General features: G+C 43.0%; 2 protein-coding genes and 1 pseudogene across 2 annotated transcripts in view; all 3 read right to left on the bottom strand.

Annotated features, from left to right (window-relative positions):
* Window positions 1-7,388: 7,388 nt before the first annotated feature.
* LOC120874494 (pregnancy-associated glycoprotein 1-like) lies at window positions 7,389-16,290 on the bottom strand. Its single transcript, XM_040255922.1, has 9 exons — window positions 16,190-16,290; window positions 14,957-15,107; window positions 13,863-13,980; window positions 13,646-13,764; window positions 12,255-12,448; window positions 11,203-11,319; window positions 9,404-9,545; window positions 9,218-9,316; window positions 7,389-7,544 (listed from the first exon to the last, which is right to left on the bottom strand). Exons 1-9 carry the CDS (start codon window positions 16,288-16,290, stop codon window positions 7,395-7,397), a joined length of 1,191 nt encoding a protein of 396 aa, XP_040111856.1. The 3' UTR covers window positions 7,389-7,394.
* Window positions 16,291-28,335: 12,045 nt separating this feature from the next.
* LOC120874495 lies at window positions 28,336-37,053 on the bottom strand (annotated as a pseudogene).
* Window positions 37,054-64,364: 27,311 nt separating this feature from the next.
* Window positions 64,365-72,089, bottom strand: part of LOC120874493 (pregnancy-associated glycoprotein 1) — a 9,261-nt gene continuing 1,536 nt past the window's right edge. The window contains exons 3-9 of the mRNA XM_040255921.1: window positions 71,155-71,281; window positions 70,938-71,056; window positions 69,553-69,743; window positions 68,505-68,621; window positions 66,692-66,833; window positions 66,506-66,604; window positions 64,365-64,514 (exon numbers count right to left, since the gene is read on the bottom strand). Coding sequence (XP_040111855.1) covers window positions 64,365-64,514; window positions 66,506-66,604; window positions 66,692-66,833; window positions 68,505-68,621; window positions 69,553-69,743; window positions 70,938-71,056; window positions 71,155-71,281 — 945 coding nt within the window. The remainder of the gene's footprint in view (window positions 64,515-66,505; window positions 66,605-66,691; window positions 66,834-68,504; window positions 68,622-69,552; window positions 69,744-70,937; window positions 71,057-71,154; window positions 71,282-72,089) is intronic.

Consider the following 72,089-nt stretch of genomic DNA (forward strand, 5'->3'; position numbering starts at 1 on the left):
TCTTGCTCAAACTCACGTTCATAGAGTCGGTGGTGCCATCCAACCTTCTCATCCTCTATCGTCCTGTTCTCCTCCTGCCTTCAACCTTTCCCAGTAATAGGGTCTTTTATAATGAGGAAGTTTTTCACATCAGTTGGCCAAAGTATTGGAGCTTCAGCTTCAGCATCTGTCCTTCCAATGAATATTCAAGATTGATTTCCTGAAGCATTGACTTGTTGGATCTCTTTGTAGTCCAAGGACTCTCAAGAGTCTTGTCCAACACCACAGTTGAAAACCATTGATTCTTCATTGCTCACCATTGTTTGTGGTCCAACTCTCACATCCATACATGACAACTAAAAAAATCATAGCTTTGATTATACTGAACTATTTCTGCAAAGTAATATCTCTGTTTTTAAAATGCTGCTAGATTTGTCATAGCTTTTCTTCCAAAAAGCAAGCATCTTTTAATTTCATGGATGCAGTCATCATCTGCAGTGATTTTGGAGCCCCCCAAATTAAAGCCTCTCATTGTTTCCATTGTTTCCCCATCTATTTGCTATGATGTGATGGGAAAAAATGCCATGATCTTCATTTTATGAATGTGGAATTTAACCAGATGTTTCACTCTCCTCTTTCACTTTCACCAAGAGGCACTGTAGTTTCTCTTCACTTTCTGCCATGTGTCTTCTGCATATCTGAGGTTACTGAGATTTCTCCAAGCAACCGTGATTCCAGCTTGTGCTTCATCCAGTTGGGCATTTTGTATGATTTACTCAGCATATAATTTAAATAATCAGGGTTACAATATACAGCCTTTATGTACTCCTTTCCCGATTTGGAACCAGTCTGCTGTTCCAAGTTCAGTTTTAACTGTTGCTTCTTGACCTGCATACAGATTTCTCAGAAGGCAGATAAGATGGTCTGGTATTCACATTATGTAAGTTTTCCACAGTTTGTTGTGATCCACACAGTCAAAGGCTTTAGCATGGTCAATAAAGCCGAAGTAGATATATTTCTGGAATTCTCTTGCTTTTTCTATGATCCAATGGATGATGGCAATTTGATCTCTGGTTCCTCTGCCTTTTCTAAATCCAGCTTGCACATATGGAATTTCACAGTTTATGTACTGTTGCAGCCTTGCTTGGAGAAATTACTTTGGTAGCATGTGAGATGAGTGCAAGTGTGTAGTAGTTGAACATTCTTTGAAATCGCCTTTCTTTGGGATTGCAATGAAAACGACCTTTCCAGTTCTGTGGCCACTGCTGCATTTTCCAAATTTGCTAGCATATTGAGTGCAGCACTTTAACAGCATCATCTTTTAAGATTTGAAGTAGCTCTTCAATTCCATCACCCCCCCCCACTAGTTTTGCTCGTAGGTATGCTTCTTATGGCCCTCTTGACTTCGCATTTCAGGATGTCTAGTTCTAAGTGAGTGATCACACCATCCTGGTTATCTGGGTCAAAAATATCTTTTTTGTATAGCTCTTCTATATATTCTTTCAACCTCTTCTTAATATATTCTGCTTCTTTTAAGTCTATGGCATTTCTGTCTTTTGTAAGGCCCATCTTTGCATGAAATGATCCTTCCCTCACTCTAATTTTCTTGAGGAGATTTCTGGTCCTTCACATTCTATTGTTTTCCTCTGTTTCTTTCCACTGTTCACATAAGAAGGCTTTTAAAAATCCCTTCTTGTTATTCTTTGTAACTCTGCATTCAGATTGGTATGTCTTTCTTTTCTGATTTGCCTTTTGCTTCTCTTCTTTTCTAAGTTATTTCTAAGGCATCATCAGACAACCATTTTGCTTTTTGCATTTCCTTTTCTTGGAGATGGTCTTGATGAGTTATGTACAGATCAAAAAATGAAGATAACTGCATCCAGTTCCATTATTTCATGGCAAATACATGGAGAAACAATGAAAAGAGTGACAGACTTTATTTTCTTGCGCTCCAAAATCACTGCAGATAGTGATTGCAGCTGTGAAAAAAAAAAAGACGCTTGCTCCTTGAAAGAAAAGCTATGAAAAAAACTTGATAGCATACTAAAAAGCAGAGACATTACTTTACCAACAAATGTCTGTATAGTCAAAGTTACAGTTTTTCCAGAAGTCATGAGTGGATGTGAGAGTTGGCCCATAAAGAAATCTGAGCACCTAAGAATTAATGCTTTTGAACTGTGGTGTTGGACAAGACTCTTGAGAGTCCCTTGGAATGCAAGGAGATCAAACCAGTCCATCCTAAAGGAAATCAGTCCTGAATATTCATTGGAAGGACTGATGCTCAAGCTGAACCTCCATTACTTTGGACAGTTGATGGGTAGAACTGACTCATTATAAAGACCTCAATGCTGGGAAAGATTAAAGGCAGGAGGCAAAGCGGAAGACAGAAGATGAAATTCTGGGTGGCATCACCAACATGATGAACATGAGTTTGAGCAAGCTCTGGGAGTTAGTGAGGGACAGCGAAGCCTGGTGTGCTGTACCCCATGATATAGCAAAGAGTTGGACATGACTGAGAGACTTAACTGAACTGATGTACAGAGGACAATCAGGGAGCAGGCAGAAGTCTTTAAGGAAGGAGGAAGGAACAATTCATGGACAGCTGACAGTGATGGGTTGGCAAGTGGTTTAAGGCTGGAGAAGCTGTAGGGAAGCAATTCTATGCCAGGTGGAGAGAATGGTAAGAGAAAGGCAAGGCGGAAGTGCTGGGATTTCTCAGAGGACAAGATCCCTATTCTACTAAACTTTATCAATGCTCAATATTGTTAGCTGTTTGGAAACATGAGTTTTGTTTTGGAAGTGGTGGAGCAATATTCAATGGAATGGCTGAAGCTGAAGATGAAGCTCCAACACTTAGGCCATCTGATGTGAAGACCCAGCTCATTGGAAGAGACTCTGATGCTGGGAAAGACTGTGGGCAGAAGGAGAGGAAATAAAAGGATGAGATTGTGAGGTGGCATCACAGACTCAAAGGACAAGAGTTTGAGGAAACTCCACAAAATAGTGAAAGACAGGGAAGCCAGCTTTATGGCCGGACATGTGATCACAAAGAGTCAGACATGACTTAGCAACTGAACAATACCAATGAGGACACACGGTCTAATGAAGGCTCTGGTCCTGGTTGGAGTGGAGAAAGTTTTAGGTGGAAGGAGAGGCTTCCCATCCTCTGGTGCAGGTCCTTGAAACCAACGCAAGGAGCACAAGATTTTGAATGTGTTACCAGACATTATTTTCTAAAAAACAAAAAACTGTTTTCTGTAGGAGAGAGAGCTTTGACTGAGTTTGTTCTCTAGATTTTACTGAAGGGATTTGTTGAAGGGATCTGGAGTGTGCTGAGTCTGCAAAAACTAGGTGACTGGCTGCTGGAGGGCGAGGCTTGTGGTAGACATTCTGCACTAGGTGGAAAATGAATCCAGAAAATTGTCCCTTCTGGCGTTTACATGCCAATGTATCACATTGTTTCAGCAGATCACTTCAATGTTGTCTTGGGGCAAGCTAGAAATGTAGGATGGGTGGTTTGCTTTGGTCAATTCCTGTTGGTTGTTAGATGACTAAATGTCTGATTACTTCATTGAATGCTTGGAATCATGCTTGGGAAAGAAAACTAGATCAGGTTCACACATATTTCATCCTTAAACAGCAAGCATAGGAAGGTATCTAAGGCAACTGTAGGTAATTTAAACATGAGGGGAAAAATGGGGACAGTTTCATTTAACAGGCTGAGATTGGACTGTACAGGTTGCCATAGTTGTTGCTCTGACAAGAAGCCATAATAACTACTTGTTGCTACACTGGAGATGTGGGAATCTGAAAAGAGACCAAAACCTTACAACTCTCCTTGCAGTGTGATTTCAGGCTAGATGTAGTTGATAAGGAAAGGCTGACTGGTAAGGCTGAGGAAGGGAGTAATCTGAGCCAGTAATTAGTAGCTCTTTTGAGAGCTCAGAAAACAGAAGCATCAGCTCAGTCAGAGTTCTGTGTCATGGTTCAGATATAGATGTCATTTGGCTTGAATCAATATTTAGCCTTGGGGATGGCAGCCATATCCTCTAAACAGAAGATTTCCTTCTCCCCATGTGTCAGTACAATTCATAATTGTTCCAGACTCAGAAACCCAGGAAGTCCTCTCAGGGCCACTTGTTCTTAGCAGACACACACGCAATCTAGAAGGTGGAACTATCATCATGGTGCGCATTTTCCAGATGAGAAAACTGAGGTTAAGGGACTTGATCAAGGTCACACGGCTAAGCACATGAAAAGCCAAGCACAAACCCAGGGTAAAAGTCCTCAAATTGTGTGTTTTTGCTCCATACCAACTAGGAGTGGTGGATGGAGATCTGGCACCAATGGTTAGGCAGAAGCAAACAGTATTCAGGCTTAAATTGAAGTAAGTAAGGAAAGCCACTAGACCATTAACCTATGACCTAAATCAAATCCCTTATGAATTTATAGTGGAGATGAAAAATAGATTCAAGGGATTAGGGCTGGTAGCCTGAAGATCTATGGATGGAAGTTTGTAACACTGGACAAGAGGTGGTCACCAAAACCATCCCCAAGAAAAACAAGTGTGAGAAGGAAAAGGAGTTGCCTGAGGAGGCCTTAAAAACAGCTGAGAAAATAAGAGAAGTAAAAGACAAGGGAGACAGGGAAAGAGATACACAATGGAATGCAGAATTCCAGAGAATATCAAGGAGAGATAAGAAAGTGTTTGTAAGTCAACAGTGCAAGAATTAGAGGAAAATAATAGAATTTTAAAGAGTATAGAGCTCTTCAGGAAAATAAGGGCTACCAGAGGAACACTTCATGCAAGGATGGGCACAATAAAGGACAGAAAAGTCAAAGACCTAACAAAAGCAGAAGAGATTAAGAAGAGGTAGGAAGAATGCACAGAAGAACTGTTAAAAAACCAGTCATAATAACCAGGATAGGAATGATGCTGGGGCCACTCATGTAAAGCCAGATATACTGGAATATGAAGTGGGCCTTAGGAAGCATCACTACAAACAATGTTAGGAGAGGTGATGGAATTCCAGCTGAGCTATTTAAAAATCCTAAAGAATGAGGCTGTAAAAGTGCTGCATTCAATATGTCACCGAATTTGGAAAACAGCAGGGGCCACAGTGCTGGAATAGGTCAGTTTTCATTCCAATCCAAAAGAAAGTGAAAGTGAATTCCAAAGAATGTTCAAACTGTCATGCAATGTGCTCATCTCACTTGCTAGCAAGGTAACATTTAAAATCCTCAAGCTAAGCTTCAACACTACATGAACTGAAAACTTCCAGATGTACAAACTGGTTTGAGGAACCAGAGATCAAATTGCCAACATCCATTGGATCATAGAAAGCAAGATAATCCCAGAAAACCTTTCTGTCTGCTTCACTGACTATGCTAAAGCCTTTCCTTGTGTGGACCACAACAAATTGTGGAAAATTCTTAAGGAATGGGAATACCAGATCACCTTACCTGTCTCCTGAAAAGTCTGAATGTAGGTCTAAAAGCGGCAGTTAGAATCAGACACGGAACAACTGAAAGATTTAAAACTAGGAAAGAAGTGTGACAAGGTATACATTCTCACTCTGGTTTTTTAACTTGTATATTGGATACATCATTCGATATACTGGATTGCATAATTCCCAAGCTGGAATACAGATTGCTGGGAGAAATATCAACATCCACAGAGATGAAGATGACACTGACCTAATAGCAGAAAGCAAAAGAGAACTAAAGAGCCACTTGATGAGGAGAGGAGATGCAAAAATTGGCTTAAAACTCAAAATTTAAAAAACTATTTACAAAATTTTACTCAACATTCATGGCCTCATGTCGCTCCACTTCATGGCATATAGATGAGGGAAAAGTACATACAGTGGCAGATTTTATTTCCTTGGGCCCCAAAAGCACTACATACCTTCACTGCAGCCACAAAATTAAAAGACACTTGCTCCTTGGAAGGAAGAAAGGCTATGAAAAACCTGCGTAGTGTATTAAAAAGCAGAGACTCACTTTGCTACCAAGGTCTGCAGTGACACAGCTATGATTTTGCCAGTAATCATGTACAGACGTGTGCTCTGGACCATAAGAAAAGGTGAATGGGAAAAAATTGAGCTTTTGAACTGTGGTGCTTGAGAAGATTCTTGAGAGTGCCTTATACAACAAGGAGATCAAACCAGTCAATCGGAAAGAAAATCAACCTCCCTGCTGTCTCAGCTGAGGCATCTACTGAGGGCCTCCAGGTGGAAAGAATGGATGCTTTCACTGCACAAGTGCCTAACCATGGCAGCTCCAAGCAAATAGTTTGTAGCTCCACCCCTGGAAGAAGCTCAGAGAGGCTGAAGGCTCTGTGTACCCTGGGTCCCTCGATATATGCGTTGCATTCTCTGCAGCAGCATTGGAGGCCAAGGAAGGGGCATTCTGGGCCCTGGAAGTGGGGGATGGCTCAGGGATCCACTGGGGCCACCACTTACCAGGTTGGACTGGAAAGGACAGAGCAGGCATATGCGGCAGAGAGCCGGTGCTTGGTGTGTGGAACAAGAGGTAATAAGCTTTGCATGAAGTACCTCACCCAAACTCCCCTGGAGGAGAAGCCAAGTGACAAGATCATCTGAGATGGGATGAAGACAGTCTATTGCATTTCCCCTTATAATTCCTCTGAATGAGGAGGTGGTGGAGTTGTTGGGTCATCACAAACCCTTCCAGGGCCCAGACCATCTGCCAGTCACTATCCTTGGGGCTGCCTCTCCCCAGTTCCAGTCACATAGTTCTGGAGGAAATTGACAATCATATGTGCTGCTGGGTCAGGGCCAAAGACAATGTAAAGCCAATCAGAAGACCCCTTGTCCCTGCTAGGATGGCTGATCTGGGCTGTACATGTGAACTGAGGTGGGTCATTCAGAGAATACCCTTGAACTGTGATGTATGCAATCTTCTTTCCTTACTAGGTAATGCCTTTGGGATTTAAAACCCTAGGACAGGTAGCTTGGACTCCCTCACTAGGTGTAGAAGCCTTAAGGAGGAAAGTTGTCAGGCTAAGACCATGGAAAAAGAGTGAAGGGAAAGAGCGAGGGTAAGAGAGAATTGATGACTTCTGATTTCTTGGGTGCAGTCACTGAGATCTTTGTCTTTGCTCTGATTCTTGTGTCCTGATTCCCAGAATCATTTCAATGAATCTCCCTTTATCTTGAAGCCAGTTGCAGTTGGGCTCCTCTCCATTTTGATTCAGACTTGGTTCTAGATACTGCTCTCCCAGACACAAACAGAGGCACCGATTTGTTTCAGCACCATTAAGAGTGAAACACTTTATTCTTTCCTGAGAATAGGGTGTGCAGACCACCAAATAGAGTTCATCAGCATCCTGGGCAGGAGTACCCTAAGTGTGAGTGAGTTTGAGTTACTGATTCCTGAACCACTCCCAGCTTTTACACTGCCCGTGCCAGGCCAATCCTGTCATTTCCTCGATCAAAGACTGAGAAATACCGCCTCAGGAAGACGTCACCCAGGATCCAGGTCTCTCTAGATGGACTCACTTTGTTCTCTTTAAAGGTGGTATAGCAGTGGCCTCTAGAATCCTGGGGGAGTCAGAGACACACACCAGTCAGCATGAGCCCTTTCTGGTGACTCCCCCCAATATCCCAACATAGCACAATTTGTTTTATTTCCCACTTTTGGTAAGTATCAAGTGGTTTTCTCAGCAGCAGGGGATATGAGAGTTCATCCAAAACCAAAGAGGACCAAGACATGAGGTTGCCAGGCAGAAGGGTGTGGTGAGCAGAGGACTGGGAGTTGGGGAAACAAAGGAATGCAAAACAACAAAGTCCTTCTGTAGAGCGTAAGGAACTATATTCAGTATCCACTGATAAAACACATGAAAAAGAATAAGAAAGTATAACTGAGTTACATTGCTGTGCAGCAGAACTTAACACCACACTGAAGATTAGCCACACTTCAATATAATTATTTAAAAAGAACAAGTGTGTCCATAGTTCCCCTCACTCCCTGTTTCCGTTCTTCTGACTCCTGCTCCTTGTTTTCTCTGCAGAGAATGCTGGTTCTCCTCCATCCCCACAATCTGTACTTTGTTGAAAACAACTTCATTTTGTATTGGAGTATAGCTGATTAACAATATTCTGAGTTTCAGGTGGACAGTAAAGGGACTCTACCATATGTATCCATGTATCCTGGTCCCAAAGATCCCCCTCCCATCTAGGCTGTAATATAACTGAGTGGAGTTCCCTGTACTACACAGCATTTTGTTGTTGGTTATCCATCTTAAATATAGCAGTGTCCACAACACGTTCTTGAAGACTTAATTAAGTAACTATGGGAAGCCTCCTTCAGGCCACACTCACCCTCTTCAGCCACTCCCGGCTTGTTTGGGTAACTTACTCTGGTTCCCCATCCCCACTGGTCAGTCCATAGCCCTCATCACCCCTAGTAAGTCCCCAGTGCCCCAATGCAGACCACCTTGAGATGCCATTTGCATGGAATCCCGTGCAGTTTTGCCTAGAATCAAGCAACCCTCCATATGGCTGAATGTGTTTGTGGTTTTAGAATTCCTGCAATTACCTCCCTTCCTCAAAGCCTTCTTTGAGCCCATTAGCCTGCTCTGAACTCCCATAGGGAGCTGACATGAAGCCTCCACCCTGTGCCGGGGCTGAGCAGTCACTGTGTGCCCTTTATTCACCTTAGCGTCCAGCCTCCCCACAGAAGGGTCGGGTACCCCAACTCACAAAGGAGGCACCTGGCCAGAGCAAGGGGAAATGGCAGCTGAGAACTAGGGTGACCATGTAATTTATCATCCAAACCAGGAAAACTTTGAAAAGGGAAGGGAGACTGTTAACTTATGCTAGAATATCAGACTGGGACTGCCCCCAACCATTCTCTTTGTAACATGGCCTGTTTCAGGGACTGCTAGAGCTGACTTCCATGTTCATGCACCCAAGGGTTCAGATTGAACTGAAGCTCTTTGAGGACTGAGGACCTTAGTGTTCCCCTCTCCTTGTGACTCCCACTGTGCCAGCATGGTGTGGCATCTCCACATTTATTTCAAGAATATCAATTTCCCAGACTGTCCTTTAATCTCAAGTGGTTGGTTTTCTGGCAGGCACTGGCCCAGTCACAGGGCTCAGCAGCATCTGCAATGGTGTGACATGGCCTGTAGACTCCACCCTCCTCCCAGCAGCAGCCCAGGGGTTCCTCCAAGCTCCAGTTTGAGAAACAACCCTGAGTATTGTCCCCTCACCTTGAGGATGTAGTCTCGAGCTGGCACTGGGTAGTTGATGCCATTGATGGTGAAGATGATAGAGGGCAGAGTATTGACCGCAAAACATGAAACATAGTCCTATTAGAAAGAGAGGGTGAGAGGCTGGCCCTGGAGACCTTTGTGTTGTGTGGAACCTGAGAGTGACCCTTGGGCATGACCCTTTACCTCGGAACCCCATGGCGTGGCGCCAATGAGCTTCTGTATGTTATTGACCAGTCTTCTTGGGCCTTCGATCAGTGATGTCCCGGTGTCCACAACAGCCTCGCAGCCGCCAGAGCAAGCAATAACCTTTCTTTTCATGGAGATGCTGAGAGACAATGGAAGAAAGTGGGCATCAAGGTCACTATGAGTCTCCCCAGAGCTGCCCCCTTCCCGACTGTCTCCTAAACAGCCCTTCATCTCTTGCCCTCTTTTCATTTGCTCTAGACACAGCACCTTTCTTGGCATCCTTGAATGCAGTATTTGAATACACCAGGCTCTTTTGCACCTTGACACAGGATGGGCTTCTTTCTAAGAAGACTCCACTCCCTTTGACTAGCAAATTTCTTCCCATTTTCCAGATACCACCTTAATTGTATTGTTTTCGGGAAAACTTTCCCCTGGTGTTTATCAGTCTCCTGTCTTGGTCACTCTCTGTAGACCCTTCCTCATGTCTGCTGCTGCTGCTGCTGCTAACTCACTTCAGTCATGTCTGACTCTGTGTGACCCCATAGAAGGCAGCCTACCAGGCTCTGCCATCCCTGGGATTTTCCAAGCAAGAGTACTGGATTTGGTGGCCATTGCCTTCTCCTTCTCATGTCTAGCATGTACCAAAGTGACAGTTCACTATGTGGGTGAGTCACTTCATATACATCTGCCTTCTTAGATGTGAGGGCGAGTTTTATTCTCCTTGCCTCCCTAAAGTGCCTGAAACACAGTGGATGCCCAATGCTTGTCTGTTCAGTGAGTGAATGAAGACTGAGAAAACAGTAAGAAACATCCAGAGAGCTGTATCTAGTGGGGGACAAATATGGGTCACACACAGAGTAAAGATGGAGATTCACCGGGGCAGCAGATTCTCATAGCGGTGGGAGAGAGGGGCTCCTCTGGGAGAGGGTGTCTGCCAGCACTACTGCTACAACCAGTTCAGACCCTGAGACCCTGGTCAGGAAATACATGACTAGCACACAGAAACCCCCCAAAAGAGGTCAGCTTTTGTCTGAGGGTATCACACAGAACCCTATCAATTATGCCTCTTGTCCTCAGGTCACTCCTGGATCCCACCTTCCTGATTCTCTGTTATAGCCCCTGTCCCACTGTATGCCCATGAACGTGGGGTGTCTTTTTTATTAGTTGCTTTAATGGCTTAAGACTGCAGCCAAACTCTCTCGACTTTGGGGTAGCTGCTCCCTAAGGAGACCAGTTTTCCCCATTTGTTCAGGGCTTCCCTGTTTTTAAACAGACATTTATCTGTACTGATAACTTCCTATGTCCTAGGTAGACCTCGATTGTTGGTCTTCTTATCATAACTCTGTCCCTGATTCTCTGTTCACCATCTGTAGAGTCCCTTAACCATGCTCCCCACCTCAAAGGGCAGTGAGTGCAGCCCTCTACCAGCAGCCCAGACCTCTCTGGTGCCTTTTAGTTCCCTTGTCTGAGCCTGGCTCAGAAAGCCTGGGGATTATGAACCCATGTGTTGTTTGTGTATCCATGTGCTTATCTGTTTGTTTGTATGTGTGTTTGCACGTATCTCTGTGTGTGCTTGTGTGTCTCTGACTAGCTATGCATGTTTTCATGTGTCTCTGTGTAGGTTTATATGTGTCTGCTTGAGTGTTTCCATGTGTCTGTGTGTCTGTCTGTGTTGTTGTGGGTGGTGTATATGTCTGTGTGACTGTGTGTCTAGAATGCATTTGTGTGTGTCTGCCTGTGTCCATGTACAGTAGCAGGAGTATCACTTGGACTGATTCTCAGAGGGACAGGCTTACCGGTCCATATGTACACTCCAGTCACCTGCTTGGATCAATGGTACCCAGTTGAGCTCTCCCTTGTAGTAGCGGTGGTCCACCCCACCAAACATCACCACACTGCCCTTCCGCTTGTCTCTGTAGAGAGAAGAGAGGGGGTGATCCTTGGAGGACATTAACAACAGCACTGTCTGAGAGCTGTGCTTCTCCACCCATCAAGGCTCTAATAAGGTCCCCATGTACAGATGCAGAAATAGAGTCTAGGGGCAATTGAGATCCAGACTGAGGTCCCTAACTGGCTAATGAGTGGCACAGAGGAGGTTAGAAGTTAATCACTTGGCTGGGCTCCACCCACTAAGTCTTTTGAAGACGCCCTGGACCTCCTGCGACCTGAGTGCTAGAAACCCTCAGAGGATAGGGTGCTGAAGCGTTTGGCTTTCTCCTTGTCCACCTTGTCATTTTTCAGGAAAATCAAGGCCTAGGAATTCTATCGGTGTGGGTTCAGGTCACTCAGAGTTGCCTCCCATGGCCTGTGACCTCAACTATCCAAAGGGCTTCACACTAGAAGGCACCCCACTTCTGCTCTCCCTGTCTTGAAATGTTTAATATTTCTTGAACAAGGGGTACCACACTTTTGTGTCCTACACTTTCGTTTTTCACTGGCTCCTACAAATTGGGTAGCTGGTCCTGGGCTCCCAGTGAAATGCTAGTGAGGAAGGAAAGATATCCATCATCCTTCTCCCTCCTTCCTTATCAAATTCATAAGCAAATCCTAATGCGTTTTCCTTCAACTTGATTCCTGTTACCTTCCATTAGTCTTCCTCCTCACTCACTGCCCCTCCCCCACCCCCCAAGACCAAGTTACTGGTCTTGAGCTCAGGAGTATGGTTGTGTTCTAATAGAAAGTTATTTATAAAAGCCAGTGGTGAATCCAGGTAGGGCCCTGGGGCCATAGTTATCCTGGGTTAGATTATCTCACAGAATACTTTTTTATCAAGTGTCCTATAATTTTCGTGCAACTGAAAGCATCTTACAGCTAATTTGGAGAAAGGGATTGTCCATCTCAGACTTACTTGCTCAAGTAGAAGGCAAAAACAGGCTCAGAAATGGCACCTTGATTCTTCAGGTTGTCAAAAATAGGGATGGCTCCAGAGAAGGATAGTTTGGGGTAGTTCAAGCCCAAGACGCCATCAAAAGGTATACCCTCAAACCCATATTCCGCCACGCTTAGACCGAACGGCTGGTCAGTACTTACAAGGTCCCCAATCTGTGGGAGAGAAGAGTATTCCCACTACAGATATGTGAAATGGGGCTAGGACTGGGCTGGGGTGCATTGCCATAAGATCCTTGGAAAAGAATTGAGGCTGGGCACTGTCTTCGGTGGCCCACAGATGGTTAGACCAAGCTGGGAGAGGAATCTGGCTTCCATTTGAGAGAAGCTGTGAATTTTAAAACATCTGCCCCTCTGAAAAACCCCACTTGAGTAAGTCAAATTGGTCTGATGGCTTCTGTACAGGTGGGGCAACCAAGAGTCAGGCCAGGTCCCATTGGTGCCTCTTTATGGACAAAACAATAGAGAGCAAGATAGCCTTCTCTTTGGCATCACTGTGGGCTAATGACAGGAATGGATTGCATTCTCTGTAATGTACTGGGAATTCTGTATCTGTCCAGGAAGACAGAAGCCGAAAACTCAATCTTGCTTGCAGGGTTCTATGAAATTACTGCCTGGTAAATTCCCTTTTGGGGATACGTGTGTATTTCCGTGAGTGTGTGTGACAGAGAAAGAGAGAGAAGGGGGAACTACTTTAGTACTTTGGGGGAGGCAGGACATAGGTTTATTAGACTCTTAATGGTCTTCTAGAGTGATAACTCATTTATCAGACTCCTTGAATTCTCAGGCCTCCAGTTTCCCATTCTGGATTCCTGAAGCCCTCGTCTGCTCCCAGGGTCCCCAGATCAGTTTTATCCTGTCCCCAAACACCCCACAGCAACTTCAGTCCTGAAAAGCCAGCCTAACTCCACCTTTTACCACATGTGTGCCCTCAGCAAGGCCCTTGCTGTCTGCATCTCAGTTTCTCATATGCCATGAGTTAATCAGAGTAACTGCTGTGTGGGGTTGTTGCAGAATTAAACCAGTTATCACCTGAAAGTGCCTGGAACAGTCTGTGAAGATAAAAGTGTGTGCTTTTATCCCCTCTTCTCACAGCCAGCAAAATGAGCCTTGAATTGCTCATGGGCAGAGGAGCTGCAAGTCCACACCTCAAGCCACTCTCTGGGTTAGCTAATCTGTTTGCTCATGTGTCACCACGAGCACTGCCTACCCAGGGACATGTTCCTGTGGATAAGATGGCCAATATCTATATGAGATAGGCTAGGGAGGGTCCTGCCAGATGGTCCTGCATCTGTTTTGCAAGCAGCGGTCACTCCATAGCCAGTCCTAACTCAGCATTTGTTACATTGTTACCCGAACTGTGTCATGAACAACAACTCCTTTCATTCTCCCAGATCCATACATGATCCCGAACGTCTTATTGGCATGCCGGAAGGTGGAAGACTGACGATGTCTGAACCTAACGTGTGTAGCTGCAGACACAAGGGATGAGTATCATCAGGTGCCAAGAGTGGAAACAGGACCACAGGGCAAGTGAAAGATGGTCTGGGAACGGGATGTCTGTACTCACAACAGGTTGGGCTGATGCAAAAGATGGAGGGCACCCACAAGTCAGATGAGCCTGTGTCAAAGATAACCTGGAATTCTTGAGGGGGTGTTCCAATGGTGATGTTACCCACGTAGAGCTTCTACAGGGAAAAGAAGGGAGTGGGTTAGTGCAGAACTGGCTACCCTCTGTTCCCACACTGATACCTCCCTCTGGGTATCACATATCTCTTGAGACCACTTTCTAACCACTGTGCAGCTCAAAGACTTTGGTCACAGAGGAATCTGCATTTGATATATTTTTCCTGTGCTACATTTTATGCAGGATATTGACTCTATGACCAGACATTGAAGTGGTACCTCCTGCATGGGAAGCCCAGAGGCATAACCACTGGACTTCCAGGAATGCTAGACACCCAGGGAAGTCCTGGTGCCTTCATTTGAGAAGCTATGTAGCCTCTTCAAACCCAGCCTTAGCACCCCCTTCTCCAGGAGGTCCTTCTTGATCAACCCCAGCCACTCCCTCTAAACTCAGACCACATCCAATCAACACCACACAGGTAACCCTTTCACTTGACATGTATTTACTCTTTGCCTATCTCTTAGGCTGGCATGGGCATTCTTGAAGACAAACTAAGCCCGTTGGCTAATCTAAAGACAGTAACCCCAGTGTTAGATTCTTATGGCCTTAAACACCATACGGGTTCAATAACTTTTTACTGCTGTGGTTCTTGCATCTGTGGAAACTGAATTCCTCTGCCTTGGGATTCACAATTGCTTTGCAGTTGGTTCTACCTTTTGAAAGTGATGGTTCACTCTTCATCTGTAACTGAGTGGCTCACTTAGTTTAGAAGGAACAATCGCCCTCAAACTAATGACACATCTTTGATGCAGAAATGGATATTTACCTGCCACCTGGTAATAGCTGGGCCCAGTCACAAAGACCAACAATTAAGGATAAAAGTGCCTTCTCCTCTGTGTGGGGTCTCTGTTTTCCAGTGTCTCTGCCTCCTGCAGGAACCCCAAACCCAACATCCAACCTGACACCTCCAGATGAGCCCCGGTGCTAGGCTAGAGCACTGGGGGAGCTGTGGAGAACTATCCTCCCAAAATACTCACATCCATGATGTTTCTCAAGGGGTGAAGAGTTAGATTTGAGCCACGAAAGGAAATCTGGGACAGTCTGTAAGCATGCTCCTTCAGGAAACTGTTCAGCATGTTTTTTCCATTGAGGGCTTTTCTCATGGTCTTCACTCTCCTTACAGGTATTCTTTCACCAAGCATTTGACAAAGGAAACAAAGAATATGCTACAACCAGCTGTCAGTGTTAAGGTATAACTATCATTGTAATGGCCATGTATACTTTCTAATTATTTTTATGAGACACATTATTATCAGAATTTTATGTATATACCATAGCAAGGACATAGATTTGAATACAGGTTCTGTTCTGCAATCTTGGGTAAGCCATATGACCATGTGGTATCTCAGTTTCCCCTTTGGTAAAATGGTGGAATGTAACAATAGAAACCCACAAATAGAATATCTTGAGGATAAGTGAAGTGATGGATATAAGGTACTTGATAAATAGGAAGTCTCAACAATGATAGCCATTAGCATTGCTGTTGCCATCCCACTCTATCCGTCTCATAGAACCTCAAGGAAGGAGGTAGAATGGGGACCCATCCTCTTTTAAAAGGGAGCAGTTTGAAATGCAAGAGGTTTCTGAGTTGGCTGTGGTCACAGTGCTTGTCAGATAAAAAACAGTGTATATGAAACAATGTATCTTTCCCCAAGTTGAAAGAGAAGAGAGAGTTGAAAGAAGAATCCAAGTTATAGGGAACAAGTAAGGGAAATTCAGAGGCTTGGGAAGGAAGGATGAGTCAAATGAGAAATTAAAAGACAACAACATAGAGAAAAATACACTCCCAGTGACTTCCAAAGAGAGGGAGAGATAAATGACAGTGATACAGAGATGCAGACATAGACATATACACACTGAAGTAGACAGGGAAAAAAGAGGGCATGTTGAATAACATGTAGAAAAGTGCTATTCCACAGGACCACACCGACATCTGCATAGACTGTGCACTTAACAGTTGCAAGGAGTTGCATTTTCAACAGGTCATGACATGACTGGACCCCAAGAGTTGTGCAACCATGCAAATCTACACCAAGATCTTGGGACCCACAGTTCCTATAGCAAGTTACTTATCAAAAAGAAAGAGTTGGACTTTAAGGTTCTTAGGGAGATATTCCATTCCCTTCTAAACATGATGGGTGGAAGAATATGCAGATGAAAAGAAAAATCCGAGAAAGGTATATGATGTGGCTTACTGTCCTCATACTTACTTGACTATGCACTCTGAGAAGGCCACCAGCCCAAGGAGCACAACCCACTTCATGCTTCTTTCCTGGCTCCAAGTACTCAGGGAAGCTTGGGTTCTTAGCATGTAGTGGTGACCAGTAGCCCTTAGTTATATATGCTCTGACCTACCTTAGTTTTCCCCTTTAGGCCACTAAAAGATCTGAAAAAAAAAAAAAACCACAAAGATCTCGATAAAATCTTTACCTTCATCAGTGTCCGTGGTGAGTAGCCTTTGAAGCTTCTCAGAATGGAGAGAATTGAAGTGCAATCTCTTCCTTGAAGCTTGGCTGGAAAATCAAACTGATCTGCATGGACAACTACAAAGATGGAGAACCTTGACTACTTGGAGAAAAAACTAAGAATATCATGAAAATGGATACTAGAGGCCATGCTCGACACCCATGGTTTCATGCCATTTCATGAGATATGCATTACTGTCTTCATTGGAGAGGAGATTGCTAGGAGGATAAATTGTCCAATGGCAAAATGAAGACTTCAGGGACAGCCCAGGGACATACAACTGGCTTTAGTTAGTAGGTCTAATGGCAGACATCAAGGGCACCTATGATGCCAGTCTGCATCAAAGATTTAGGGCAGGACAGTATGTCAATTGTATGGTTTCAGTACTGGAAGAAATGTCATATGGATCTATAAGATATTTTATATCATTCAACAACTGTACAAGGAAGAACTGTGTGCTAGGTTCTGGGTTAAAGGTTTCAAAGTCAAAGTTGATCAAGACAAAAGTAGTCTTCATCTTAAGATAGCTAGAAGTCTAGTTCTCACTAGACTCATGTTCCAAGGAGGCAGGAGATATGATACCAAGACTAGGTGGCCATGTTGGACCCTGGGCAGCACAGGCCTTACCACTGGGAGCAGCCTTACTTCCACTTCACCCATGCTGGAAAGCAGGACAGTTAGCCATGTTTTCAAGAGAATCAGAAGTTTGGATATTTATGTACAGTCTACTGATTTTAATGTTAGCAACTTCTTTTTTTTCTTTCCTGAAAAAACAGTGGGAATGAAATCTGCACAGCGATGTGCTGGAATCAGCTTTCAGTCTATGCAGGTTTTTATTTCTGGCCTAGAGTTCGGAGCGCAGTGGGGACAGAGAGGAATTTGATTCATGTTTGTTGATTTACAAAGAGATATATGCATACTAAACATGCTGACTCATTGGAAAAGACCCTGATATTAGGAACGATTGAAGGCAGGAGGAGAAGTGGAAGACAGAGGATTAGATGGTTGGATGGCATCACCAAGTCGATGGACATGAGCTTGAGCAAGCTCCAGGAGTTGGTGATGGATAGGGAAGCCTGGCATGCTGCAGTCGGTGGCATTGCAAAGAGACGGACACAACTGAAGGACTGAACTGAACTGAACAAATTGAGAACAAAGACAAATCTAATTGCATCAAGTTTTTGACTAGCTACCTATAACAACACATTGCTTAAGTGGCTTTAAAATTCAGACTTATGACTCTACATTCAGAGTGGAATATCTTCTAAGGAAAAACAAAAATACTGCCCATCAAAAACAAAACCATTTTAATTTTAATTTTAATTAAAATTAAAAGCTTCAGCACAACAAAGGAAAACATAAGCAAACTGAAAAGACAGCCTTCCGAATGGGAGAAAATAATAGCAAATGAAGCAACTGACAAACAACTAATCTCAAAAATATACAAGCAACTCCTGCAGCTCAATTCCAGAAAAATAAACGACCCAATAAAAAAATGGGCCAAAGAACTAAATAGACATTTCTCCAAAGAAGACATACGGATGGCTAACAAACACATGAAAAGATGCTCAACATCACTCATTATTAGAGAAATGCAAATCAAAACCACAATGAGGTACCACTTCACACCAGTCAGAATGTCTGCGATCCAAAAATCCGCAAGCAATAAATGCTGGAGAGGGTGTGGAGAGAAGGGAACCCTCCTACACTGTTGGTGGGAATGCAAACTAGTACAGCCACTATGGAGAACAGTGTGGAGATTCCTTAAAAAATTGCAAATAGAAATGCCTTATGACCCAGCAATCCCACTGTTGGGCATACACACAGAGGAAACCAGAATTGAAAGAGACACATGTACCCCAATGTTCATCGCAGCACTGTTTATAATAGCCAGGACATGGAAACAACCTAGATGTCCATCAGTAGATGAATGGATAAGAAAGCTGTGGTGCATATACACAATGGAGTATTACTCAGCCATTAAAAAGAATACATTTGAATCAGTTCTGATGAGATGGATGAAACTGGAGCCAATTATACAGAGTGAAGTGAGCCAGAAAGAAAAACACCAATACAGTATACTAACACATATATATGGAATTTAGGAAGATGGCAATGATGACCCTGTATGCAGGACAGCAAAAAAGACACAGATGTGTATAGCGGACTTTTGGACTCAGAGGGAGAGGGAGAGGGTGTGATGATTTGAGAGAATGGCATTGAAACATGTATAATAACATGTAAGAATCGAAATGCCAGTCTATGTCTGATGCAGGATATGACACGCTTGGGGCTGACGCGCGGGGATGACCCAGAGAGATGTTGTGGGGAGGGGGGTGGGAGGGGGGTTCATGTTTGGGAACGCATGTACACCTGTGGTGGATTCATGTCAATCTATGCCAAAACCAATACAGAATTGTAAAGTAAAAATTAAAAATAAATAAATAAATTAAAAAAAAAACAAAACAAAAACAAAACCAAAGAAAACCAAAAGAAATAAAGAAAGAAATCTGAAACTGTGTTCAACAACTTCAGTTCAGTTCCGTTGCTCAGTCATGTCTAACTCTTTGTGAGTCCATGAACGGCAGCACACAAGGCCTCCCTGTTCATCACCAACTCCTGAAGTCCACACATACTCATGTCCATTGAGTTGGTGATGCTATCCAACCATCTCATCCTCTGTCATCCCCTTCTTTTCCTGCCATCAATCTTTCCCAACATATGGGTCTTTTCAAATGAGTCATCTCTTCGAATCAGGTGGCCAAAGTATTGGAGTTTCAGCTTCAGCATCAGTCCTTCCAGTGAACATTTAGGACTGATTTCCTTTAAGATGGACTGGTTGGATCTCCTTTTAGTCCAAGGGACACTTGAGAGTCTTCTCCAACACAACAGTTCAAAAGCGTCAGTTCTTTGGGGCTCAGCTTTCTTTATAGTCCAACTCTGACATCCATACACGACCACTGGGAAAACCATAGCCTTGATTACACAGACTTTTGTTGACACAGTAATGTTTCTGCTTTTCAACATGCTGTCTAGGTTGGTCACAACCTAGACACACTTTCCTTTCAGTGTGTAAGCATGTTTTAATTTCATGGCTGCACTCAACATCGCAGTGATTTTGGAGCCCAGAAAAATGAAGTCAACCACTGTCTCCACTGTTTCCCCATCTATTTCCCATGAAGTGATGGGACCAGATGCCATGATCTTAGTTTTCTAAATGTTGAGCTTTAAGCCACCATTTTCACTCTCTTCTTTTACCTTCATCAAGATGTTCTTTCATTCTTCTTCACTTTCTGCCATAAGGGTGATGTCATCTGCATATCTGAGGTTATTGATATTTCTCCTGGCAATCTTGATTCCATCCTTGCTTCCTCCAGCCCAGCGTTTTCATGATGTAATCTGCATATAAGTTAAATAAGCAGAGTGACAATATACAGCCTTGATGTACTCCTTTCATATTTGGAACCCATCTGTTGTTGCATGTCCAGTTCTAACTGTTGATTCCTGACCTGCATATAGGTTTCTCAAGAGGCAGGTCAGGTGGTCTGGTATTCCCATCTCTTTCAGAATTTTCCATATTTTATTGTGATCCACACAGTAAAAAGCTTTTGCATAGTCAGTAAAGCAGAAGTAGGTGTTTTTTTGGAATTCTCTTGCTGTTTCAATAATCCATCAGATGTTGGCAATATGATCTCTGGTTCCTCTGCCTTTTCTAAAACCAGCTTGAACATCTAGAAATTCATGGTTCATGCATTGCTGAAGCTTGGCTTGGAGAATTTTAAGCATTACTTTACTAGCCTGTGAGGTGAGTGCAACTGTGCGGTAGTTTGAGCATTCTTTGGCACTGCCTTTCTTTGGGATTGCAATGAAAACTGACCTTTTCCAGTCCTGTGGCCACTGCTGAGTTTTCCACATTTGCTGGCATATTGAGTGTAGCACTTTTGCAGCATCATCTTTCAGGATTTGAAATAGCTCAACTGGAATTCCATCACATCCACTAGCTTTGTTCATAGTGATGCTTCCTAAGGCCCATTAGACTTCACATTCCAGGATGTCTGGCTCTAGGTGAGTGATTACACCGTCATGATTATCTAGGTAATAAAGATCTTTTTTGTACTGTTCTTCTGTGTATTCTTGCCACCTCTTCTTAATATCTTCTGCTTCTGTTAGGTCCATACCATTTCTGTCCTTTATTGAGCTTATCTTTGCATGAAATATTCCTTTGGTATCTCTAATTTTCTTGAAGAAATCTCTAGTCTTTCCTATTCTATTGTTTTCCTCTATTTCTTTGTACTGATCGCTGAGGAATGCTTTCTTATCTATCCTTGCTATTCTTTGGAACTCTCCATTCAAATGGCTATATCTTTGCTTTTCTCCTTTGTTTTTTTTTTTTTGTTTGTTTGTTTCCCTTATTTTCACAGCTATCTGTAAGGCCTTCTCAGACAGCCATTTGGCTTTTTTGCATTTCTTTTTCTTTAGGGTGGTCTTGATTCCTGTCTCCTGTACAACATCATGAACTTCCATCCATAGTTCATCAGGCACTCTGTCTATTAGATCTAGTCCCTTAAATCTACTTCTCACTTCCACTGAATAATCCTAAGGGATTTGATTTAGGTCATACCTGAATGGTCTAGTTCTTTTCTCCACTTTCTTCAATTTCAGTCTGATTTTGGCAATAATACGTTCATGATCTGAGCCACCATCAACTCCCAGTCTTGTTTTTGCTGACTTTATAGAGCTTCTCCATCTTTGGCTGAAAAGAATATAATCAATCTAATTTTGGTGTCGACCATCTGGTGATGTCCATGTGTAGAGTCTTCTCTTGTGTTGTTGGAAGAAGGTGTTTGCTATGACCAGTGCGTTCTCTTGGCAGAACTCTATTAGCCTTTGTCCTGCTTCATTCTGTACTCCAAGACCAAATTTGCGTGCTACTCCTTGTGTTTCTTGACTTCCTACTTTTGCATTCCTGTCCCCTATAATGAAAAGGACATCTTTTTGGGGGTGTTAGTTCTAGAAGGTCTTGTAGGTCTTCATAGAATTGTTCAACTTCAGTGTTACTGATAGGGGCATAGACTTTGATTACTGAGATATTGAATGGTTTGCCTTGGAAATGAACAGAGATCATGCTGTCATTATTGAGATTGCATCCAAGTACTGCATTTCAGACTCTTTTGTTGACTGTGACGTCTAGTCCATTTCTTCAAAGGGATTCCTGCCCACAGTAGTTGATATTTGGTCATCTGAGTTAAATTCACCCATTCCAGTCCATCTTAGTTCACTGATTCCTAGAATGTCTATTTTCACTCTTTTCATCTCCTGTTTGACTACTTCAAATTTGCCTTGATTCATGGACCTAACAATCCAAGTTCCTATGCAATATTGCTCTCTACAACATCAAATCTTGCTTCTATCACCAGTCCCATCCACAACTGGGGGTTGTCTTTGCTTTGGCTCCATCCCGTCATTCTTTCTGGAGTTATTTCTCCACTGTTCTCCAGTAGCATATTGGGCACATACCGACCTGGGGAGTTCATCTTTCAGTGCCCTATCTTTTTGCCTTATCATTCTGTTCATGGAGTTCTCAAAGTAAGAATATTGAAGTGGTTTGCCATTCCCTTTTCCAGTGGACCACATTTTGTCAGACCTCTCCACCATGACCCATCCATCTTGGGTGGCCCCACACAGCATGGCTTAGCTTCCTTGAGTTAGACAAGGCTGTGATCCGTGTGATAGATTGGCTAGTTGTCTGTGATTGTGGTTTCAGTCTGTCTGCCCTCAGATGTCCTCTCTCAGTTCCTACCATCTTACTTGGGTTTCTCTTACCTTGGATGTGGGTTATCTCTTCACGGCTGCTCCAGGAAAGTGCAGCCGCTGCTCCTTACCTTGGAAGTAAGTTAGCTCCTCTGGGCTGCCATGCCTGATTTGAACGTGGGGTAGTTCCTCTCCACCGTGCTTCTGCACTGCTGTTGCAGCTGCCACATATCTGCACTGCCATCGCAGCTGAGGCGAGCAATAATTCAACAACTTATTGTTCCTCCTATTGTTTCTGTTATTGTGACAGAATCATATGTATGTTAACAGGTAAAAGTAAGACAATAATCAAAACTAATGTTCTGAATTAAGTCTTTCAGTGGCTAGAAAATGAGGTTCACACATAACATAAAGGAGTTTAATTCAAACCCTGCTGTCTTAAATCTTGAACTGAAAGCATAAGTTTGTACCAAATAATTATATTCCTTTTTTATTTTAATTTTTAAGGAAAATGTGTACTTTTCCTCTGACCACTGTAAAGCTGAGAGGCAATGACAACTTGATAACAGTGACTATTCTGAGGTCTAACATGTAGCTTCTAAATACATTTCCCAACAGATGATCTTATAGAGATGACTGATTTCAGAACTAGTTAAAGAAACGCACAAAATAATCTTGGGAATCTTGAAGAACCAGAAACCTGAGGGACTTCAAAGAGCAATGGCGACTGGACAGAAAGTTTAGGAATCCAAATGAAAATCCCAAACATCTACCACTTTTTTGGGCAGAATGATGGTTCTGCTTCTCAACACACTGTTTATGTTTCTCATAGCTTTCCTGCCAAGAAGCAATAGCCTTCTGATTTTATGGTTGCAGGCACCATCCGCAGTGGCTTTAGAGGCTAAGATGAAGAAAGCTGTCACTGCTGTCACCTTTCTTCCTTCTATTTGCCATGAAGGTTTGGGCTGCATGCCATGATCTTAGTTTTTTTATATTTAATTTTATGATGGCCAAAAGTGTCCAAATGTTATTAGAAAGCATCTAATTTGTCACTGTGATAGATTGCTAAGGCACCAACTCACCATTCTGAGCACTGAGAAAGGAAAATAATCATCAGTATTTGTGCTATTTTTGTTTCTATTAAGCATAGGTTATATAACTACAAACAGTTCCAGGAAAACAAGCTAGACTGTCTCTTCTGGGGGTGATGAGAGAGTGATGAAGAGCAGCTATAATACAGATGAGACCTCATTCACTGGCCTGCAGCTCACCTCCTGCTGTGGAGGTCTGGTTCCTAATAGACCAAGGACTGGTACTGGTCCTGACCCTCTGTGCTGGTATTGTGGACTTGTGCTCCAAACTTAATAGTGGGACATTCTGCAAAACAAAGCATCCTGCTTCCTCTCAGTTTTTGAACAAATGAATGCCATTAAAATTGGGAGAGGGACAGTTATTTCATCTGAAAGGAGAGCAACCAAGTGCAACATAAGACTACATTCTTTCAGTAAACTGTGCAAAGAGATATGCTTTTTGAGAATCAGGAAAAAAAAATCAAATAACTAACTAACTAAATAAAGTAAAATAAATAACCTAACTGTACACCTAAAGCAAATAGTAAAGGGAAAAATGAAGAACCCCAGGGTGAGTAGAAGGAAAGAAATCTTAAAAATTAGGCAGAAATAAATACAAAAAAAAAAAAAAGATCATAGCAGAAATCAACAAAGCCAAAATCTGGTTCTTTGAGAGGATAAATAAAATTGGCAAACCATTAGCCATACTCATCAAGAAACAAAGGGAGAAAAATCAAATCAATAAAATTAGAAATGAAAATGGAGAGATCACAACAGACAACATAGATAAACAAAGGATCATCAGAGACTACTCTCGGTAATCATATGCCAATAAAATTGACAATTTGGAAGAAATGGACAAATTCTTAGAAAAGTACAACTTTCCAACTCTGAACCAGGAAGAAATAGAACATCTTAACACATGGATCAGAAGCACAGAGATTGAAACTGTAATCAGAAATCATCCAGCAAACATAAGCCCAGGAACAGATGGCTTTACACCTGAATTATACCAATATTTAGAGAAGACCTATCACCTATCCTACTCAAGTTCTTCCAGAAAATTACAGACAAAGACAAACTGCTAAACTCATTCTATGAGGCCACCATCACCCTAATACCAAAATCTGACAAAGATGCCACAAAAAAAGAAAAAGAAAAAGAAAAAAATTACTACAGGCCAATATCACTGATGAACATAGATCATAGATCAGGTGGACACATATTTGGTCATTAAACAGCAAGCATAGGAAGGTTTCTAAGGTAACTGTAGGTAATTTAAACATGAGGGGCCAAAGAGGGACAGTTTCATTTAACAGGCTGAGATTGGACTGTACAGGTTTCCATAGCTGTTGCTATGACAAGTAAGCATAATAGCTACTTGTTGCTATGCTGGAGATGTGGGAAACCGAAAAGAGACCAAAAGTCTTACAACTCTTTTTGCAGTGTGATTTCAGGCTAGAAGTAGTTGACAAGGAAAGGCTGATTGGTGAGGCTGGGAAGGGAGTATTCTGAGCTAGTAATCAGTAGCTCTTGTTGGAGGCCAGAAAACAGAAGCATCGGCTCAGTCAGAGTTCTGTGTCATGGTTCAGAGATAGATGTCATTTAGCTTAAATCGATATTTAGCCTTGGGGATGGCAGCCATAACCTCTAAACAGAAGATTTCCTTCTCCCCAGGTGGCAGAATAATTCATATTTATTCCAGAGTCAGGAATGCAGAAAGGAATCTCAGGGGCATTTTTTCTTAGCAGGCACGCATGCAATCTAGAAAGTGGAACTATAATCTTGGAGCCCATTTTCCAGTTGACAAAACTGAGGTTAAGAGACTTGATCGAGGTCACACAGATAAGCACTTGAAAAGCCAATCACAAGCCCAGGGTAACTGTCCTCAAATTTTGTGTTTTTGCTCCACACACATTGGGAGTCGTGGGTGGTGATCTGGCACCAATGTTTAGGCAGAAGCAAGCAGCATTAAGGCTTAAATTGAAGTAAGTAAGGAAAACCACTAGACCATTAAGCTATGACCTAAATCAAATACATTATGAATTCATAGTGGAGATGAATAATAGACTCCAGGGATTAGGTCTGTTTACCTGAAGAACTATGGATGGAGGTTTATAACACTGTATGGGAGGTGGTCACCAAAACCATCCCCAAGAAAAACAAATGTGAGAAGGAAAAGGGGTTGCCTGAGGAGGCCTTAAAAACAGCTGAGAAAATAAGAGAAGTGAAAGGCACAGGAGAAAGGGAAAGATTACTCAATGGAATGAAGACTTCCAGAGAATAGCAAGAAGAGATTTGAAAGTCTTCATAAGTGAACAGTGCAAGAATTAGATGAACATAATAGAATTGTAAAGAGTATAGATCGCTTTAGGAAAGTTGGAGCTACCAGAGGAACACTTCATAAAAGGATGGGCACAATAAAGGACAGAAAAGTCAAAGACCTAACAGAAGCAGATGAGATTAAGAAGAGGTAGCAAGAATGTACAGAAGAACTGTAAAAAAAAAACAAAACAAAACAAAAAAAAAACAGTCATAATGACTGGGATAGGGATGCTGCTTGGGTCACTCATGTAATGCCAGATATACTGGAGTATGACATCAAGTGGGCCTTAAAAAGCATCACTACAAACAATGATAGGAGAGGTGATGGAATTCTAGTTGAGCTATTTAAAAGTCCTAAAGAATGAGGCTGTAAAAGTGTTGCATTCAATATGTCAGCAAAGTTGGAAAACTCAGCAGTGGTCCCAGTGCTGGAAAAGGTCAGTTTTCATTCCAATCCAAAAGAAAGGAAATTCCAAAGAATGTTCAACCTATCATGCCATTGTGCTCATCTCACTTGCTAGCAAGGTAATGTTCAAAATTCTTCAAGCTAAGCTTCAACACTACATGAGCTGATAAGTTATAGATGTATAAGCTGGTTTGAAGAACCAGAGATCAAATTACCAACATCCATTGGAGCATAGAGAAAGCAAGGGAATCCCAGAAAACATTTCTGTCTGCTTCACTGACTATGCTAAAGCCTTTCACTGTGTGGACCACAACAAACTGTGGAAAATTCTTAAGGAAATGGGAGTATCAGGTCACCTTACCTGTCTCCTGAAAAGTCTGTATGTAGGACAAAAAGCAGAAATTAGACATGGAACCAGTGAAAGATTTAAAACTGGGAAATAAGCATGACAATGTGTACATTCTCACTCTGGTTATTTAACTTCTATATAGGATACATCATTCGATATGCTGGACTGCATAATTACCAAACTGGAATAAAGATTGCTGGGAGAAATATCAACATTCACAGAAATGAAGATGACACTGCCCTAATGGAAGAAAGCAAAGAAGAACTAAAGAGTATCTTGAAGAGGAGAGGAGATGCAAAAAGTAGCTTAAAACTCAACATTCAAAAAACTATTCACAAAAATATACTCAACATTCATGGCATCTTGTCGCACCACTTCATGGCATATAGATGAGGGAAAAGTGGAAACAGTGGCAGATTTTATTTTCTTGGGTTTCAAAATCACTATGGTCCTTGACTGAAGCCACAAAATTAAAAGACGCTTGATCCTTGGAGGGAAGAAAGGCTGTGAAACAGCTGGACAGTGTGTTAAAAAGCAGAGACTCACTTTGCTACAGAGGTCTGTAGTGTCAAAGCTATGATTTTTCCAGTAATCATGTACAGATGTGTGATTTGGACCATAAGAAAGGGTGAATGCCAAAGAATTGAGCTTTTTAACTGTGGTGCTTGAGAAGATTCTTGAGAGTCCCTTATAAAACAAGGAGATCAAACCAGTCAATCTGAAAGGAAATCAACCTATGACCCCTGCTGACTCAGCTGAGGCATCTACTGAGGGTCTCCAGGTGGAAAGAATGGATGCTTCCACTGCACAAGTGCCTAACCATGGCAGCTCCAAGCAAATACTTTGTAGCTCCACCCCCGGAGGAAGCTCAGAAATGCTGAAGTCTCTGTGTACCCTGAATCCCCCTAAGGCGTTGCATTCTCCCCAGCAGCATTGGAGGCCAAGCAAGGGGCATTCTGGGCCCTCGAGGAGGGGAATGGCTCAGGGATCCACTGGGGCATCACTTACCAAGTAGAACTGGAAAGACAGAGCAGGCATATGAGGCATAGAGCTGGTGACTGGGGTGTGGGAACAACAGGGAGCCAGCTCTGCATGAAATACCTCATCCAAAATCCCCTGGAGGAGAAGCCCAGTGATATGATCATCTGAGATGGGATGAAGAGAGTCTATTTCATTACACCTTATATATAATTCCTCTGAATGAGGAGGTGGTGGAGTTGGTGGGTCATCACAAACTCTTCCATGGCCTAGACGATCCTCCAGGGTCTATCATTGGGGTTGCCTCTCCCCAGCTTCAGTCCCAAAGTTCTGGAGGAATTTGATAATCATGTTTGCTGCTGGGTCAGGGCCAAAGACCATGTAAAGCCAGTCATAAGACCCCATTTCCCTGCAAGGATGGTTGATCTGGGGCTGTACATGTGATCTGAGGTGGGTCATTCAGAGAACACCCTTGAACTCTGATGTGGTGCAATCTTCTTTCCTTACTAGGTGATGCCTTCGGGATTTAAAACCCTAAGGCATGTAGCTTGGACTGCTCCGTAGGGGTAGAAGCCTTAAGGAAGAAAGTTGTCAGGCTAAGACCATCAAAGAAGAGCAAAGGGAAAGAGCGAGGATGAGAGAGAATTGATGACTTCTAATTTCCTGGATCCAGTCACTGAGATCTTTGTATTTGCTCTGATTCTTGTGTCCTGGATTCATAGAATCATTTCAGTGAGTCTCCCTTTTTCTTGAAGCCAGTTGGAGTTGGGGTCCTCTCAATTTTGATTCAGACTTTGTTCTAGATCCTTCCCGATCATTGTACACCTCCCAGACACAAACAGATGCATCCGTTTGTTTCAGCACCATTAAGAGTGAAGTCCTTTATTCTTTACTGAGAATAGGGTGTGCAGGCCACTAAATACAGTTCACCAGCATCTTGGGAAGGAGTGCTCAAAGGGTGAGTGAGTGTGTTAGGAGGGGCCTTACTGATTTCTGAACCACTCCAAGCATTTACACTGCTCGTGCCAGGCCAATCCTGTCATTTCCTCGATCAAAGACAGAGAAATACAGCCTCAGGAAGATGTCACCCAGGATTGAGGTCTCTGTAGATGTCCTCACTCTGTTTTCTTTAAAGGTGGTATAGCAGTAGCCTCTAGAATCCTGGGGCAGTCAGAGACACACAGACCAGTAAGCATGAGCCCTTACTGGCAACTCCTCCCAATATCCAGACCCAGCACAATTCTTTGTTTTATTTCCCAATTTTGGTAAGTATCAAGGGGTTTTCTCAGGAGCAGGGGATATGAAAGTTCATCCAAAACCAGATAGGGCCAAGACATGAGGTTGTCATGAGGAAGGGTGTGGTGATCGGAGGACTGGGAGTTGGGGAAACAGAGGAATGAAAAACAACAAAGTCCTACTGTAGAGCGTAAGGAACTATATTCAATATTCAGTGATAAACCACATGTAAAAGAATAAGAAAAAATATTTTTATGTGTATAACTGAGTCACATTGCTTTGCAGCAGACCTTAATGCAACACTGAAGATTAGCCACACTTCAATATTATTTTTTGAAAAGAACATGTGTGTCCATAGCTCTCCTCACTCCCTGTTTCTTTACTTCTTACTCCTGCTCCTTGTTTACTCTGCAGAGAATGCTGGTTCTCCTCCTGCATCCCCACAATCCATACTTTATTCAAAAAATGTTATTTTCTATTGGAGTATAGCTGATTAACAATATTCTGAGTTTCAGGCAGACAGTAAAGGGACCCAACCATATGTATCTGTGCATCCTGGTCCCAAAGATACCCCTCCCATCCAGGCTGTCATATAACTGAGGGGAGTTTCCTGTGCTACACAGTAACTCGTTGTTGGTTATCCATCTTAAATAGAGCAGTGCCAACAACACGTTCCTGATGACTTAACTCAGGAACTCTGCAAAGCCTCCTCTGGTCCGCACTCACCCTCCTTGGCCACTCCAGGCTTGGTTGGGTAATGTACTCTGGTTCCCCATCCCCACTGGTCAGTCCGTAGCCCTCATCAACCCTAGTAAGTCCCCAGTGCCCCAGTGCAGACCACCTTAAGATGCCATTTGCATGGAATGCAGTGCAGTTTTGCCTAGAAACAAGCAACCCTCCATATGGCTCAATGAGTTGTGGTTTTAGAATTTCTGAAATTCACTCTCTTCCTCAAAGACTTCTTTCAGCCCATCAGCCTGCTCTGAACTCCCACTGGGAGCTGACATGAAGCCTCCCTCCTGTGCCAGGGCTGAACAGTCACTGTATACCTTTTATTCACCTTAGTATCCAACCTCCCCACATAAGGGTCAGGTATCCCAACTCACAAAGGAGGCACCTGGCCAGAGAAAGGGGAAAATGTAGGCGAGTACTAGGCTGACCAATTAATTTATCATCCAAACCAGAAAAACTTTAAGAAGGGAAGGCAGACTGTTAACTTATGCTGGGACATCACACTGGGACTGTCTCCAGCCATTCTCCTTGTAACATGGCCTATTTCAAGGACTGCTAGAGCTGACCTCCATGTTCATGCACCTTAGTGTTCAGATTGAATTGAAGCTTTTGAGGGCTGAGGACCTTAGTATTCCCATCTCCTCTGACTCCCACCATGCCAGCATGTTGTGGCGTCTCCACATTTATTTCTGGAACATCAGTGTCCCAGATGCCCCTTTAAATCTCAAGTGGTTGGTTTTCTGGCAGGCACTGGCCCAGCCACAGAGCTCAGCAGCATCTACAATGGTGTGACATGGCCTGCAGAGGCTTCCATCCTCCCAGCAGCAGCCCATGTGTTTCTGCAAGCTCCAGTTTGAGAACCAACCCTCAGTTTTTTTTCCCCTCACCTTGAGCATGTAGGCTCGAGCTGGCACCAAGTAGTTGATGCCGTTGATGGTGAAGATAATAGAGGGCAAGGTATTGACTGCAAAACAAGAAATGTAGTGCTGTTAGAGAGAGAGGGAGAAAGGTTGGCCTTGGAGATCCTTGTTGTGTGTGGAGACTGGGAGTGACCCTGGGGCATGACCCTTCACCTTGGAACCCCGTGGCATGGCGCCGATGATCTGTATGTTATTGAACAGTCTTCTTGGGCCTTCGATCCGTGCTGACTCAGTGTCCACAAGGGCCTCGCAGTTGCCAGAACAAGCAATAACCTCTCTTTATATGGAGATGCTGAGAGACGATGGAAGAAAGCGGGCATCAAGATCACTCTGAGTCTCTCCAGAGCTGCTCCCTTCCCGACTGTCTCCTAAACAGCCCTTTGTTTCTTGCCCTCTTTTCCTTTGCTCTCAACACAGCACCTTTCTTGACATCCTCGAATGCAGTACTTGAAAACACCAGGCTCTTCTGCACCTTGACACAGGATGCTCTTCCTTCCTAGAAGACTCCACTCCATTTTGACTAGTAAATTATTCTCATCTTCCAGATTCCAGCTTAATTGTATATTTTTCAGAAAGGCTTTCCCCCAGTGTTTATCAGTCTCCTGTCTTGGTCACCCTTCCTTATGTCTGTTGCTGCTGCTGCAGCTAACTCACTTCAGTCGTATCTGATTCTGTGCAAGCTCATAGAGGGCAGCCCACCAGGCTCCGCTATCTCTGGGGTTTTCCAGGCAAGTGTACTGGAGTGGGTTGCCATTGCCTTCTCCTCCTCATGACTAGCATGTACCAAAGTGACAATTCACTATGTGGGTGAGTCACTTCATGTACATCTCCCTTCTTAGATGTGAGGGGGAGTTTTATTCCCCTTGTCTTCCTAAAGTGCCTGGCATACAGTGGATGCCAAATGCTTGTCTGTTCAATGAGTGAATGAAGACTGAGAAAACAATAAGAAACCTCCAGAGAGCTGTATCTGGTGGGGAACAAATAACAGGTCATACACAGACTGAAGATGGAGATTTGCATGGGCAGCAGATTCTCATAGGGGGAGAGAGGGGCTCCTGTGGGAGAGGGTGTCTGCCAGCACTGCTCCTACAACCAGCTCAGACCTTGAGACCCTGGCCAGGAAATACATGACTAGCCTGCAGAAACTCCAAAGGACAGGTCAGCTTTTCTCTGAGGGTATCACACAGAATCCTATCAATTATGCCCCTTGTCCCCAGGTCACTCTTAGATCCCACCTTCCTGATTCTCTGTAGTAGCCCCTGCCCCACTGTGTGCTCAGGTATGTGGGGTGTCTTTTTATTAGTTGCTTTCACGTCTTAAAACTGCAGCCAACCTCTCTCCACTGCTGGGTAGCTGCTGTCTAAGGAAACCAGTTTTCCCCATTTTCTCGGGACTTTCTCTGTTTTTAACAGACTTTTATCTGTATTGAGAACTTCCTATGTCCTAGGTAGCCCTGGACTGTTGATTATCTTACCATAACTCTGTTCACGCTGGTGAAATTCTCCCTGATCCTCTGTTTACCACACTGTAGAGTCCTCTAACCATGCTCCCCGCCTCAAAGGGCAGTGGATGCAGACCTCTCCCAGATGCACAAACCTTTCTGGGCCCTTTTAGGGCCCTGGTCATAGCCATGTGCAGAAGGCCTGGGAATTATGAACCCATGTTTGTGTATCTATGTGCTTGTGTGTTTGTTTGTATGTGTCTCTGTGTGCGCTTGTGTGTCTCTGACTATGCTTGTTTTTATGTGCCTCTGTGTAGCTTTACATGTGTCTGCTTGTGTGTTTTCATGTGTCTGTGTGTCTGTCTGTGTCATTGTGAGTAGTGTATATGTCTGTGTGACTATGTGTCTGGGAATGCATTTGTGTGTGTCTGCCTGGATCCATTTACATTAGTGTGAGCAAAATTGGGCTGACCCTCAGAGGGAGAAGCTTACTGGTCCATGTGTACACTCCAGTCGCCTGCTTTGATCAATGGTACCCAGTTGAGCTCTCTCTTTTAGTAGCGGTGGTCCACCCCACCAAACACCACCACACTGCCCTCCTGCTTGTATCTGTAGAGAGAGGAGAGGGGGGAAATCCTTGGAAGACAGTAACAGGAGCACTGTCTGAGAGCTGTGCTTATCTACCCATCAAGGCCCTAGTAAGGTCCCCATGTACAGAAGCAGAAACAGTATCTCGGAGAGATTGAGATCCAGACTAAGGTCTGTTACTGTTGAATGAGTGGCACAGAGGACGTTAGAAGCTGAATCACTTAGCTGGGCTCCACCCACTAAGTCTTCTGAAGACTCCCTGGAACTTCAGTGACCTGAGTGCTCAGACACCCTCAGAGGACAGGGTGCTGAAGTGTTTTGTCTTTCCCCTTTTCTGTCTTAAAATGACTAATATTTATTGAACAGGGTTTACACAGTTTTGTGTCCCACACATCCATTTTTCACTGGCTCCTACAAATTTGGTAGCTGGCCCTGGTCTCCCAGTGAAATGCTAATGAGGAAGGAAAGATATCCACCATCCTTCTCATTCCTTCCTTCCTTCCTTATCAAATTCATAAGCAAATTCTAATGCTTTTTATTCAAAGTGTTTCCTGTTGCCTTCCATTAGCCTTCCTCCTCACTCACGCCCCTAGACCACGTTACTGATCTTGAGCCCAAGAACAGGGTTGTGTTCCAATAAAACATTATTTATAAAAGCCAGTGTTGAAGCCAGGTAGAGACTTGGGGCCATAGTTTTCCTCGGTTAGATTATCTCTCATGATACTTCTTTATCAAGTGTTCTATAATTTTTGTGCAAGTGAAAGCATCTTACAGATAATTTGGAGAAAGGGATTGTCCATCTCAGACTTAGTTACTCAAGTAGAAGGCAAAAATAGTCTCAGAAATGGCACTTTGATTCTTCAGCTTGTCACAGATAAGGTTGGCTCCAGAGAAGGATATGTTGGGGTAGTCAAGCCCAAGATGCCATCAAAAGTTATACCCTCAAACCAGGATTCCACCAGGCTTAGACCGAATGGCTGACCAGTATTTAAGGGTCCCCAATCTGTGGGAGATAAGAGTGTTCCAACTTACAGGTACGTGAAGTAGGGCTAGGACTGGGCTGGGTGCCTTGCCATTAGATCCTCAGAGAAGAATTGAGGCTGGGCTCTGTCTTCGGTGGCCCACAGACAGTTAGACCAAGGTGGGAGGGGAATTTGGGTTCCATTTGAGAGAGGCTGTGAATTTTAATCATCTGCTCCTCTGAAAACCACCACTTGAGTGAGTCAAATTGGCCTCATGGCTTCTGTATGGGTGAGGCAACCAAGTCAGGCCAGGACCCATTGGTGCCACCTTATGGACAAAATGAGTCAAGAGCAAGATAGCCTTCTCTTTGGCATCACTGTGAGTTAATGACAGGAATGGACTGCATTCTCTGTAATGTACTGTGGATTCTGCATCTGTCCAGGAAGACAGAAGCCGAAAACACAATCTTGCTTGCAGGGTTCTATGAAATTATTGCCTGGGGAATTCACTTTTGGGGATATGTGTGTATTTGTGTGAGTGTGTATAAGAGAGAAAAACAGAGAACAGAACTACTCAAGTACTTTGGGCGAGGCAGGCCATAGGTTTATTAGACTCTCAAGGGTCCTCTATTTGAGAACTCATTTGTCAGGCCCCTTGAGTTCTCAGGCCTCCAGTTTCCCACTTTGGATACCTGAAGCCCTTGATTGCCCCCAGGATCCCTAGATCAGTTTTATCCTGTCCCCAAACACCCCACAGCAACTTCAGTCCTGAAAAGCCAGCCTAACTCCACCTTTTATCACATGTGTGCCCTCAGCAAGGCCCTTACTGTCTGCACCTCAGTTTCCTCATATGTCTCATGATCTAATCAGAGTAACTGCTGTGTGGGATTGTTGCAGGATTAAACCAGTTATCACCTGAAAGTGTCTGGAAAAGTCTGTGAATATAAAAGTAGGTGCTTTTCCCCCCTCTTCTCACCCCCAGAAAAATGATCCTTGAACTGCTCATGGGCAGAGGAGCTACAAGTCCACACCTCAAGCCATTCTCTGGGTTAGCTAATCTGTTTGCTCATATGTAACCACGGGCACTGCCTCCCCACAGACATGATCCTGTGGATAAGATGGCCAATATCTATGGGAGTTAAGCAAGGAAGGGTCCAGCCAGCTGGTCCTTCATTGGTTTTGCAAGCATTGGTCACTCCATAGCCAGTCCTGACTCAGCATTTGTTACCTGAACTGTGTCATAAACAACAAGTCCTTTCATCCTTCCAGTATTGTACCTGATGCTGACAGTCTTTTGGATAGGACGGAAGGTGGAAGACTGAGATGTCTGAACACAAAGTGTGTAGCTGCAGACACAAGAGATGAGTGTCATCAGGTGCCAAGGGTGGAAATAGGGCATCAGGGCAAGTGAAACTTGGTTTAGGTAAGGGGTGTCTGTACTCACAACAGGCTGGGCTGGTGCAAAAGGTGGAGGGCACCCACAAGTCAGATGAGCCTGTGTCAAAGACAACCTGGAATTCCTGAGGGGGTGTTCCAATGGTGATGTTACCCACGTAGAGCATCTACAGTGAGAAGGATGGAGTGGGTTAGTGCAGAACTGGCTACCCTCTGTTCCCACACTGATGTCTCCCTCTGGGTGTCACATATCTCTTGAGGTCATTTTCTAACCACCGTGCAGCCCACAGAGATATCTGCATTTGATATATTTCTCCTGTGCTACATTATATGCGGTATATTGATTCTATGACCAGGCATTGAAGTGGTACCTCTTGCATTGCAAGCTCAGAGGCATAATTACTGGACCTCCAGGACCACTGGACACCCAGGGAAGTCCTGGTGCCTTCATTTGAGAAGCTCTGTAATCTCTTCAATCCTAGCCTTAGCATCCCCTTCTCCAGGAGGTCCTTCCTGTTCAACCCCAGCCACACCCTCTAAACTCAGACAACATCCAATCAACTCCACACAGGTGACCCTTTCACCCGACATGTATTTACTCTTTGCCTAACTCTCAGGCTGGCATGGGGATTCTTGAAGACAAAATAAGCCCTTTGTCTAATCTAAAAACAGTAACCACAGTGTTAGATTCTTATGGCCTTACACGGAATATGGGTTCAGTAACTTTTTACTGCTGTGGTTCTTGCATCTGTAGAAACTGAATTCCTCTACTTGGGGATTCAAAATTGCTTTGTAGTTGGTTCTACCTTTTGATCAGTGATGGCTCACTCTTCATGTGTAATTAAGTGGCTCACTTTGTTCCTAAGGAAAAATCGCCCTCAAACTAATGACACATCTTTGACACAGAAATGGATGTTTACCTGCCACCTGGTAAGTGCCGGGCCCAGTCAACAGTTGAGGATGAAAGTAACTTCATCTCTGGTTAAGGTCCCTGTTTTCCAGAGTTTCTGCCTCCTGCAGGACCTCCAACCCCAACATCACACCTGGCACCTCCAGTTGAGCCCCAGTGCTAGGCTAGAGCACCATGGGGCGCTGTGAGCACCATCCTCCCATAATACTCACATCCATGATGTTTCTCAGGGGATGACTAGTTAGATTTGAGCCACGAGAGGAAATCTGGGACAGCCTGTAAGCATGTTCCTTCAGGAAATTGTCAGCATGTTTTTTCCACTGAGGGTGTTTCTCATGGTCTTCACTCTCCTTAGAGGTATTCTTTCACCGAGCATTTGACAAAGAAAACAAAGAAGATGCTACAACAAGCTGTCAATGTTAAAGTATAACTGATTGTAATGGCTGTGTGTACTTTCTAATCATTTTTATGAGGCACATTATTATCAGATTTTATGCAAATACCATGGCAAAGACATAGATTTGAATATAGGTTCTGTTCTGCAATCTTGGGTAACCCTTATGACAATGTGGTGTCTCAGTGTCCCCTTTGGTAAAATGGTGGAATATAACAATGCAACCCCTTCAAATAGAATATCTTGGGGATAAGTGAAGTGATGGATATAAGGTACCTGATAAATAGGAAGTCTCAACAATGACAGCCATTAGCATTGCTGTTGCCATCCCAATCTATCCTTCTCATAGAAACTCAAGGAATGAGTTAGAAGGGGGACTCTTATCCTCTTTTACAAGGAAGCAATTTGAAATGCAAGAGGTTTCTGAGTTGGCTGTGGTCACACTGCTTGTCAGATATAAAACATTGTATATAAAACAGTGTATCTTTCTCCACATTGAAAGAGAAGAGAGAGTTGAAAGAATAATCCAAGATATAGGGAACAAGTAAAGGAAATTCAGAAGCGTTAGAGGGAAGGATGAGTCAAATGAAAAATTAAAAGAAAACAACACAAAGAGAAATACACTCCCAGTGACTTCCAAAGAGATGGAGAGAGAAATGACAGTGATACAGAGATGAAGACATAGTCATATACACACTGAAGTAGACAGCGAAAAAAGAGGACATGTTGAATAAAATGTAGAACATTGCTATTCCACAGGACCACATCGACATCTGCATAGACTGTGCATTGAACAGTTGTAAGGAGTTGCATTTTCAATAGGTCATGACATGACTGGACCCCAAGAATTGTGCAACCATGCAAATCTACACCAAGACCTTGGGATCCACAGTTCCTATAGCAAGTTACTATTCAATAAGTAATAGTGGAACTTTAAGACTTTTAGGGAAATATTCCATTCCCTTCTAAACATGATGGGTGGAAGAATAAGCAGATGAAAACGAAAATCCGAGAAAGGAATATGATATGACTTACAGTAGCCATACTTATTTGACTATGCACTCTGAGAAGGCCACCATCCTGAGGAGCACAAGCCACTTCATGCTTCTTTCCTGGCTCCAGGTACTCAGGGAAGTTTGGATTCTTAGCATGTAGTGGTGACCAGGAGCCTCTAGTTATATATGCTCTGACCTACCCTAGTTTTCCCCTTTAAAGCCACTAAAAAATCTGAAAAAAGCACAAAGGTCTTAATAAAATCTTTACCTTCATCAATGTCCTTGGCTAGTGGACTTTGAAGCTTCTCAGAATACAGAGAATTGAACTGTACTCTCTTCCTTGAATCTTGGCTGGAAAATAAAACTGATCTGCATGGACATCTAAGAAGATGGAGAACCTTGCCTGCTTGGAGAAAAAACTGCTAAGAGCATCATGAAAATGGATACTAGGGCCACACTCCACATTCGTGGTTTCATGTCTTCCTCCTAGACACTTCATGAGATATGCATTCCTGTCTTCTTTGGAGAGGTGATTGCTAGCAGGATAAGTTGTCAAATGGCAAAGTGAAGACTTCAGGGACAGCCCAGGGACATATAACTCGCTTTAGGTAGTGGGTCTAATGGCAGACATCAGGGGCACCTATGATGCCAGCCTGCATCAAAGATTTAGGGCAGAGCAGTACATCAATTACATGGTTTCAGTATGGGAAGAAATGTCATATGCATCTACAAGATATTTTATATCATCCAACAGATATACAAGGGAGAACTGTGTGCTAGGTTCTGGGTTAAAGGCTTCAAAGTCAAAGTTGATCGAGACAAAAGTAGTCTTTATCTTAAGAAAGCTAGCAATCTATTTCTCACAAACTAATATCCCCAGGAGGCATGAGATATGATACTAGGACTAGGTGGCCATGTTGGACTCGGGGCAGCACAGGCTTTACCACTGGGAGCAGCCTTTCCTCCACTTCACCCATGCTGGAAAGCAGGCCAGTGAGCCATGTTTTCAAGAGAATCAGAAGTTTGGATATTTACGTACAGTCTACTGATTTTAATGTTAGCAAATTTTTTTTTCCCCAGAAAAAACAGTGGGAACAAAATCTCCACAGCGATGTGCTGGAATCAGCCTTCAATCTCTGTAGGTTTTTGTTTCTGGTCTAGAGTTGGGAATGCAGTGGGGACAGAGAGGATCTTAATTCCTGTTGGTTGATTTAAAAAGAGACTGAATAGGGATGGTATGGGTAGGGAGGTGGGAGGGGGTTTCAAGATGGGGAACACGTGTATACCTGTGGTGGATTCATGTTGATGTATAGCAAAACCAATACAATATTTTAAAGTAATTAACCTCAATTAAAATAAATAAATTTATATTAAAAAAATAAAAAAAAATTAAAAAATAAAAAGAGACTGAAGGCATAATAAACATGCTGACTCTTTGGAAAAGACCTTGGTATTAGGAAAGATTGACAGCAGGAGGAGAAGCGGAAGAGAGAGGATCAGATGGTTGGATGGCATCACCAAGTCGATGGATATGAGTTTGAGCAAGCTCTGGAAGTTGGTGATGGATAGGGAAGCCTGGCATGCTGCAGGCTATGATGTTCCAAAGAGACGAACACAACTGAAGGACTGATCTGAACTGAACAAATTGAGAACAGAGACTAATAAATCGAATTGCATCAAGTTGTTGCCTAGCTACCTATAATAACACATTACTTATGTGGCTTTAAATTCAGACTTATGACGCTACATTCAGAGTGGAATATCTTCTAAGGAAAAACAAAAATACTGCCCATCAAAAAAAAAAAAAAAAAAAAACATCACAAGCACGGAAATTGAAACTGTAATCAGAAATCTTCCAGCAAACAAAAGCCCAGGTCCAGACGGCTTCACAGCTGAATTCTACCAAAAATTTCGAGAAGAGTTAACACCTATCCTACTCAAACTCTTCCAGAAAATTGCAGAGGAAGGGAAACTTCCAAACTCATTCTATGAGGCCACCATCACCCTAATACCAAAACCTGACAAAGATACTACAAAAAAGGAAAACTACAGGCCAATATCACTGATGAACATAGATGCAAAAATCCTCAACAAAATTCTAGCAATCAGAATCCAACAACACATTAAAAAGATCGTACACCATGACCAAGTGGGCTTTATCCCAGGGATGCAAGGATTCTTCAACATCTGCAAATCAATCAATGTAATTCACCACATTAACAAATTGAAAAATAAAAACCAGATGATTATCTCAATAGATGCAGAGAAGGCCTTTGACAAAATTCAACATCCATTTATGATAAAAACTCTCCAGAAAGCAGGAATAGAAGGAACATACCTCAATATAATAAAAGCTATATATGACAAACCTACAGCAAACATTATCCTCAATGGTGAAAAATTGAAAGCATTTCCCCTTAAGTCAGGAACAAGACAAGGGTGCCCACTTTCACCACTACTATTCAACATAGTTCTGGAAGTTTTAGCCACAGCAATCAGAGCAGAAAAAGAAATAAAAGGAATCCAAATTGGAAAAGAAGAAGTAAAACTCTCACTGTTTGCAGATGACATGATCCTCTACATAGAAAACACTAAAGACTCTACCAGAAAATTACTAGAGCTAATTAATGAATATAGTAAAGTTGCAGGATATAAAATCGACACACAGAAATCCCTTGCATTCCTATACACTAATAATGAGAAAGTAGAAGAAGAAATTAAGGAAACAATTCCATTCACCATTGCAACAAAAAGAATAAAATACTTAGGAATATATCTACCTAAAGAAACTAAAGACCTATATACAGAAAACTATAAAACACTGATGAAAGAAATCAAAGAGGACACTAATAGATGGAGAAATATACCATGCTCATGGATCGGAAGAATCAATATAGTGAAAATGAGTATATTACCCAAAGCAATGTACAAATTCAATGCAATCCCTATCAAGATACCGGCGATATTTTTCGCAGAACTAGAACAAATAATTTCAAGATTTGTATGGAAATACAAAAAACCACGAATAGCCAAAGCAATCTTGAGAAAGAAGAATGGAACTGGAGGAATCAATTTGCCTGACTTCAGGCTCTACTACAAAGCCACAGTCATCAAGACAGTATGGTATTGGCACAAAGACAGACATATAGATCAATGGAACAAAATAGAAAGCCCAGAGATAAATCCACACACATATGGACACCTTATCTTTGACAAAGGAGGCAAGAATATACAATGGAGTAAAGACAATCTCTTTAACAAGTGGTGCTGGGAAAACTGGTCAACCACTTGTAAAAGAATGAAACTAGATCACTTTCTAACACCGCACACAAAGATAAACTCAAAATGGATTAAAGATCTAAATGTAAGACCAGAAACTATAAAACTCTTAGAGGAGAACATAGGCAAAACACTCTCCGACATAAACCACAGCAGGATCCTCTATGATCCACCTCCCAGAATTCTGGAAATAAAAGCAAAAATAAACAAATGGGATCTAATTAAAATTAAAAGCTTCTGCACAACAAAGGAAAACATAAGCAAAGTGAAAAGACAGCCTTCCGAATGGGAGAAAATAATAGCAAATGAAGCAACTGACAAACAACTAATCTCAAAAATATACAAGCAACTCCTGCAGCTCAATTCCAGAAAAATAAACGACCCAATCAAAAAATGGGCCAAAGAACTAAATAGACATTTCTCCAAAGAAGACATACGGATGGCCAACAAACACATGAAAAGATGCTCAACATCACTCATTATTAGAGAAATGCAAATCAAAACCACAATGAGGTACCACTTCACACCAGTCAGAATGTCTGCGATCCAAAAATCTGCAAGCAATAAATGCTGGAGAGGATGTGGAGAGAAGGGAACCCTCCTACACTGCTGGTGGGAATGCAAACTAGTACAGCCACTATGGAGAACAGTGTGGAGATTCCTTAAAAAATTGCAAATAGAAATGCCTTATGACCCAGCAATCCCACTGTTGGGCATACACACAGAGGAAACCAGAATTGAAAGAGACACATGTACCCCAATGTTCATTGCAGCACTGTTTATAATAGCCAGGACATGGAAACAACCTAGATGTCCATCAGTAGATGAATGGATAAGAAAGCTGTGGTGCATATACACAATGGAGTATTACTCAGCCATTAAAAAGAATACATTTGAATCAGTTCTGCTGAGATGGATGAAACTGGAGCCAATTATACAGAGTGAAGTGAGCCAGAAAGAAAAACACCAATACAGTATACTAACACATATATATGGAATTTAGGAAGATGGCAATGATGACCCTGTATGCAGGACAGCAAAAAAGACACAGATGTGTATAGCGGACTTTTGGACTCAGAGGGAGAGGGAGAGGGTATGATGATTTGGGAGAATGGCATTGAAACATGTATAATATCATGTAAGAATCGAAATGCCAGTCTATGTCTGATGCAGGATATGACACGCTTGGGGCTGACGCGCGGGGATGACTCAGAGAGATGTTGTGGGGAGGGGGGCGGCAGGGGGGCTCATGTTTGGGAACGCATGTACACCTGTGGTGGATTCATGTCAATCTATGCCAAAACCAATACAGAATTGTAAAGTAAAAATTAAAAATAAATAAATAAATTAAAAAAAATAAAACTTAAAAAAAAAAAGAAAGAAAGAAAGAAAGAAAGAGAACCAAAGAAAAAAGGAAAGAAATCTGACACTATATTCAACAACTTTAGTATAGTTCAGTTGCTCAGTCGTGTCCAGCTCTTTATGAGCCCATGAATGGAAGCACGCCAGTCCTCCCTGTCCATCACCAACTCCCAGAGTCCACACATACTCATGTCCATAGAGTTAGTGATGCCATCCAACCATCTCATCCTCTGTCATTCCCTTCTCCTCCTGCCCTCAATCTTTCCCAACATCAGGGTCTTTTCAAATGAGTCAGCTCTTCGCATCAGGTGGCCAAAGTATTGGAGTTTCAGCTTCAGCATCAGTCCTTCCAGTGAACATTCAGGACTGATTTCCTTTAGGATGGACTGGTTGGATCTCCTTTCAGTCCAAGGGATGCTCAAGAGTCTTCTCCAACACCACAGTTCAAAAGCATCAACTCTTCAGGGCTCAGCTTTCTTTATGGTCCAACTCTTACATCCATACATGATCAGTGGAAAAACTATAGCCTTGACTACATGGACCTTTGTTGACAAAGAAATGCCTCTGCTTTTCAATAAGCTGTCTATGTTGGTCACAACTTTCCTTCCAAGGTGTAAATGTGTTTTAATTTCATGGCTGCACTCAACATCTGCAGTGATTTTGGAGCCCAGAAAAATGAAGTCAACCACTGTCTCCACTGTTTCCCCATCTATTGGCCATAAGTGATGGGACCGAATGCCATGATTTTAGTTTTCTAAATGTTGAGCTTTAAGCCAACTTTTTCATTCTCCTCTTTCACTTTTATCAAGAGGTTCTTTAGTTCTTCTTCACTTTCTGCCATAAGGATGATGTCATCTGTATATCTGAGTTTACTGATGTTTCTCCCAGAAATCTTGATTCCAGCCTGTGCTTCCTCCAGCCCAGCATTTTCATGATGTACTCTACATATAAGTTAAATAAGCAGGATGAAAATATACAGTCTTAACATACTCCTTTCCTATTTGGAACCAGTCTGTTGTTCCATGTCCAGTGCTAACTGTTGATTCCTGACCTGCATATAGGTTTCTCAAGAGGCAGGTCAGATGATCTGGTATTCCCATCTCTTTAAGAATTTTCCACATTTTATTGTGATCCACACAGTGAAAGGCTTTGGCCTAGTCACTAAAGCAGAAGTAGGTGTTTTTCTGGAATTCTCTTGCTGTTTCGATAATCCATCAGATGTTGGCAATATGATCTCTGATTCCTCTGCCTTTTCTAAAACCAGCTTGAATATCTGGAATTTCATGGTTCATGTACTGCTGAAGCCTGGCTTGGAGAATTTTAAGCATTAATTTACTAGCCTGTGAGATGAGTGCAGTTGTGCTGTAGTTTGAGCATTCTTTGGCATTGCCTTTCCTTGGGATTGCAATGAAAACTGACTTTTTCCAGTCCTGTGGCCACTGCTGAGTTTTCCAAATTTGCTAACATATTGAGTGCAGCACTTTCACAGCATCATCTTTTAGGATTTGAAGGAGCTCAACTGGCATTCCATCACGTCCACTAGCTTTGTTTGTAGTGATGCTTCCTAAGGCCCATTTGACTTCATATTCCAGGATGTCTGGCTGTAGGTGAGTGATCACATCATCTTGATTATCTGGATCTTGAAGATCTTTTTTGTACAGTTCTTCTGTGTATTCTTGCCACCTCTTCTTAATATCTTCTGCTTCTGTTAGGTCCATACAACTTTTGTCCTTTATTGAGCTCATTTTTTCAGGAAATATTCCCTTGGTATCTCTAATCTTCTTGAAGAGATCTCTAGTCTTTCCCATTCTATTGTTTTCCTCTATTTCTTTGCACTGATCGCTGAGGAAGTCTTTCTTATCTCTCCTTGCTATTCCTTGGAACTCTACATTCAAATGGGTATGTCTTTCCTTTTCTCTTTTGCTTTTTGCTTCTCTTCTTTTCACAGATATCTCTAAGGCCTCCTCAGACAGCCATTTTGCTTTTTTGCATTTCTTTTCCTTGGGGATGGTCTTGATCCCTGTCTCCTGTACAATGTCATGAACCTCCACCCATAGTTCATCAGGCACTCTGTCTATTAGATCTAGTCCCTTAAATCTATTTCTTACTTCCACTGTATGGTCCTAAGGGATTTGATTTAGGTCACACCTGAATGGTCCAGTGCTTTTCTTCACTTTCAGTCTGAATTTGTCAATAAAGTGTTCATGATCTGAGACATCTTCAGCTCCCAGTCTTGTTTTTGCTGACTGTATAGAGCTTCTCCATCTTTGGTTGCAAAGAATATAATCAATCTGATTTTGGTGTTGACCATCTGGTGATGTCCATGTGTAAAGTCTTCTCTTGTGTTGTTGGAAGTGGCCATTTTCTATGACCAGTGTGTTCTCTTGGCAGAACTCTATTAGCCTTTGCCCTGCTTCATTCTGTACTCCAAGGCCAAATTTGCATGTTACTCCTGGTGTTTCTTTAATCCTACTTTTGCATTCCAGTCCCCTATAATGAGAAGGACATCTTTTTTGGGGTGTCAGTTCTAGCAGGTCTTGTAGGTCTTCATAGAACTGTTCAACTTAACTTCTTCAGCATTACTGATCTGGGGATAGACTTGGATTACCATGATATTGAATGGTTTGCCTTGGAAACGAACAGAGATCATATTGTCATTTTTGAGACTGCATGCAAGTACTGCATTTCAGACTCGTTTGTTGACTGTGATGTCTACTCCATTTCTTCTAATGGATTCCTGCCCACAGTAGTAGATATAATGGTCATCTGAGTTAAATTCACCCATTCCATCCATCTTAGTTCTCTGATTCCTAGAATGTCTATGTTCACTCTTGTCATCTCCTCTTTGACCACTTACAATTTGCCTTGATTCATGAACCTAACAATACAGGTTTTTATGCAATATTGCTCTCTACAGCATTGAATCTTGCTTCTATCACCAGTCCCATCCACAATTGGGTGTTGTCTTTACTTTGGTTCCATCCTTTTATTCTTTATGGAGTTATTTCTCTGCTGATCTCCAATAGCATATTGGGCACCTACCGATCTGAGGAGTTCATCTTTCCATGTCCTATCTTTTTGCCTTATCATGCTGTTCATGGGGTTCTCAAGGCAAGAATACTGAAGTGGTTTGCCATTCCCTTCTCCAGTGGACCACATTCTGTCAGACCTCTCCACCGTGACCTGTCCGTCTTGGGTGGCCCTACATGGCATGACTTAGTTTCATTGAGTGAGCCAAGGCAGTGATCCGTGTGACAGATTGGCTAGTTGTCTGTGAATGCGGTTTCAGTCTGTGTGCCCTCTGATGCCCTCTCTCAGCACCTACCATCTTACTTGGGTTTCTCTCACCTTGGACGTGGGTTATCTCTTCACGGCTGCTCCAGCAAAGTGCAGCCGCTGCTCCTTACCTTGGAATTAGGGTAGCTCCTCTCGGCTGCCACCTCTGATTTGGATGTGGGGGAGTTCCTCTCTGCCGCTCTTCTGCACTGCTGTTGCAGCCGCCAAGCATCTGCACCGCCATCACAGCTGAGGCAAGCAATAATTCAACAACTTATTGTTCTTCATATTGTTTCTGTTATTGTGACAGAATCGTATGTATGTTATCAGGTAAAAGTAAGACAATAATTAAAACTAATGCTCTGTAGTAAGACTTCCAGTGGCTAGAAAAATACGTTCACACATAACATAAAGAAGTTTAATTCAAATCCTGCTGTCTTAAATCTTGAACTGAAAGCATAAGTTTGTACCAACTAATTATATTCCTTTTTATTTTAAGTTTTAAGTAAAATGTGTACTTCCTCCTCTTACCACTGTAAAGCTTAGAAGCAATGACAATTTGATAACAGTGACTATTCTGTGGTCTAACATGTAGCTTCTAAACAGATTTTCCATCAGATCATCTTAAATGATGGATGATTTCAGGATTTGGTAAAGAAATGCACAAAATAATGTTGGGAATCTTGAAACACCAGAAAGGCAAGGGACTTCAAAGACCAGTGGGGACTAGACAGAAATTTTAGGAATCCAAATGAAAAGGCCAAACATCTATCAGTTTGTTGGGCAGAATGATGTTTCTGCTTCTCAACACACTGTTTATGTTTCTCATAGCTTTCCTGCCAAGAAGGAAACGTCTTCTGATTTCATGGCTGCAGTCACCATCCAGAGTGGTTTTAGAGGCTAAGATGCAGAAATCTGTCAGTGCTTCCACCTTTTCTCCTTCTATTTGCCATGAAGGATGGGGCTGGATCCCATGATCTTAATTTTTAAATTTTTAAATTTAAGCTGGCTGAATGTGTCCAAATGTTAATAGGCAACATCAAATTTGTCACTATGGTAGATTGCTAAGGCACCAACTCACCATTCTGAGCACTGAGAAAGGAAAATAATCATCAATATTTTTGCTATTCTTGTTTCTATTAAGCGTAGGTTATGTAACTACAAACAGTTCCAGGAAAATAAGCTAGACTGTTCTTTCTGGGGGTGATGACAGAGTGATGGAGAGCAGCTATAATACAGATGAAGCTTCACTCACTTGCCAACAACTCAGCTCCTGCTTTGGAGGTCTGGTTCCTAATAGACCAAGGACTGGTAGAGGTCCTGAACCACTGTGCTGGTATTGTGTCCCCACTATTGGGGACATTCTGTAAGACAAACCACCTTGCTTCCGCCCAGTTTCTGAACAAATAAATGGCATTAAAATTGGGAGAGGAACAGTTATTTCATCTTAAAAGAAAACAACCATTTGCAACATATGAGTACATTCTTACAATAAACTGTGAAAAGACATCTGCTTTTTGAGAATCAGGGACATTTGCTCATGGACTGGATATTAAATGTTCATTTTATTCGGATGAAAAGAGCATTTTTTTCATATCCTATCATTCTACCACAAATACTCATTTTGTACATTTTGAAAAATATTCATCTTTTCCCTATAATACTTCAGGAAAAATGAATAAGGAGTAAAAGAGAGAATGAAATGAGGGTCTGTCTTGATTTAAAAACAGATACCTGCTATGCAATGCATAGCTTCTGTGGATTGGATTGTGTCTATCCTTGACTCCCAATGTGGTGGTATTAGGAAGTAAGGCTTTTGATAGGTACCCAGGTTGACATGAGGTTTTGATGGCCGTCCCTTATGATGGGATTAGCCTCTCCCTCTTTTTCTCTCTTGATCTCCCTCTTCTTCCTTCCCTTCAGCCACCACATGTGAGAACATAGTAAGAAGAGTAAGACTGATGCAAGTCAAGAATGTCTTAACCGGGAACTCAACTGGCCATCACCTCGATATTGCATAGTCTCCAGTCTATGACAACCTGTGGGACTAAGAGATTAGTTTTTAGTTATTGATAATGAATGATGAAATATATGGTTCATGGCACTCTTCTTTCTTATATTTGTTATGTTTGAAATTGTTTCACAGTAAGAAGTTTATATAAAATCCATTTTGAAGTTTCTATTTTAGTGATACCCTGAGGAGCCCAAGATAGCAGATTTAGGCAGGTCCCCAATGAATGAGTGGTTGGAGGACCACACGCTCCTTACTCCAACTCATCTCTTGTCATCTGAAAACTGTCCCCCACACCTGACACCCTTAACGTCCCCCCTCCCCCCAGCACCATCTGCATCTCCATTCCTCTCCTAAGCTGAATCATCTAGCTGGAGATGTTCATGGTTCAGGACAGGGTCTGCAAGCAGAAGGAATGCAGACATTTTTAGAAAGAATGAACTGGGCAGACCTGTCTCAGTATTCCCTTCTTTAGTGTGATCTACAGGTGAGGGATTGGGCCTTGGTAGGGAGGGAGCCACAAGTGGGACTGCAGAGGCATCTGCAAGTGAAGGGAGGGGAAATTCAGAACCCAGGAACCAGGAGGTGGGCAGCTTGCACAGGACACAGGAGGGAAGGAAGAAGCAGTGGGAAAAGAATAGTGCCTACCTGAGGGCCAGACCTTCTTAAGTCTTCTAGTTAAACTTGGAAGTCATGTCCTTCCTGCTGGAATTTCTGCTCCAGATGTGGATGGGAGAGAGCTGTCCTCACTGCTAATGAGTCACAGGGAGAGGGACAGCCTCCCCCAGAGGCCCTTTGATTTCACTCTAACTGTGGGTATCATCACAAGCCAGAGAGCAAATGGCAGGTCATCCAAAAAATGACCTACTTTAAATGGTATTTAAAATACTACAAAATTTGTCTAAGAGTCCTAGCATATCTAGTTCCCAGTTTTTTTGGACAGATGATTCATCAGCCTAATTTGGGTTTCTACTGAGGAATCTACAAGTTTCCCCATTGGTAACTTCTGACTTGTAACTACCTGATCTCATCCCACAGAATCCAAATGATGGTAAGTTCCGGGGGGCAAGGCCTCTAAGACCTCGGTATCACAGCAGCTGTGTGCCAAGTGGTCTACCACTCCCAGTCCTGAGCCTCGGACCCATGAACTTCACAGGCTCCTGTCCACCAGATTCAGCCTCAGCATCCTCTGCAACACGCAATTCTGAGCCACTTCCCCACTGAATGGCACTGAGCTTCAGTCTGGAACAAGTGTTCTGGGGCAAGTCCAGTCTCCTTCATCCAAGAGATGGGAAACTGAACCCTGGGGTGTATGACTCACCTTAAGGCTGTAGGTAAGTTAGTGAAGACTTGGGACCCAGGAATCCTGGTTCCCAGGCTAGCAGACTTCCAGGAAGGGAAAAATGAGAGAAAGCTCAATTGCATCCACTGCTGGGTAGCTCTCAGACGTCTGCAAGCCCCAGAGTCGAAGTTTCTTTCCCTTTGCCCCTCAAGTCTGGTTCCGATTTTATCAGCAAACCTGCCTCCATGTAGCAGCAGGAAAGCAATATTCAGGGTTGTTTCTTCTTGGTTCCAGGCACAGTGGGAGAGCCCCAGGTGTAGTGACCCTAGGAGGCAGTCGTGCAGGTGGTGACTGACTCACTCCCAACTCAGATCCCCAGAGCTCCCGCTCCTCCTTCACACAAGACAGACCCTTGGCTGACTGGGTAACATGAATCTGCATTCACAGCAAGAAGCATTCTCTTCACAGCTTTCTGGCAATGTAGATAAGTGCCTTATGTTTCCTCAGGGAACCCTTGGCAGAGCGAACTTGGGTTCTGAGACTAGCCTGAATGCAGGGGATGTGTCCCCACTTTGACGCTCCAAATAGACTTTGGAGATTCAAAGGCCTTGAGAGAATTACAATCACTCTTATACTTTGTAGGAATTTTGCTTTATGAATCTGGTTGGAGAAAAAGGACAGAAACTCAGGACAAGGCTGGACAACTCTGGGTCCCAGCTGACTGTGTGTAGAGTTCCATCCACCAGGCTTCACAGTCAGGTGCTGATGTTATTCACAAGCCACCTTTGAAGAAGCAAAAGGGGAAAGAGTTTTTGGGAGGACAGCAGTGTGGTCAAAGGGTTGTGGGAATCACACAGGACAAGATGAAACAAGAGTCGTTATTTGTTTCTTTGCTCTATCTGACACAACTTATATCCCAGTTTCCCTGATAAAACAGGCTGTTGCTTCCCTCTACATGACTTGCATGAAATCAGACCCAGACTGGTTTCTTCCTTTTTTCATGTCCTGCTTCCCCTGAGACCTCACTGGTTTCTCTGGGAGAATTTTTTTTTTTTTAATTTTGGCTGCACTAGGTCTGCATTGCTGCTCAGGCTTCCCTATTTGCAACGAGCAGGGGCTACTCTGTAATGGTAGTGCACCGGCTTTACAATCCTGTGCTTCTCTTGATGTAGACCACAGGCTCTAGGGCACTCAGGCTCAGAAGTGGCCCACTGGCTTAGTTGCCCTGGGGCATTTGCGATCTTCCCAAAGCAGGTCTCAAACGCATATCTCAAGCACTGGATCAAAAGGGAAAACACTCTGGAAGGAATTTGAAATAAATCACTTTTACATGAAACTTGGCATCATGGCCTATTTATGAGGAGACTGATAGAGGATTGTCCCTGCTTCAAGCAACCTCCTGAGATCAGGACTGATTGAGGTTCTCCTCCCCAGGGTTCCTACAGGATCTTGAAGCTCTCTTGCCATGTGGCTTTGTTATTGCTTGAGTTTCTGAATCCCACACTAGAGCACATCTTCCAGAGGACAGGGCTGTCACTTGACTCACTTCTACCCTGGGTTGGGAAGATCCCCTGGAGAAGGAAATGGCAACCCACTCCAGTATTCTTGCCTGGAGAATCCTATGGATGGAGGATACTGGTGGGCTACAGTCCACGGGGTCGCAGAGTCAGACACGACTGAGCGACTTCACTTTCTTTCTTTCTAAGGATACATCAATAGATATTGTCTCATTCAGACCCTAATGTCAAGACAGGGCTAATACAAAGATCAGTTATTCTATTATGAGTGTTAGGTTACAGGTTCACTGACTAATCAAACCCTAAATAACATTATCTTAAATACAATACAATTTCAATTCTCTGTCATATAATGATAGTGCAGGTCTCTCCACAGAGATGAGGGCCCACTTCTTTCTTGTTACATCGTCCACTTGTGCTATTTACCTCTGGTCTAACATGGCTGCTCCAGCTCCTGCCATTACATGTGCATTCCAGCTAGTGGGACAGAAAATAATACTTCCACTTGGAAGTGAGATATCACCTCTACTCAAATTCCACTGGACCAAGTATCTTCCATGGTCACGGCAAACCTGGGGGTGGTGGGCACATAGAAGGGCAGGGAAATGTGATCTTACTGAAGAACATTAATGATGAGTAACAGTGGCCACCAGCCTTCATTCATATCCCTGTGTACATTCTTCTTTGTTCCTCCCCACACAGGTCTCGGTCTGTTTTGGCTTGCAGATATGGATATGGATGAGGTTATAAGAGAGGCCATGGTACAGGCTGTACAATATATGGCAAAAACAAGAAACGAAAGAAGATAAGGAAGTATAAAAATTCAAAATCTAAAGGAAACCGTGCTTATAATAATAATTTTGCATTTATATAATTTAGGTATAGTGGTTGATGAATCAATTTATAAAATAAAAAATTTGAGAAATATAAAACATAAATATATTCACTAAACCCAACAAAATAATAAGGTTATATCATATTAAACACATAGTAGTATCAGGATTACGTTTGGATGCACATTGCAAAAGACTAAAACAACTATAACTTTAGCAAGATAAACTTGATTTTTCTCTCCCACTGAAACAAAGCTTTATGTAGGCCAGCCAGAGCTTGGGTGGTATCCATTTCCATGGTTACATGTTTGTCCAATACAACTGTAGGAGTTCCAGCCATCACAACTAAAATCCAGACAACAGTTAGGAAGAATGTAGGGAAGGGAAGAGTCCCATCTCTCAGTTAAATCAGCTCCTTGAAAGCAGTCTTTATAGAAATCCTTCTTACATATCTGCTTGCAGTTGGGTCACCAGTCATGACTAAGAGCACGGGTGTGCAGGAAAGGCAATCCTGTAGCTACTGTGCTCATGGCTATATAACAAACTATTTTCAGTTTTGAAAGAGAAGCAGAGAATAGATCATTTTAGGTAGCCTGCAGCGCCTGCCTTAAAGAACAAACCCTTTCTGAATGGATCAGGCTGAATGGCTGGGCACAGTGTGGGAAGCAGGAGGAAAGAACAGCAATGAGAAACAGCTAGATGGACCTGAACTGTGCTCCAGAAAAAAGAGGCAGACTGGTCAGTAGAGATCTTCTAAAGACTGAAGTGAGGATTATACATACCACACGACCCAATTTGTTTTGAAAACTTCTTTTCCAACTCAGGTCCCAAATCTCTCTCAATTCTTCAGCTTCTAAATACCTTGTCTTTGTTACCTCACATTCTGACCAACCTGTCTCACTTTCCTTATTTCTGTTCACATCACTTCTCCATCTAGTCCACCAGCACTGCAAGATCCAGTACTGAGGAGTTAGCAGTACATTCTAGAATTGGGTAAAAACACAATGAGTATCTACTTTAATATTTGTTTGTCCTTATCAGGGTCTTTTGAAGGACTGAGATGGCTAGAATTATGGAGATCTCACGTTTGAGGCCTTTTAAAAAAAACATTTCTTGTTACATTGTTCTGTTTGTAGTGATGCAGTCTCATAGTTTTTGTACGTCTGATAAGGTATTTTATCTTGTTTTTGATATGTATTTTTCTTGGGTATAGAATTCTGAGTCAATTATATTTCTCTCAGCATTTTAAGATGTGGTGCCAGTGTCCTCTGGCTAACATTGTTTCATATGCCTAATCTGCTGTCTCCCCCCCCCCTTTTTTTTTTTTCTACTGTGTCTGTTTTTCCTTCTGGTTACATTTTTTTGGTTGATTATTTTAAACAATGAATTATCATGCAGCTTTGAATACTTGTCTTATTTCTTGTCCTTGAATTAATAGAACTTCTGTGTTAATGGATTTAACACAGCTTTCATCATAGCTGGAACATTTTCAGCCAGTAATTATGAAGTTCTTTTCTCTATTCTGCTTCTTTCACTTCCTGTGGGATTCCATTTACATATATTTCAGTATTCTTAAAGTTGTTTCAAATATCTGTGATGCACAGTTAATTGTTTCCCACATTCTTTTCATTCTTATTTTCCATGTCTCTATTTAACATACCCAATATTCTTCAGCTTCATGAATATAAAGATTATTATTCTAGGAAGCATTTTAATGTCTTTCCTTGGTAATCATGTAATGTATATTTTACCTGTATTTTTACTTATTGATGTTTCCCTCATTATGGATATTTCTTTGCTTCTTTACACATTGGAAGTATTTTTTTTCTTTTTAAATTTATGTATTTGTCTTAATTAGAGGGTAATTACTTTACAATATTTTGGTTGACTTAGGACAAATATTTTCACAATTCTTATTGAAATTTTATTGGATATTGGGTATGGTAATTTTTACCCTTTGGATTATAGATATTTTTAATTTTTATAAATTATTTCTGGCACTGTTTGCAAACATTGTTAATTTCTTGGAAAACATTGTATTTTTTGAAGGCTTGCTGTTCAGTTTTTTTTTTTTTAATCTGATATGAGACCAGCCTTTAGACCAGGTTTACTATTCCCCACTAGTAAGGAAATATTGTCTTCAGGGCCACACTGATGTCATGGGAATTATGAATAATTTCCACGCTGGTGGGTGGGGACACCATTAGACTTGGTGCAGTTTGAGTCTCAAGGATTGTTCCCTATAATCCTGACCAGTACTATCAACTCTCTGCTGTAAACTGGAAGGGTATCACCTATACACTCACACAGTTCTCTGTATGTAGCTCTCTCCTGTGAGCTCTAACTATCTAGAGTCTCAAATCTCTCTTCTTGAGGAGACTGTTTGTCTTTGCCTAGTTAGCCCTTCCATGTATGTGTTGGAAACTATTTCCAGAGTTGGGGAAATTGTAGAACTCACCTTGCTTGCTCCCAACCTCAGGAATCCATTCTCTGCTGCCTGACATTTGATGTAAAAAAGCCGCTCTTTCATTTATCTCTTCTATTTTCAAGTTGTTTGAGACAGGAGGATAAATGTGTCCTTTGCTCCTCTATGTCTACCAAAACGGAGGTCCCCCCTGCAATCAGAACTCACTGAATGCCTTGAGAATGCTAAGCAGTGATTTCTGTGCATGGGTGCAGACTAACCAGGGATATGTCTTGGGGCTTTGGGGAGCCCCATCTTGCTGGAGAAACATGACAATTACAAGTAGCATTTGCTATGTGGTATGTTCAGTTCAGTTCAGTCGCTCAGTCATGTCCAACTTTTTGCAATCCCATTGACTGCAGCATGCCAGGCTTCTCTGTCCTTCACCAACTCCTGGAGCTTGCTCAAACTCAAGTCGTCGAGTCAGTGATGCCATCCAGCCATCTCATCCTCTATCTTCCTCTTCTCCTCCTGCCTTCAATCTTTCCCAGTAATAGAGTCTTTTAATGAGCAAGTTCTTCACATCAGTTGGCCAAAGCATTGGAGCTTCAGCTTCAGCATCGCTCCTTCCAATGAATATTCAGGATTGATTTCCTTTAGCATTGACTTGTTGGATATCCTTGTAGTCCAAAGGACTCTCAGGAGTCTTGTCCAACACCACAGTTCAAAACCATCAATTCTTCATCGAAAACCATTCTTGATGGTCCAACTGTCACATCCATACATGATAAATGTAAAAATCATAGCTTTGATTATACTGAACTTTTTCAGCAAAGTAATGTCTCTGCTTTTAAAAATGCTGATAGTTTTGTCATAGCTTTTCTTCAAACAAGCAAATATATTTTAATTTCATGGCTGCAGTCATCATCTGCAGTGATTTTGGAGCCCCCAAAATAAAGTCTCTCTCTGTTTCCATTGTTTCCCTATCTATTTGCCATGAATTAATGGGATGAAATTCCATGATCTCATTTTCTGAATGTGGAGCTAAAGCCAGTTATTTCACTCTCCTCTTTCACATTCATCATGAGGCTCTTTAGTTTCTCTTCACATTCTGCCATGAGGGTGGTGTCTTCTGCATATCTGAGGTTATTGATATTTCTCCCAGCCACCATTATTCCAGCTTGTGCTTCATCCAGTTGGGAATTTCGCCTGATGTTCTAAGCATATAATTTAAATAAGCAGGGTGACAATATAGAGCCTTTACTTACTCCTTTTCTGATTTGGAATCAGTCAGCTGTTTCATGTTCAGTTCTAACTGTTGCTTCTTGACCTGCATACAGATTTCTCAGAAGGCAGGTAAGATGGTCTGGTATTCCCATCTCTGTAAGTTTTCCACTGTTTGTTGTGATCCACACAATCAAGGGCTTTTGCATGCTCAATAAATCAGAAGTAGGTATATTTCTGGAATTCTCTTGCCTTTTCTATGACCCAATGGATGATGGCAATTTGATCTCTGGTTCCTCAGCCTTTTCTAAATCCAGCTTGAACATATGGAATTTCACAGCACATGCACTGTTGAAGACTTGCTTGGAGAAAGACTTGCTTTGGTAGCATGTGAGATGAGTGCAACTGTATGGTAGTTGAACATTCTTTGAAATCGCCATTCTTTGGGATTGTGATGAAAACTACCTTTCCAGTCCTGTGGCCACTGCTGAGATTTCCAAATTTGCTAGCATATTGAGTGAAGCACTTTAACAGCATCATCTTTTAGGATTTGAAATAGCTCAATTGCAATTCCATCACCTCGACTAGTTTTGCTCATAGTGATCCTTCTTAAGGCCCTCTTGAGTTCACATTTCAGGATGTCTAGCTCTAGGTGAGTGATCACACCACTGTGGCTATCTGAGTCATTAATATCTTTTTTTGTATAGTTCTTCTGTACATTCTTTCAACCTCTTCTTAATATATTTTGCTTCTTTTAGGTCCATGATATTTCTGTCTTTTGTAAGGCCCATTTTGCATGAAATGATCCTTCCCTACCGCTAATTTTCTTGAGCAAATCTCTGGTATTTCCCATTCTATTGTTTTCCTCTATTCTTTGCACTGATCACTTCAGTTCAGTTCAGTCACTCAGTCGTGTCTGACTCTTTGTGACCCCATAAATTGCAGCACGCCTGGCCTCCCTGTCCATCACCATCTCCCGGAGTTCAATCAGACTCATGTCCATCGAACCCATGATGTGATCCAGCCATCTCACCCTTGGTCGTCCCCTTCTCCTCCTGCCCCCAGTCCCTCCCAGCATCAGAGTCTTTTCCAATGACTCAGTTCTTCGCATGAGGTGGCCAAAGTACTGGAGCCTCAGCTTTAGCATCATTCCTCCCAAAGGAATTCCAGGGTTGATCTCCTTCAGAATAGACTGGTTGGATCTCCTTGCAGTCCAAGGGACTCTCAAGAGTCTTCTCCAACACCACAGTTCAAAAGCATCATTCTTTGGCACTCAGCCTTCTTCACAGTCCAACTCTCACATCCATACATGACCACAGGAAAAACCATAGCCTTGACTAGACGGACCTTAGTCGGCAAAGTAATGTCTCTGCTTTTCAATATCCTCTCTAGGTTGGTCATAACTTTTCTTCCAAGGAGTAAGCGTGTTTTAATTTCATGGCTGCACTCACCATCTGCAGTGATTTTGGAGCCCCCCCAAATAAAGTCTGACACTGTTTCCACTGTTTCCCCATCTATTCCCCATGAAATGATGGGACCGGATGCCATGATCTTCATTTTCTGAATGTTGAGCTTTAAGCCAACTTTTTCGCTCTCCTCTTTCACTTTCATCAAGAGGCTTTTTAGATCCTCTTCACTTTCTGCCATAAGGGTGGTGTTATCTGCATATCTGAAGTTATTGATATTTCTTCCGGCAATCTTGCTTCCAGCTTGTGTTTCTTCCAGTCCAGCATCTCTCATGATGTACTCTGCATAGAAGTTAAATAAGCAGGGTGACAATATACAGCCTTGACATACTCCTTTTCCTATTTGGAACCAGTCTGTTGTTCCATGTCCAGTTCTAACTATTGCTTCCTGACCTGCATACAGATTTCTCAAAAGGCAGGTCAGGTGGTCTGGTATTCCCATCTCTTTCAGAATTTTCCACAGTTTATTATGATCCACACAGTCAAAAGCTTTAGCATAGTCAATAAAGGAGAAATAGATGTTTCTCTCGAACTCTCTTGCTTTCTCCATGATCCAGTGGATGTTGGCAATTTGATCTCTGGTTCCTCTGCCTTTTCTAAAACCAGCTTGAACATCAGAGAGTTCACGGTTCACGTATTGCTGAAGCCTGGCTTGGAGAATTTTGAACATTACTTTATTAGCATGTGAGATGAGTGCAATTGTGTGGCAGTTTGAGCATTCTTTGGCATTTCTTTTCTTTGGAATTGGAATGACAACTGACCTTTTCCAGTCCTGTGGCCACTGCTGAGTTTTTCAAATTTGCTGGCATATTGCATGCAGCACTTTCACAGCATCATCTTTCAGGATTTGAAACAGCTCAACTGGAATTCCAGCACCTCCACTAGCTTTGTTCATAGTGATGCTTTCAAAGGCCCACTTGACTTCACATTCCAAGATGTCTGGCTCTAGATTAGTGATCACATCATCATGATTATCTGGGTCATGAAGATCTCTTTTGTACAGTTCTTCCATGTATTCTTGCCACCTCTTCTTAATATCTTCTGCTTCTGTTAGGTCCAGACCATTTCCGTCCTTTATTGAGCCCATCTTTGCATGAAATGTTCCCGTGGTATCTCTAATTTTCTTGAAGAGATCTCTAGTCTTTCCCATTCTGTTGTTTCCCTCTATTTCTTTGCATTGATCACTGAAGAAGGCTTTCTTATCTCTTCTTGCTATTCTTCAGAACTCTGCATTCAGATGCTTATATCTTTCCTTTTCTCCTTTTCTTTTCACTTCTCTTTTTTTTACAGCTATTTGTAAGGCCTCCTCAGACAGCCATTTTGCTTTGTTGCATTTCTTTTCCATGGGGATGGTCTTGATCCCTGTCTCTTGTACAATGTCACGAACCTCATTCCATAGTTCATCAGGCACTCTATCTATCAGATCTAGACCCTTAAATCTATTACTCACTTCCACTATATAATCATAAGAGATTTGATTTAGGTCATAACTGAATTGTCTAGCGGTTTTCTCTACACTCTTCAATTTGAGTCTAAATTTGGTAATAAGGATTTCATGATCTGAGCCACAGTTAGCTCCTGGTCTTGTTTTGTTGACTGTATAGAGCTTCTCCATCTTTGGCTGCAAAGAATATAATCAATCTGATTTTGGTGTCGACCATCTGGTGATGTCCATGTGTAGAGTCTTCTCTTGTGTTGTTGGAAGAGGGTGTTTGCTATGACCAGTGCATTTTCTTGGCAAAACTCTATTAGTTTTTGCCCTGCTTCATTCTGCATTCCAAGGCCAAATTTGCCTGTTACTCCAGGTGTTTCTTGACTTTCTACTTTTGCATTCCAGTCCCCTATAATGAAAAAGACATCTTTTTTGGGTGTTAGTTCTAAAAGGTCTTGTAGGTCTTCATAGAACTGTTCAACTTCAGTTTCTTCAGCATTACTGGTTGGGGCATAGACTTGGATAACTGTGATATTGAATGGTTTTCCTTGGAGACAAACAGAGATCATTCTGTCATTTTTGAGATTGCATCCAAGTACTGCATTTCAGACTCTTTTGTTGACCATGATGGCTACTCCATTTCTTCTGAGGGATTCCTGCCTGCAGTAGTAGATATAATGGTCATCTGAGTTAAATTCTCCCATTCCAGTCCATTTTAGTTTGCTGATTCCTAGAATGTCGACGTTCACCCTTGCCATCTCTTGTTTGACCACTTCCAATTTGCCTTGATTCATGGACCTGACATTCCAGGTTCCTATGAAATATTGCTCTTTACAGCATCAGATCTTGCTTCTATCACCAGTCACATCCACAACTGGGTGTTGTTTTTGCTTTGGCTCCATCCCTTCATTCTTTCTGGAGTTATTTCTCCACTGATCTCCAGTAGCATATTGGGCACCTAATGACCTGGGGAGTTCCTCTTTCAGTATCCTATCATTTTGCCTTTTCATACTGTTCATGGGGTTCTCAGGGCAAGAATACTGAAGTGGCTTGCCATTCCCTTCTCCAGTGGACCACATTCTGTCAGACCTCTCCACCATGACCCGCCCATCTTGGGTTGCCCTGCAGACATGGCTTGGTTTCATTGAGTGCAGGTGGCTGTGGGCTGGCACACTAAGCATGGCTGAGAGGAGCTACCCCACGTCCGAGGTCAGGGGCAGTGGCCTAGGGTGCCAGGCTGCGATGGCGCAGGAACAGCTGAGAGGAGCTACCCTGCGTCCGAGGTCAGGGGCGGCTGAGAGAAGCCACCTTGCGCCCGAAGCCAGGGGCTGTGACCCTGAGGAGCCACCCTGAGCCTGAGGCCAGGGGCGGCAGCTGGGAGGAGCCACCCACAGCCGAGACCAGGGCAGGTGGCTTGGAGAAGCAACCCAAGGAGTGGTGGCTGTGCAGGCACAGAAGGGCCTAGAGGAGCTATCTCACGTTGAAGGTCAGGAACAGGGGCAGTAAGGAGATACCCCTCATCCAAGGTAAGGAGCAATGGCCATGCTTTGCTGGAGCAGCCATGAAGAGATACCCCACGCTCAAGGTAAGAGAACCCAAGTAAGATGGTAGGTGTTGCAAGAGGGCATCAGAGAGCAGACACACTGAAACCATACTCATTGATCACTTAGGAAGGCTTTTAAAAAATCTATTCTTACTATTCTTTGGAACTAGCATTCAGATTGGTATGTTTTTTTCTCTTTTCCTTTTGCTCCTTTTCTTTTCTAAGTTATTTCTAAGGCATCCTCAGATAACGATTTTGCCTTTTTGCATCTCATTTTTTGGGGGGATGGTCTTGACGAGGTATGTACAGATCAAAACATAAAGATCATTGCATCCAGTTCCATTGTTTCATGGAAAATACATGGATAAACAAAGAAAATAGTGACAGACTTTATTTTCCTGGGCTCCAACATCACTGTAGTTAGTGACTGCAGCTGTGGGGAAAAAAAAAAAAGACACTTGGTCCCTGGAAGAAAAGCTATGAAAAACCTAGACAGCATACTAAAAAGCAGAGACATTACTTTACCAGCAAAGGTCTGTACAGTCAAAGCTATGCGTTTTCCAGAAGTCATGAGTGGATATGAGAGTTGGACCATAAAGAAAGCTGAGCACCAAAGAATTAATGCTTTTGAACTGTGGTATTGGACAAGACTCTTGAGAGTCCCTTGGACTGCAAGGAGATCCAATCTGTCCATCCTAAAGGAAATTAGTCCTGAATATTCATTGGAAGGACTGATACTGAAGCTGGACCTCCATTACTTTGGCCAATTGATGGGTAGAACTGACTCATTATAAAAGACCACGATGCAGGGAAAGATTAAAAGCAGGAGGAAAAAGGAAAGGCAGAAGACAAAATTGTTAGGTGGCATCACCAACTTGATGAACATGAGTTTGAGCATGCTCTAGGAGTTGGTGATAGACAGGGAAGCCTGGCGTGCTCACCCCGTGATACAGCAAAGATTTTGACATGACTGAGAGACTGAACTGAACTAATGTACAGAGGACAATCAGGAAGCAAGTAGAAGTCTTTAAGGAAGGAGGAAGGAACAAATTATGGATAGCTAACAATGATGGGTTGGCAGGCCATTTCAAGCTGGAGAAGCTGTAGGGAAGCAATTGTATGCCAGGTGGAGAGAAGAATGGTATGAGAAAGACACGGTGGCAGTGCTGGGATTTCCCAGAGGACAAGATCTCTGTTTTATTAAACTTTATCAATGTTCAATATTGTTAAATGATTGGAAACAGGAGTTTTGTTTTGGAAATGGTAGAGCAATATTCAATGGAAGGACTGATGCTGAAGATGAAGCTCCAACACTTAGGCCATCTAATGTGAAGACCCAGCTCTTTGGAAGAGACCCTGATGCTGGGAAAGATTGTGGGCAGAAGGAGAGGGGTCAAAAGGATGAGACTGTGAAATGGCATCACCGACTCAATGGACATGAATTTGAGGAAACTCCAGGAAATAGTGAAAGACAGGGAAGCCAGCTTTATGGCCAAACAGTGTTCAGAGAGTCAGACATGACTTAGGAACTGAACAATACCAGTGAGGACACAGGGTCCAGTGAAGGCTCTGGTCCTGTTTGGAGTGGAGACAGATTTAGGTGGAAGGGGAGGCTTCCCATCCTCTGGTGCACGTCATGAATCCATGGCAAGGAGCACTAGATTTTGAATGTGTTACCAAACCTTGTTTTCTAAAAAAAAACCACAATACTGTTTTCTGCAGGAGAGAGATCTTTGACTGAGTTTCTTCTCTAGATTTTACTGAGGGATGTGGAAGGGATCTGGAGTGGGCTGAGTCTGCAAAAGCCAGGTGACCAGCTGCTGGAGGGTGAGGCTTGTGGTAGACATTCTGCACTAGGTGGAAAACGAATCTAGAAAAAGTGTTCCTTCTGGAGTGGATGTGTCAAAGTATCACATTGTTTCGGCAAATCACATCAATGTTGTTTTGGGTCAAGGAAGACTGTACGATGTGACTAAATGAGAATGAATGACTAATTGTCTGGTTACATCATTGCATGGTTGGAATCATGCTTAAGAAATAAACCTAGATAAAGTCCACACATATTTCATCATTAAACAGCAGAGGAAGGTTTCTAAGGCAACTGTAGGTAATTTAAACATGAGGGGCCAAATGGGGACAGTTTCATTTAACAGGCTGAGATTGACTGTACAGGTTGCCATACTTGTTGCCATGACAAGCCATAACAGCTACTTGTTGCTACGCTGGAGATGTGGGAAAGCAAAAAGAGACCAAAAGCCTTATAACTCTCCTTGCAGTGTGATTTCAGGCTAGTAGTAGTTGACAAGGAAAGGCTGACTGGTAAGGCTGGGAAGAGAGTAATCTGAGCCAGTAATCAGTAACTCTTGTTGGGGCCCAGAAAACAGAAGCATCAGGTCAGTCATAGTTCTGTCACGGTTCAGAGATAGATGTCATTTGGCTTGAATCAATATTTAGCCTTGGGGATGGCAGCCATATCCTCTAAACAGAAGATTTCCTTCTCCCCAGGTGGCAGAATAATTTATATTTGTTCCAGTCTCAGGAACCCAGAAAGCGCTCTCAGGGCCACTTGTTCTTAGCAGGCACACATGCAATCAATCTATAAGGTGGAATTATCATCATGGTGCCCATTTTGCAGATGAGAAAACTGAGGTTAAGGGACTTGATCAAGGTCACACAGCTAAGCATGTGAAAAGCCAAGCACAAACCCAGGGTAACGGTCCTCAAATTGTGTGTTTTTGCTCCACACCCACTGGGAGTGGTGAGTGGTGATCTGGCACCAATGCTTAGGCAGAAGCAAGCAGTTTTAAGGCTTAAATTGAAGTAAGAAAGGAAAACCACTAGACCATTCAGATATGACCTAAATCAAATTGCTGATGATTATAAGTGGAGATGAAAGATAGATTCAAGGCATTAGGTCTGGTAGCCTGAAAACTATGGATGGAGGTTTGTAACATTGTATGGGATGTGGTTACCAAAACCATCGCCAAGATAAACAAATGTGAGAAGGCAAAGGGGTTGCCTGAGGAGGCCTTAAAAACATGAGGAAAAAAGAGAAATGAAAGGCAAAGGAGACAGGGAAAGATATACTGAATGTAACACAGACTTCCAGAGAATAGCAAGGAGAGATAAGAAAGTCTTCATAGGTGAACAGTGAAAGAATTAGAGGAAAATAATAGAATTTTAAAGAGTATAGATCTCTTCAGGAAAATTAGAGTTACCAGAGGAACACTTCATGCAAGGATGTGCACAAGAAAGAAGAGAAAATCAAACACCTAACAGAAGCAGATGAGATTAAGAAGAGGTGGCAAGAATGCACAGAAGAACTGAACAATAATGGTCATAATGACCAGGATAGAGATGATGCTTGGCTCACTCATGTAAAGCCAGATATACTGGAGTATGAAGTCAAGTGGGCCTTAGGAAGCATCACTAGAAATAATGCTAGGAGAGGTGATGGAATTCCAGTTGAGCTATTTAAAAATCCTAAAGAATGAGGCTGTAAAAGTGCTGCATTCAGTATGTCAGCAAATTTGGAAAACTCAGCAGTGGCCACAGTGCTGGGAAAGGTCAATTTTAATTCCAATCCAAAAGAAAGACAATTCCAAAGAATGTTCAAACTAACATGCCATTGTGCTCATCTCACTTGCTAGCAAGGTAATGCTCAAAATCCTTCAAGCTAAGCTTCAACTTTCCATGAACTGAGAACTTCCAGATATACAAATTGGTTTAAGGAACCAGAGATCAAAATGCCAACGTCCATTGGATCATAGAGAAAGCAAGGGAATCCCAGAAAACATTTCCATCTCCTTCACTGACTATGCTAAAGCTTTTCACTGTGTGGACCACAACAAACTGTGGAAAATTCTTAAGGAAATGGGAGTACCAGATCACCTTACCTGTCTCCTGAAAAGTCTGTATGTACTTTGACCTGTACCTCAGGTCAAAAAGTGGCAGTTAGAATCAGACACGGAACAACTGAAAGATTTAAAACTGGGAAAGAAGCATGACAACGTGTACATTCTCACTCTGGTTATTTAACTTCTATATAGGATACATCATTTGACATGCTGGACTGCATAAATCCCAAGCTTGAATAAAGATTGCTGGGAGAAATATCAACATCCATAGATATGAAGTTGACACTTCCCTAATGGCAGAAAGCAAAGAAGAACTAAAGAGCCTCTTGATGAGGAGAGGAGATGCAAAAACTGGCTTAAAACTCAACATTCAAAGAGCTATTCTCAAGATATATTCAACATTCATGCCATCCGGTCAAACCACTTCATGTCAAATAGATGAGGGAAAAGTGGAAACAGAGGCAGATTTTATTTTCTTGGGCTCCCATACCACTATGGACCTTGACTGCAGCCCAAAATTAACAGACACCTGCTCCTTGGAAGGAAGAAAGGCTATGAAAAACCTGGACAATGTATTAAGAAGCAGAGACTCACTTTGCTACCGAAGTCTGTATTGTCAAAGCTATGATTTTTCCAGTAATCATGTACAGATGTGCGATTTGGACCATAAAAGGGGGAATGGCAAAAAATTGAGCTTATGAACTGTGGTGCTTGAGAAGATTCTTGAGAGTCCCTTATAAAGCAAGGAGATCAAACCAGTCAATCTGAAAGGGAATCAAACTCTGACCCTGCTGTCTCAGCTGAGACATCTACTAAGGGCCTCCAGGTGGAAAGAATGGATGCTTTCACTGCACAAGTGCCTAACCATGGCAGCTCCAAGCAAATAGTTTGTAGCTCCACCCCTGGAGGAAGCTCAGAAAGGCTGAAGGCTCTGTGTACCCTGGGTCTCGTGATACATGCGTTGTATTTTCCCCAACAGCATTGGAGGCCAAGGAAGGGGCATTCTGAGCCCTGGAGGAGGGGGATGGCTCAGGGATCCACTGGGGCCACCACTTACCAAGTAGGACTGGAAAGGACAGAGCAGGCATATGTGGCATAGAGCTGGTGACTGGGGTGTGGGAACAAGAGGTAATGAGCTCTGCATGAAGCTCCTCACCCAACATCCTCTGGAGGAGATTTCATTACCCCTTATAATTCCTCTGAATGAGGAGGTGGTGGAGTTGGTGTGTCATCACAAACTCTTCCATGGCCTAGACCATCTGCCAGTTGCTATCCTTGGGGCTGCCTCTCCCCAGCTTCAGTCATGTAGTTCTGGAGGAAACTGACAATTATGTGTGCTGCCAGGTCAGGGCCAAAGACCATGTAAAGCCAATCATAAGACCCCTTGTCCCTGCCAGGATGGCTGATCTGGGGCTGTACATGTGATCTGAGGTGGATCTTTCAGAGAACACCTTTGAACTCTGATGTCTTCAATCTTTTCTTTCCTTATTGGAGATGCCTTCAGGATATAAAACCCTAGGGCAGGTAGCTTGGACTTCCTCACTAGGTGTAGAAGCCTTAAGGAAGAAAGTTGGCAGGCTAAGACCATCAAAGAAGAGGGAAGGGAAAGAGCGAGGGTGAGAGAGAATTGATGACTTTTGATTTTTTGGGTCCAGTCACTGAGATCTTTGTATTTGCTCTGTTTCTTGCATCCTAGATTCCCAGAATCATTTCAATGAGTCTCCCTCTTTCTTGAAGCCAGTTGGATTAGGGCTCCTCTCAATTTTGATTCAGACTTGGTTCTATATCCTTCACTCCCAGACAAAAACAGAGGCACCGATTTCTTTCAGCACCATTAAGAGTGAAACTCTTTATTCTTTACTGAGAATAGGGTGTGCAGACCACCAAATACAGTTCACCAGCATCCTGGGCAGGAGTACCCTAAGTGTGAGTGAGTGTGTGTTAGCAGTGGCCTTACTGATTCCTGAACCACTCCCAGCATTTACACTGCCCGTGCCAGGCCAATCCTGTCATTTCCTCGATCAAAGACTGAGAAATACTTCCTCAGGAAGATGTCACCCAGGATCCAGGTCTCTGCAGATGGACTCACTCTGTTCACTTGAAAGGGGGAATAGCACTGGTCTCTAGAATTCTGGGGGAGTCAGAGACACACACCAGTCAGCATGAGCCATTACGGCGATTCCCCCCAATATCCACACCCAGCACACTTTTTTATTTCCCTCTTTTCATAAGTATCAAGGGGTTTTCTCAGCAGCAGGGGATACGACAGTTTATCCAAAAGAAAGAGGGTCGAGTCATGAGGTTGCCATGAGGAAGGGTGTGGGGGAGGGGAGGACTGGGAGTTGGGGAAACAGAGGAATGAAAGACAACAAAGTCCTACTGTAGAGTGTAAGGAACTATATTCAATATTCAGTGATAAACCACATGAAAAAGAACGAAAAAAAAAGAAAAAAGAATTTTTATGTGTATAACTGAGTCTCATTGCTGTGCAGCAGAACTTAACAGAACACTGAATATTAGCAACATTTCAATATAATTTTTTAGAAAAGAACAAGTGTGTCCATAGTTCTCCTCACTCACTGTTTCCTTCCTTCTGACTCCTGCTCTTTTTTTTTAATGTTAGTTCAAACATTTTATTTCTTTTTTCTTTTCTTACTCCTTCTCCCCTCCTTTCATTTATTTATTTTTAAGTTTATTTATTTTAATTGGAGGATAATTATTTTACAATATTGTATTGGTTCTGCCACACATCAACATGAATCTGCCACGAGCGTACACGTGTTCTTCATCCTGACCCCCTTCCCACCTCCTTCCCCATACCATCCCTCTGGGTCATCCCAGTGCACCAGCCCCAAGCATCCTGTATCGAACCTGCACTGGTGATTCATTTCTTATATGATATTATACATGTTCTCTGCAGAGAATGCCAGTTCTCCTCCTGCATCCCCACAACCCGTACTTTATTAAAAAACTTTATTTTGTTTTGGAGTATAACTGATTAACAATACTCTGAGTTTCAGGTGAACAGTAAAGGGACTCAACCGTATTTATCCATGCATCCTGGTCCCAAAGATACCCCTCCCATCCAGGCTGTCATATAACTGAGGAGAGTCCCTGTGTTACACAGTAGCTTGTTGCTGGTTATCCGTCTTAAATAGAGCAGTGCCCACAACACGTTTCTGATGACTTAACTCAGGAACTCTGCAAAGCCTCCTTCAGCCCACACTCACCCTCTTTAGCCACTCCAGACTTGGTTGTGTAATATACTCTGGTTCCCATCCCCACTGGTCAGTCCATAGCCCTCATCTCCCCTAGTAAGTCCTCAGTGCCCCAGTGCAGACAGACCACCTTGAGATGCTATTTGCATGGAATCCAGGGCAGTTTTGCCTAGAACCAAGCAACCCTCCACATGGCTTCATGAGTTTACAGTTTTAGAATTCCTGAAATTCCCTATCTTCCTCAAAGCCTTCTTTGAGCCCATCAGTCTGCCCTGAACTCTCTCAGGGAGCTGACATGAAGCCTCCACCCTGTGCCAGGGCTGAGCAGTCACTGGACACCCTTTATTCACCTTAGTTTCCAACCTCCCCCCAGAGGGGTCGGGTACCCCAACTCACAAAGGAAGCACCTGGCCAGAGCAGGCGGAAGATGCAGCCGAGAACTAGGCTGACCATGTAATTTATCATCCAAACCAGGAAAACTTTGAGAAGGGAAGGGAGACTGTTAACATATGCTGAAACATCACACTAGGACTGTCCCCAGTCATTCTCCTTGTAACATGGCCTATTTCAGGGACTGCTAAAGCTGACTTTCATGTTCATGCACCTAAAGGTTCAGATTGAATTGCAGCTCCTTGAGGACTGAGGACCTTAGTGTTCCCCTCTCCCTGACTCCCACTATGCTGGCATGGTGTGGCGTCTCCACATTTATTTCAGGAAGATCAGTGTCCCAGACGGCCCTTTACTCCCAAGTGATTGATTTTCTGGCAGGCGCTAGCCCAGCCACAGGGCTCAACAGCATATGCAATGGTGTACATGGCCTCCAGAGGGCGCCTCCTCCCAGCAGCAGCCCAAGGGTTCCTGCAAGCTCCAGTTAGAGAACCAACCCGCAGTATTGTCCCCTCACCTTGACGAGGTAGGCTCGAGCTGGCACTGGGTAGTTGATGCCATTGATGGTGAAGATAATAGAGGGCAGGGCATAGACCGCAGAACATGAAACGAAGTACTGTTAGAGAGAGAGGGTGAGAGGTTGGCCCTGGAGATCCTTGTTGTGTGTGGAGACAGGGAGTGACCCTGGGGCATGACCCTTCACCTCGAAACACTGTGGTGTGGCACCGATGTGCTTCTGTATGTTATCGACCACTGTTCTTGGGCCAAGGATCAGTGATGTCGCGGTGCCCACAAGGGCCTTGCAGCCACCAGAACAAGCAATAACCTTTCTTCTCATGGAGATGCTGAGAGACAATGGAAGAAAGCGGGCATCAAGGTCACTCTGAGTCTCCCCAGAGTTGCCCCCTTCCCAACTGTCCCTAAACAGCCCTTCGTCTCTTTCCCTCTTTTCCTTTGCTCTCGACCCAACACCTTTCTTGACATCCTTGAATGCAGTACTTGAATACACCAGGATCTTTTGTACCTTGACACAAACTGGACTTCCTTCCTAGAAAACTCCAGTCCCTTTTGACTAGCAAATTTCTTCTCATCTTCCAGATTCCAGCTTAACTGTATGGTTTTCAGGAAGTCTTTCCACTGGTGTTTATCAGTCTCCTGTCTTGGTCACTTTCTGTAGACCCTTCCTCATGTTTGCTGCTGCTGCTGCTGCTAACTCACTTCAGTTGTGTCTGACTCTGTGCGACCTCATAGAGGGCAACCCACCAGGCTCTGCTGTCCCTGGGATTTTCCAGGCAGGAGTACTGGAGTGGGTTGCCATTGCCTTCTCTTCATCATGTCTAGCATGTACCAAAGTCACATTTCACTATGTGGGCAGGTCACTTCATGTACATCTGCCTTCTTAGACGTAAAGGCAAGTTTTATTCTCCTTGCCTCCCTAAAGTGCTTGGCATACAGTGGATGCCCAATGCTTGTCTGTTCAATGAGTGAATGAAGACTTAGAAAACAATCAGTAACCTCCAGAGAGCTGTATCTGGTGAGGAACAAATAACAGGTCTCACAGAGAGTGAAGATGGAGATTCTCAGGGGCAGCAGATTCTCATAGTAGGGGGAGAGAGGGGCTTCTCTGGGAGAGGGTGTCTGCCAGCACTGCTCCTACAACCAGCTCAGGCCCTGAGACCCTGGCCAGGAAATACATGACTAGCCTGCAGAAACTCCAAAGGACAGGTCAGCTTTTGTCTGAAGGTATCACACAGAATCATGTCAATTATGCCTTTTGTCCTCAGGTCACTCCTAGATCCCACCTTCCAGATTCTCTGTATAGCCCCTGCCCCACTCTGTGCTCAAGAACATGGGATGTCTTTTTTATTAGTTGCTTTCATGTCTTAAGACTGCAGCCAAACTCCCTCCACTGCTGCATAGCTGCTCCCAAAGAAGACTAATTTCCCCCATTTTCTCAGAACTTTCCCTGTTTTTAAACTGACATTTATCTGTACTGAGAACTTCCTATGTCCTAAGTAGCCATGGACAGTTGATCATCTTATTATAACTCTGTCCAGGCTGAAGAAATTCTCCCTGATCCTCTGTTCACCACACTGTAGAGTCTTCTAACCATGCTCCGCACCTCAGAGGGCGGTGGGTGCAGCCCTTTCCCAGCTGAACAGACCTCTTTAGACTCTTTCAGGACCCTGGTCAGAGCCTTGCTCAGAATGCCAGGGGATTATAAACCCATGGGTTGTTTGTGTATCTATGTGTTTGTGTGTTTGTTTATATGTGTTTGTATGTATCTCTGTGTGTGTTTGTGTGTCTCTGACTAGCTATGCATGTTTATATGTGTTCCTGTGTAGGTTTATATGTGTCTGCTTGTGTGTTTCCATGTGTCTGTGTGTCTGTCTGTGTTGTTGTGGGTGGTGTATACGTCTCTGTGACTATGTGTCTGAGAATGCATTTGTGTGTTTCTGCCTGCATTCATGTACAGTAGTGGGAGCACCACTTGGGCTCAAGAGGGAGAGGCTTACCGGTCCAAGTGTACACTCCACTCGCCCGGGTGGATCAATGGCACCCACTTGAGCTCTCCCTTGTAGTAGCGGTGGTCCACCCCACCAAACATCACCACACTACCCTCCTGCTTGTATCTGTAGAGAGAAGAGAGGTGGGGGGGATCCTTGGAGGACAGTAATATTAGCACTGTCTGAGAGCTGTGCTTGTCCACCCATCAAGGCCCTAATAAAGTCCCCATGTACAGATGCAGAAATAGCATCTAGGAGAGATTGAGATTCAGAATGAGGTCTGTTACTGGCTAATGAGTGGCACAGAGGAGGTTAGAAGCTGAATCACTTGGCTGGGCTCCACCCACTAAGTCTTCTGAAGACTCCCTGGACCTCCAGCGACCGGAGTGCTCAGACATCCTCAGAGGACAGGGTGCTGAAGTGTTTTGGCTTTCCCCTTGTCCACCTTGTCATTTTTCAGGAAAATCAAGTCTGGAAGTTCTAAGCATTTGGGTTCAGGTCGCCCAGAGTTGGCTCCACTGGCCTGTGACATCTACTGTCTAAAGGGCCCCACACTCAGAAGGGACCCCACCTCTGCTTTCACTGTCTTGAAATGCTTAATATTTCTTGAAAAAGGGGTCCCACACTTTTGCGTCCCACACTTTTGTTTTTCATTGCCTCCTACAAATTGGGTAGCTGGACCTGGGCTCCAAGTGAAGTGCTAATGAGGAAAGAAAGATATCCACCAGCCTTCTCCTTTCTTCCTTATCAAATTCATAAGCAAATCCTAATGCCTTTTCCTTCAACTTGTTTCCTGTTGCTTTCCATTAGCCTTCTTTCTCACTCACTCCCCTATACCAAGTTACTGGTCTTGAGCCCAGGATCATGGCTGTCTTCCAATAAAATTTTATTTATTTATAAATGCCAGGGGTGAGGCCAGGTAGGGCCTTGGGGCCATATTTATGGTGGGTTAGATTATCTCTCAGGATACCTCTTTATCAAGTGTTCTATAATTTTATTGCAACTAAAAGCATATTACACCTAATTTGGAGAAAGAGATTGTCCATCTCAGACTTACTTGCTCAAGTAGAAGGCAAAAACAGGCTCAGAAAAGGCACCTTCATTCTTCAGCTTGTCAAAGATAGGGATGGCTCCAGAGAAGGATGTGTTGGGATAGTTCAAGCCCAAGATGCCATCAATAGGCATATCAAACCAGGTTTCCAAAGAGGTTAGGCCAAATAGCTGGTCAGTACTTACAAGGTCCCCAATCTGTGGGAGAGAAGAGTGTTCCCACTTACAGATACATGAAGTGGAGCTAAGACTGGGCTGGGGTGCCTTGCCATTATCTCCTCAGAGAAGAATTGAAGCTGGGCTCTGTCTTCGGTGGCCCACAGAAGGTTAGAGCAAGGTGGAAGGAGAATTTGGGTTCCATTTGAGAGAGGCTGTGAATTTTAAAACATCTGACCCTCTGAAAAACACCATGTCAGTGAGTCAAATTGGCCTGATGGCTTCTGTACAGGTGGGGCAACCAAGAGTCAGGCCAGGTCCCATTGGTGCCACCTTATGGACAAAACAAGAGCAAGATAGCCTTTTCTTTGGCATCACTGTGACCTAATGACAGGAATGGACTGCATTCTCTGTAAGCTACTGTGGCTTCTGCATCTGTCCAGGAAAACAGAAGCCGAAAACACAATCTTGCTTGCAGGGTTCTATGAAATTATTGCCTAGGGGATTCACTTTTGGGGATATGTGTATATTTGTATGAGTGTGTATGAGAATGAAAGAGAGAGATGGGAACTATTCAAATACTTTGGGGGAGGCAGGGCATATGTTTATTAGACTCTCAAGGGTCCTCTAGAGTGAGAACTCATTTATCAGGCCCCTTGACTTCTCAGGCTTCCAGTTTCCCACTCTGGATACCTGAAGTCCTTGACTGCACCCAGGGCCCCCAGATCAGTTTTATCCTGTCCCCAAACACCCCACAGCAACTTCAGTCCTGAAAAGCCAGCCTATCTCCACCTTTTATCAATGTGTGACCTCAGCAAGGCCCTCACTGGCTGCACCTCAGTTTCCTCATATGTCTCATGAGCTAATCAGAGTAACTGCTGTGTGGGATTGTTGCAAGATTAAGCCAGTTATCACCAGAAAGTGCCTGAAACAGTCTGTGAATATAAAAATGAGTGCTTTTATCCCTTCTTCTTGCTCACAGTAAAATGAACCTTTAACTGCTCATGGGCAGAGGAGCTGCAAGTTCACACCTCAAGCCACTCTCTGGGTTAGCTAATCTGTTTGCTCATGTGTCATCACGGGCACTGCCTCCCCAGAGTCATGATCCTGTGAATAAGATGGCCAATATCTATGGGAGTTAGGCTAGGAAGGGTCCTGCCAGATGGTTCTGCATCTGTTTTGCAAGCATTGGTCACTCCATAGCCAGTCCTGACTCAGCATTTGTTACAATGTTACCCGAACTGTGTCATGAGCAACAACTCCTCTCATCGTTCCAGCACTGACGTAGATTCTGAAGGTGTCATTGGTAAACCGGAAGGTGGAAGACTGGTGATGTTTGAACTTATCTTGTTTACCTGCAGAAACAAGAGATGAGTGTCATCAGATGCCAAGGTTGTAAACAGGGTGGCAAGGCCAGTGAAGGATAGTCTGGGTACAGGGTGTCTCTACTCACTACAGGGTCTCTTGGTTGGGTTGAGGCAATTGATGGAGGGCACCAACAAGTCAGATGAGCCTGTGTCAAAAACAACCTGTAATTCCTGAGGGGGTGTTCCAATGGTGATTTTACCCACGTAGAGCAACTACAGGGAGAAGGAGTGAGTGGGTTAGTGCAGAACTGGCTACCCTCTATTCCCACACTGATGTCTCCCTCTGGGTGTCTCATATCTCTGGAGATCACTTTCTAACCACCGTGCAGCTGACAGACTTTCATTACAAAGGTATCTGCATTTGATATATTTTTCCTGTACTACATCGTATGCAGGATAGTCACTCTATGACCAGGCATTGAAGTGGTACCTCCTGCATGGGAAGCCCAGAGGCATAATCACTGCACCTCCAGGACTGCTGGGCACCCAGGGTAGTCCTGGTGCCTTCATTTGAGAAGCTCTGTCCTCTCTTCAAACCCAGCCTTAGCACCCCCTTCTCCAGGAGGTCCTATTTGATCAACCCCAGCCACTCCCTCTAAACTCAGACCACATCCAATCAACACCGCATAGGTGACCCTTTCATTTGACATGTATTTACTCTTTGCCCATCTCTCAGGCTGGCATGGACATTCTTAAAGACATTTTGAAGACAAAATTAGCCCTTTTCCAATCTAAAAACAGTAACCACAGTGATTCTTATGGCCATACACAGAATACAGGTTCAGTAACTTTTTGCTGTTGTCGTTCTTGCATCTGTGAAAACTGAATTCCTCTACCTGGGGATTCACAATTGCTTTGCAGTTGATTCTACCTTTTGATCAGTGACGGTTCACTCTTCATCTGTAACTGAGTGGCTCACTAAGTTCAGAAGGAACAATCTCCCTTAAACTAATGACACATCTTTGACACAGAAATAGATATTTACGTGCCACCTGGTAATTGCTGGGCTCAGTCACAAAGA

The sequence above is a fragment of the Oryx dammah genome, unplaced genomic scaffold (assembly GCF_014754425.2).
Source record: "Oryx dammah isolate SB20612 unplaced genomic scaffold, SCBI_Odam_1.1 HiC_scaffold_15, whole genome shotgun sequence".
In the NCBI taxonomy this organism is placed as follows: Eukaryota; Metazoa; Chordata; class Mammalia; order Artiodactyla; family Bovidae; genus Oryx; species Oryx dammah.

Excerpts from the sequence above, each read along its gene's own strand:
- LOC120874494 (XM_040255922.1), bottom strand. The coding sequence starts at position 16,290 with ATGCTAAGAACCCAAGCTTCCCTGAGTACTTGGAGCCAGGAAAGAAGC. Across the intron at positions 13,765-13,862 it reads TTGCATCAGCCCAACCTGTT|CTACACACGTTAGGTTCAGA; the intron begins GTGAGTACAGAC and ends TTGTGTCTGCAG. Across the intron at positions 12,449-13,645 it reads TTGTTCATGACACAGTTCGG|ATTGGGGACCTTGTAAGTAC; the intron begins GTAACAATGTAA and ends TCTCTCCCACAG.